A 72,089-nucleotide genomic window follows, 5' to 3' on the forward strand; every position below is an offset into this window, starting at 1 on the left:
CCTATTCACCCTCCTCCATATCTATCATATTCCTCTGTGTGATCCCACATTTCCTTCCTTTCCCAGTACCAGGGTCTCTGTTCCCCACTCCTCTTTACCACTGTCCTCTTTTTTGATGCCAGGACTCCCATGTAACCATTCCTTCATGTGCCCCATTTTCACTGATCTTCTTGCTGTGCAAAAGGTTTCCCCATGTTCCCCTCCCTGCATTAGGGACTTCCTGATCCCTCTTTCTTCCAACTCCTCTTAGGTTGCTCCCAGACACTGTGCATCTTCCATGGCAGGAAGAGGGGAAGGGTGAGGTTGGGAGAAACAAATTTCAGACAACATTAAGTTCTGTTCAGCTGAGGTGGTAATAGGTGAGAAGGTGGGAAATGAGGAATGATCATAATGTAGAAAGCCCTAGACTAGACTTCATGGTTGTCATTAATTAGCAGTTTGGTCTATGGCTCCTTGAATAAAACAAATAAAAAAAAAAAACCACGGCATCTAATTGTCTCCTCCACTTTCACTCCATCCTCCTTTTTATTCCCACTTTGCTCCCAAGTCAGTAGGGTTCTCTCTGTTATTGCCTAGAATCTGTCCTGAAATTTTTATTCATGAGACACAGTGGTCAAAAGTTCATGTTCCAGAGAAAAGGTCCAATGCACCATCAAGTAATGTGCAATCTTGGTTGTCAGTCAATAACTAAGCAAGTGCTGATTTCAGTGGCAGGTTCCAGACTAAAGACTAAACACATCTTTCTGAAGGCCTGCTGCAAAGAGAAAGGGAACAAGAGTATTAAAATAACCTATTCATTAACAGTAATTCTCTCAGTTTGAGAAAAAAGGGCCTAAGAAAACAAATGCCAAAAAGCTCAGCTTGAGGTGTTAGGGAGAAATATTGCCGACTGTGTGTGTGGCATATCTTCATTCAATTAGCTTTTTGTGTATCTTTATTGTATACAGATTTCACAATCTTAAGCCCCTGCAGGGCTGAGGACAGTGGAGTAGTAATACTCTTTCTGAAGTGTAGCTCAAAGGTGTATGTTAGAGTGAAGAAAAGTTAGAAAAGAATTAGCAGCAATACAGTAGCCAACCAGAACTGCAGACAAACATCAGGTAAAAACAACATAGTTATGCATGCAGAAATCTAAGCAGAATGCCTGCTTATTTTTAAAAAGAACAATAAACAGTTCAAGGACAATAAACAAGTTTATGCTTCATCTGTGACTTATCTGACACTTCTTCAAAGCAATACAGTATCTCCTAATGTACTGGGGCTCTGCCTCAGTAATAACTTTGTGGGAAATCTGACACCCAAATCATCAGCATCACTTAAGACTGGTATATCCTTTCCTTAGGGTATTTTTTAATTAGGCATTTTACAGGCAAGATCTGAAGATAAATCATGGAACATGGTGTCCTTCTCATCAGATCCTCAATAGAGATTATTCAGTAGATACAAAAATGCCATGCATTACTTAAAAGAACTGGCAGCAAATTCCTGCTCTTGGGATATGCTGATAGCTACTTAGGTGGTGTTTATCGTCATAAGACCAGTGACTTCACTAAAAGATAGTTTGGCCCATATCCCCTTACATCAGGGCTTTGGATTTTTTTTTAATAGTAAGCTTTCCTCTTAGAAATTAGCCTTTCACCACAGAAATGATAAGTGATGGTGGGCCAGGCTCTACCTTCATTAATATTGGTACAAATCTAGACTAAATTTGACTTAGTTTTTTAGATGTACAAATGTTTACAGATGAGATTGGTCCTTGGCTGTTTCATAGGGAAATAACCTAACAGATAGAAATTTTAGCTCTTATGACAATAGCAGAAAGGAAGAATGAATTTTTGGCATTTTCAGTTTTTCCTCTTTTCTTCCCAGTTCAATGCGTATCAGAGTCAACACCACAAAAATAGAAACAAAATACTTACACTAATCCTGAAGTCATGTGTGACCCTTACTAATGCTTCTTACTTCTGTCATACAGGATATATATTCCACTGGAGTTTGACAGAGGGGAGCATGTTCCAGGAATGAAATCTTAGAGACTGACCAGATTTTTAATTGGTATAAATCATCAAAGCTCCACTGGCTTCAGTACATCTGCAGTTGAATGAAGATGGTGTTTAGCTTCAGTGAAGACAATCTGTAGATGTTATTGATGAAATCCTTGTATAAAATCTTAACACTAAATCATGAAACAATGGCAAGATACTAACTACAAGGCAGCAAAATTAAGATGTGAAAGGTTGGCATGACAAAGGATAGTAAGACAAATGTGTACAACAGACAAATGTTTCAGAGCTAAAAAGCAAGTGCTACTCCCTTGATATTTCTTTTCTGTCAAAATATAATTAAAGAATAGCAAAAATGTGTTTCAGTAATGCATATAATTATATCTGCAGCTGTAGACATATTTGCTTGAAGTGATAAAAATAAAGGCATTCCCAGGTGCTAATGTTGACTAATCAATCTGCTATTAACAGGTAACACACCTCCAACTGAAAGAAGAGAGAAGGCCATTTTCCCAAATCAGTCAATGCATCAATCAAGAAGTCAGTCAAGAAAAATTAGGATCACAGAAGCATAATATGTGTACCACAGGCCCTGAATTAATGTGAATTACTAGAATCAAAAAAAGTCTTCTATCCAAAAAAGTCAATACACCTCCAGCTATAGAAATCAAGAAAGATAATACTGTTGACCACATTTCTTGAAAAGCCTGCATTATACCTTTTGCATATATTCTTCAATAAAGAGGGAAAAATTATGAGCTTCAACATGCAGAACTGTTTCCTGATTCTTCTTCTGAGAGAGCAACAAAATTTGCACCTGTTCCTTGCCTGCCTGCTCCTTTCCAAAACACGTCTTTTCAAAACATGCAAAAACTCCAAAAGATTCAGTGGAGGAAAGGTGCATTTTCACCTAAGCTGCCTGATCACACATTGTCACCCAAATTGATCCCCCCCTGTCAACCTTGACAGAAGAGTTTGTTTTACCATTGCTGTGCTTGCCCCTAACAATAAGTGGAATCCATCCAAGAAGGCAGAATGGGAAGAAGAATTTCTAATGCACAAATGAATACTTATTCATTGAATTTTTATGAAATAAAATTGAATATTTATGAAAATCATTGCAGATCCTGGCTCACCACTCAAAGTGTATGTTGCTTTGCCTTGTAAACACTGAGGATATGGAGAAGACTCCACTACAGTCCTTTAGGGCAATCCTCTGCCTTCCACTGTTCTCAAACCCAGAGCTGAAATCATAGCTAGGAGCCCCGGTAAGACAGTTCAAAAGTCTGTGCCAACTGGGAAGAGTCTGGGAAGTACAGTTCCTGCTCCCAAGATTACTTCTGGTTTACTGGTCTGTTTACTTTTGATCTGCTTGATTATTAATGTATTTTTTTTACACTATCCTGAGAATTTTCCTATCTCCTTCCCTAGACACAAAGACAAAGTACAACCATTACTGCTCCTCCCATAAGCCATGTTTTAAAAGGAAAACAGCTAGGACTGTATTTTGTTGCCTAAGGGTAAGGGAAACTAACCCCATCAATCTGTCTTGGGCATATTCTGAGTTCACATACAGCATTAGGCCATTCAGGAGTAGGATTTCTGCTTACTGTCTGGAAGCAAGTGAGATGCTGGTCAGACTCTCTGCCTTGCAGCTCACATAGATCCTGCTCTGGAAATACAGCAGCACAGCAGTGCAGGCATCAAAGGGACTTCCAGGTCAGAACAGAAGGTACCAAGCTAGTCAAAGTGCTATTGACATTAGGGTGAAAACAGTGATCACAATGTGACCTCCTAAACACCATCTAAGCTCTGCTTTAAATGTCAAAATCCTTCTCTAGATGTTTCTTTTCTCTCCTTATAGAAATCTTGCACTTGAGCAGTGTGCATGAAGATCTCCAAATTATCCTGGTGTTGTTTTTAACTCTTCTTCTCCTTTTAACATTTTGAACTGTCCCTCCAACTGCTCTACAGCTCTGGTTACCTCATTTATTATAAAACTGATGGGATGGTAGTATCAGAACATCAGCATGGCTTGCTGATCAGGCAAACAGTCATTATCTCCCAGGGGAAGAAATACTGCTAATGGAACAAAAAATTCAGAAAATCTGAATTATTTTTGTTATCTAAAAAGACAGGCAAATAAGCAGGGATTATAACTGATGTAAACATCACTGTTTTCTCTTTGGTTACTTGATTAGCTACATTTTTAATTCATATATAGATAAAGGGTCACCTTTCTAAAAAGCATTTTCTATTAGCTATGGAAATATTATGATTCAATGCTCTTTTCATAATAAACGCAATGCTCAGGGAGTCCTTTTCATGGATCGAGTTCAGCAAAGCCCTTAAACAAATGCTTGCAGTGTATTGATGCTGTGTCCAAAACAATGCCATTCATTTCCTGTTTTTTTCAAAATAGTCATTGGAATACCTACTTTAACAGAAACATTTCCAACAACTATACACCACAAACAAAACAAAGCCAAAAAAATCAATAAAGGATTTTTTTTCTTGCTAATGAATAATCATATTGGCAGACAGACTGGTCATAAACTCTGAGGGAAAAAGATCATCCTTCTGTCGTGCACTTCTGTCTGCCTGTAGAACACACCACATTTAAATCCTGCTTTATGACTGGGACTCCAAAATGCTATCGTACTTACAGTAATAATAATAGTACTAGCAACTACCTGATACTTTCTCTTAAAGACATCACCTTCCACACATAGTGATGGTTGTGGTACCCTAGGAATGACCTAGGGGAAGCTCTTATACCACTGTATGTTAAGAAAGCAAAGGAAATGCACCTTCTCAGCAAATACACCTGAGTACTGCTCCACCAATCCTAACACGAGGCCACACAAATGGAGAAAACTTTTTAATACTTCCCAACACACACACACACACACACACACACTCTGTGGAGATGTCGTGGCATGTGGACCATAAAGCAAACGATTCCACCCTGCATCCCACTGAACTACATTTTACTGATTTCAGCTGCAGCAAGCATGTTATGGGAAGTAAGGACTCGGACAGTAAAGTGGGCATTCAGATGTTTTTAGATTAATCCAAAGACATTTTGCTAAATGTCTAAAGACTGATTAACACCTTTGGGTTTCTTTGTTTTATTTTAGTAATTTTTCTGGCCAGATAACCAATGATGATAATCCTTCAACTGTATCAAACTGTCATTAGCAAGCAATGTTTCAATGCAAAAGAACAAACGATTAAGAAAAAAATGTTAATCTGTTTTTTTTTTTATGACAAATCTTTTTGCACTTTTGAAAATGGGGTAAAGAATTAGAAATCCAGGGTAGCTTGCTTTCCCATGAGTCAAAGGCATCAGCTCTTGTCTTTCCATGTCTTCTTGCTATCAATAAGCTGTTGCTAGGATGTGAATGTTTCCATAGCAATAAGTGAACTCTTCAGCTTCACTAACAGCACTGTTCTTCCCTCTCTCTCTCTCTCTCTCTCTTTCCTTTTCTGAGACTGTTTATTTTTTTCATACTCTCAGAACAAATATGGAAATGAAAATAGGACAAGATGGGCAAATTCTGCATCAGGTTAACACCTGTGAAGACCTGAGGACTTCAGTGTGACTTCAGGTAATGTTACTGAGAAGGGAATGTGGCCTTAGTCATAGTTTTAGGCTGCTTGCTTTTATTTCAGATTTCTAACACGGAACAGAGTATGCTCAGAAAATGGCCTGAAATCTTAAAGGGAACAGTTTGTTCAGAGGAAGAGAATTTGAAGTGCTGGCACTCTCTTTCTTCTCCCGGGTTGTGTTGGTTTGGGAGTATTTGAGAATGCAGAGCCGCTTCTCCAGGTGCTGGCGGAGGCGAGGAGGCTGTGCCGCGATTGCCACCTGTTGGGTCGGAACCTGCAACTGCAGGGCCGGCAGCTGGGGCGCCCCGGCTGCCCGGGCCGCGCTGGCTTGGGGCGAGCCGGGACCCCGCGCCCTCGCCAGCACATCTGCATTGCTGCGGCGCCGGGGTGCGCTCAGTCCCAAGCCGCCCCATAAGCAGCCCCGTCCTCCAGGACGACTGAAGCTCTGGTCAGTACAAGAACTCACATGAAAATCTGTGTACTCCTGTTTTACCAAGAACAGTAATAATAATAGCAACAACAACAACAATAATAATAATAATAGATAATTTCTCTGTCCTAACTCCCTACTGTTCTTTTTAGCTCAGGTCATGAGAAGGTGCAACCACAAGTCAGCCAGCACACTAGACTGACTGAATGAACGTACATATCAAAGACCTCCACACATCTTTCCTTGTTTTCTTTCTTTTCAAAAGTTTCAGAGTAATTGCTTGCCCCCCACAGTATTTACCTCTTTCTCAGCTGCCGAACACCACAGCAGCACACTCCACAACTGCCTTCCTCAGCCCAGGAGTCTTTGTGTTTCCTCTGTTCTGTGGGGAGAAATCCATAGAGGCTTTTCCTATTGTAGCATTCAGAGTAACTCGGGTTTCCACTTGGTTGTCAGGTACCTATTTTTGCTTGACAAACTATTCAAATAAACAAACATTAAATCAGTAGTGGGTGAAAAAAAGACAAGCAGTTCCCTTACTTTATCTCTCCTCCTCTCTTTTTTACTGAAGGAAAAATCTCAGATAGAAATTTGTGTGCTGAAGTCTCCCAAACAGCATACCAGACCCTCCTGATGCTAAGGAGACAATGGGCATAAGGCCAGAGCTCTCACTTCTATTTTGGATATTTATTAGCCAGAGGGCAAAGCCAGAAGGAAGAAGAGGGTATACAGTGAAGGAAAAATGATGCAAAAAAGGGTAGAAATTTTACAGAAAAAAAGAAATATAGAAATTTTGATGCAGCATATATGAAGTTCTAGATAAGGTAATGAAGGAAATCCTGATCTGAATTTGACTCTTTGCCTCCATTCATTAGATAATTTTCTAGAAAACAGTAAGTGACAGTAAATTCCAGCAAGTATTTGTTGTGGTGGTGTTCAGTGGCAATGCAATGATTAGCCCTCTCCATGGAATGACACCATGGAACTCATAAAATATTTACAGTGACAAGAATCTTGGGGTTAGAACTGATCTGGTTCATCAAACGTGAAAGGCACATTTATTCTGTTTTTCTTATTTACAGGAAAATACAATTACATATCCCAGTTTATGAGCTCTTTATATCCCATCCCTTCTGCCTTACAATATTTGGGTTGAACTGTGTGCTAGACTGTCAAATACACTCAGCACTTTTTTTTTGTTAAGAACAACGCATACATATTTTTGACATTAAGCACTTTGTGTGTTTGTTTGCCAAGTGACTTTGACAGATCTCCTTAATAATGAGACAACATTTTTCTTTAAATTACTCCATTTTCTAGACAAGCCACCGTAGGCACAGAGACTTTGCTACAACAAAAACATATTTATGAAGCTACATTTTTAAAATATTAATGATATGTTACTGCCTTTTATCCTTTGGCTGGTCCATTGTTTTCTGCAATCAGTTCTTACACTCAGCTGAGACACCCCCAGTGAGAGGATCATCAGAGTCACAAAGAGTCTGAGCTCTAGTCAGAAACTTCAGTACCAACGAATTTATAACCACTGCCTTCCCTCACTTTGACAAGTTTGCTTTTAGTACACTGAAGATATTTTCCAGTGCACATTGGAAGTTAAGGTGTTTTTCAGTGCTTCTTCCTGAGATGCCTATTAATCAAAAGCATACGAGCCTCTGATCCATGTGTCTATTTGACGTGTTTATAACCCTAAAAATTTTGTTGCCCAAACTGCAAAGTTAGCATAAGGCCTGTGACCTGTTACTAGCAATGGCAATACTGTTCTTCCTGGGCCACTCATCAACACCATTAATTGATTTCTCATAAATACTGTCTTGCCATAGTTGGCAATAAGGCTGTCCATTGCAACAAATGTCACCTGGGGATGCTGATTTATGCCAGCTGGGGGATGGATGTACTTTGTAGATCACAATGAACCCAATGCTGGTGGGGTAAGTTATAGGATGGCAAGATACACGTGTAGGGTCTAACCATGTTGCAGAAAAGTTGGAAAGGGAAACTGTTCCAGGCACAGGCAACTCATGAGGATGCAAGATAAAAGCAGAACACTCAGAGCTGCCTTTAGCTGTGCTACATAGATTCAGACTGTCATATGGATTCAGAGCCTTTAAATTACTTAGCAAAACTTTGCCATTTACTCACTTTCAGATAATTTGCTTTAAATAAAAAGTGGGTCAAAATGAAATATGGCATAACTTATGCTCAAAGCTAGCCTTTTGCAGTGTAAATGAAGATAAATTACATGCTATACTCTGGTCCAAAATCCACACAGGTCAATGGGAATCTTGTAACGGACCTCAGTGGGCATTGGAATTCCCTCTACAAGGGAATGAGAAATACAGAAGGTAGGAAGATGCATCTTTTAAAACACATCCTTTTGAAAGGAGTAAAGCAAAGGCTTACTTTAATTTGTTAAGCATCAGCTCCACATGAAACTCAAAAGCAAAAGCACTAGTGTGCCTCTCAGATCTCCTTTCTTTCTGTCAGTGTAGTGATCTTCAGGAGGTAACAGGTATCTCTCCACTGCAGCCCAGTGACGTGTGAGCCCCTCTGGGTCCTGAGCTAACTTCACGCTTGCATGCGTGAATGCTACTGGGAAGAGATTTGGGAGAACTGAAGGCTGTTCTCCTAGACCAGAGAGACCAAGTGAACAGCATAGCAGTTACCCTGCACTGTTGCCATGGCCTGCACTGCTCCAATACCCAAGCAGGCTAGTTTAAAGCAAACATGATTGGTCCTCTCGGCTGCCATGCCACCACAGGATATAAACACACGTTGGCTTTCCATTGGATCTTACGGTTCTCATTCTTCATGCCTTGAATGCAGCGCTAAAACATCTCTTTGCGAGATGAGAGAATATATCTACAAAACAGGCTGAAAGTACAAACACACTCTTTTCCCTCCAGCTCCCTCAGATCCCCGCTAAAAATTTCTGTCCTTAGTATTGTCTTGTAGCAATGTCACTAAGAAGAGAGTGGGGCAAAAATGTTTGTAATTTAAAAATTAGTATAGCGTAAATGAATTTGAATCAATAAACATTACAGTTCCCCAAGTGCAATCTTGTAGGCTTTGCACAGTGCCACTATGAGGAAAGTCAAGGTTTCTGCCAAAGGAGGTAATCTCAGCACTGAAGAATAAAAGGAGGCAATATCTGATCTATTTGAAATGTACTCAGTGAGCAGAATTACAGAGTTTCAACCAAGCGAGAGTTTGTAAAGATTCTGAAAGGGAACATTAAAGTTCCTAGCTTACTTAAATACATGTTCTTATACCTTATAGTGTTTGGATTCACCTACCTAATTATAAATTCCCTTAATTTGTTACTTTTGATTTGGTACTAGTTATTTACAACAGCCTTAAAATATCTTTAACATATATATCATCTTAAACCATCAAGATATGTTTTCAACCTGAACTCCATATAATTGAAGTTTTTGTCTGTGAATAAATGGAAAAAGCATGAACCTATTCACAGTACTCTTATTTGGTGGTGGAATAATGCCATTGAAATGAACTGAGCCGGGCTTGTGTAAAAAACTGAATAATACTACATAAATCTACACAAAATGTCTTTCTATCCTACATTATTTTCAACATTTATTTGCTTTTCTCCTGTATTTTACTTGCTTCAATCAAGCTGGTTTACTCAAGATGAAACTAATATTCTCTTATTACCAAGCAGCCTGATATGCATTTATTTGCTTTCTAGATGTTTATTACCAAGCTGCCTGATGTGCATTTATTTGCTTTATAGATGTTTACTGCTTATCTGTTTCAGTTTCTTGATCTAGGGCTGTCATTGCATAAATATCGTCCTTTTATCTACATTCAGGGAGTTTTATGCTTTGCATACACTCAAGACAGCTCACTTCTTATTTCTGTTACTGCTAACAGACCTTGCTTTCTTTGACAGTTTTCTTCTCAAAGCATCTTTATCTCCCCCCCCCCCCCCGAGAAATGTAAGGCAATATCTAATTTGGAAATGTGGCATATTAGAGCATCTGGATTGCAGTTTAAGTTGAACAAGAACCAGCATCTACCTTGATTAAACATCTGCTAAAAGAAACAGATCTCAGCCCTGTCACAGCCACTCAGCTCTTCCTCACATTTGAAAGCCATATTATAAGGGATGAAGCGAGGAGTGAATTTCTAGGGGATCCAGTACTACCTTCTTGTATTATTTTGGCAGCACTACAAGGGTGATCACACATCATCAGGACTTGGTATGACCCACAGAGCCAACAGAAAATGGAGAAGGAGGCTTGCTGGGAGCCCCCAGCTGTCATGACAAATTCCCTTCGAGCCAGCAAGGCTGGCCTGATGGCCCAATGCTGACAGCGCTCCCTGACAAGTAGGAGGGCTGGCTAGGTACAGGCAACATCAGGAGTTCTCCAAAGCAACAGGGCCATAGCCCAACAACGGCCATAGCTTGAATACCTACATTGCCCATGACAGAGCCCTGGAAAGCCAGGCTGGTTGCTGGTGAGGGAGAGGAACAGAGCTGAAGGGGAAGGAGGGAGTGGGCACCACAAGCGTCCTTCTGTTCTCCTCTCCTCCCTCAGCTGCCCAAGGCTTTGTCTTCCCTCCCCTCCCTTCCTCTCTTCTCTTCTGTGTTGCCATGCCCTTTTTTCCTCCCTACATCCCTGTCTTGGGACAGGAGCAGCTAAGCCTGAGCCTGGGTGTGCTCCCTATCCCATTGGGCTGCAGTATCTTGCCTACATGTTCTCTGCAAACAAACTTACACTAACCTAGAGTTTTGGTCCAAACTCTCCAGAATGGAATATTATTCCTGACAAAATACTGATGTTCTTGTAAGAACATAGAGCAGATACAGACTTTTCCCAGACATCAGTTCCAGTTCCCTGCTAGCACCAGCAGTTAATCACAGAATGCCTTTCACAACCTGGTGGACTGCCAATTGTAACACTGCTTAGAGTTTTGATCCCTTTACTGCTCTTGGAAAATGTTTCCAAAACTTTATAATTCTAAGAAGAAACCTTCTCCTAATATTGAGCCAATTAATGGTTAATTCATGCTCACTAGCTCTGCTAACCATCCTCTTTAACTTAGCTATTTTTCCTTCAGCAGTTTGCCCCATGCCATGCATTTTAAAGCTGCAACCATACCCTCTCATAGCTCTCATTTTGTCAGTCTAAATGAGCCAAGCTCTTCTAATGCCTTCTCATAAAGTAGCTTCTCTTACTATCCTCCTCACCACGGTAGCCCTTCTCAGCACTGGCCTGAGGTCTTCTTTTCTGAACATGGGGGAGCCAATCTGAACACAGAATTACCAAGGAATTCCACAGTGCTTTTTATGACTGAACATTTCCCATCTGTCCTGGTAACATTTAATCTGAGACCTCACAGAACAGCAAATGGGTTTTGTTAATGCAGCACATTTTCAATTCATATTCACCCTATGACCAAGTAGTACAGCTGGGTCTTTCTCTGGTTCTGTAATTTCCAAGTGATGAATTCCAAGCTTATCATAGAAGTCCTTTTGTTAGTCCCCAAATTCATGACACAGTATTTGGTATAATTAAATTGCATCTTATTTCTAGTACCAGAGTCTTTAGGGTCATTCAAATTTCTCTGTATGATATTCTGTTTCTTCTTTGTGCTGTGCCCCTCTCTGTATCTTCAGTAAATTTCAATCCTTTTCCACTTCTTATGCATCATTTGCCCTTTTTGGAAATGTTGTTCCATAAGATATATCAATGGAAATGATTCAGAGTTTGTCTTCTCTGAAACAAGTGAAGGTTGGAATTAATCTTATTCCATATCTTGTTCTCCTCTTCCCTCTGAATTATTTATATTAGCTAGTACAAAATGGTTGATTATGCAGAATTTCACTAGTTCTGCTATTCTGTAGAGCAATTTAAAATATAATACTCTTTATCTGGGGAAATAAGTGGATCTGTTCAATGACTGGAATACAGATATACCTAAGTCTACCTTCTGCTCTGTTGTTGACCTTCCATGTGACCTCAGGCAACAAGTCTAATCACTGGAGATTTAAGAAAAGCAGACACACATTGGTCAGGAGTGAATTTTGCATATTTAATTCTGCCTCAGGGCTAGGGATGAACCAAATATGTTCATGAGGTTCCTTCCAGCCTTATGATTCTGTAAAGTAAATCTACTTTGCTGCATATTCACTTTTCATTCCATCCAGGTCTTAATCAGTCTATCTACCTATAAATTTTAACGGGTCAGCAACTATTGCTTACCCTGTGTTGGTACAGTGTCTCCCATAGAGACTTAAATGAGGATCTTAGGCCCTACAGTTAAGAGAAAGTTTTTCACCAGCTCTAATAAAGTTAACATAGTTTCTACAGTTAACATACAGTTAATATAGTGTAAGGTCAGCAAACTTTTTTTTTCCATGGACTATGGTATAATACGGTATACCATACTGTAACATTTCAAAGAATCTGAAGTTTTGATTCACTTAATCAATCATAGGTATTGGCTTATCTACAGTTATTTGGGTAGTAATTATGTTTCTCTCATAGCAGTTCAATAAAAACAACTCTTTGTATGGTGCAAGTTCTCACTTTGAAAGAGATCTTATCTAGACAGTATTGGCAAGTCTGGGTCTTTTTTATTGTATGTTTTGTTATTATTGTGGAAGGCAGCTCTTGCCTTTTTATCTGATTTGTTATTGTTTGCAAATTGCTTAGTGAATGTAACCTCTGGGAAGAGAATATTAAAAATGAATTGGGAGCCAAGACAGAATATTGCAAAGATTGTGGCTTGGTAGATTAGCTTAGCAAGCTTTGAGCATTCATATTAAAGTACGGAGTCCTGGGTTCCCATCCCTGATTTACAGACCATTTATGCATTTTAATCAATGACTGCTTGATGTAAAATACCTAAGTGATTATTGAAACAGGAGCCCCAAGCTTTTTATCTCCCAGGTGAACATCCTAAACATGGGGCTAAAGAATCAGACCTTTTCTTTTACCTTCTCTCACAACTATCCTCGACTCTTTTGTGAACAATGTCATGACTGTAACAGCAGAGCCTGAGCATATTTTCATGAGACAAAAGCAGGATCCTTGGAGAAGGAAAATACAGATTCCCATTTTCATGGAGAAGTGGGAAGAGTTCCCAGGACTCTGCGTACGTGTTGTAACCAGAGAGTTATGGTTTAGCAAGGGGATGCCTGCTCAAAAAAAAAGTAATGGTCACTGCTATGTCGCCTGCCATCTGGGAAGCATGCTCCGAAATTGCCCATGAGACCAAACCCCTCAATCTGGATAAGGGGAGGAGCACTTCAATGATCTCTCATATGGGTTCCCTTTACTTTGCAGTAAAATGGAGATGTCACACTGTCGGTGACAGCATCTCAGCTGAGGGAAAAGCTGCTAACAGCTCAGAGATGGACACTGGATGCCAGTTACCAGCTATTTCACTTAATATTCTCAAGTAGCTCTCAGAGGAGGTAGCTGAAATGAACTTCTAGTCAGTGCTAAAGTCCAACGCAAGTCTTAATTCAGGTGCCTGTAATCTGTTCACAGATCTTGCCATAACCTAGCATTTCTATAATATATATACCACCATGGAATTTCATCTCTGAATCATGTGCAGCAGCTGACTACAGTGGCTTGCAAGCCTCCCTTTTCCCATTTTCAATATGTCGCAACCATTGCAGAAAATTGAACTTACAAATGTTTCACAAAAATTACAAATGGAATTATACTTCTTTAATTTCTTTCCTTCTTTAATTTCTTTTAGATTAAGCAAATTGTAAATGTTGAACATTGACTTTCCACTTGTCACAAACATCAGCTTTCGCTGCACTTGCCAAAAATTCAGCATCGGACTTACCTCAATCTACAATCCTTTTTTCCAAAAAAATTACAAACACATAAAGCCCATGGAAAGCTGATTACATTTCTAACTGACGGGCGAGTGAAGAGTTAACAGGACTGAAGTTTGTCAATTGATAATGCAGAAGAACTGATAGCACAAGAGCTAACGTGCACAAAGCTGTTGAACAGAGGACTTAACAGGACTAAAGTTGTCTACCAACCGATATGCGCATGGACTGATATGCGCAAGGCTGCGGAATGATTAACAAGACTGGAGAAGTGAAGTCTGCCACCTGGAATCCGCACGGACCCCCGGGGAGGGGAGAAGCGATACGGAGGTGTTGTGGTCTTGCCTCGCTAGCAGGGTCCTCCCGAGCAGACAAACAGACAGTCCTGTGATTGCGAAACTTGCTAAAAGTCAGCAAAAGCAGTGTTTGCCCAGAGCCCCAGCCGTATAAAAAGAGACTTGGGAGCTAGGAGAGTTTGAGCAGGGACGGGAACGTGACCTGACCATCCTCTCCGGCTGGACCGTGAGTATCCCCCCCCCCCCCTTTTCCTGGACGCTGGGTTAAGGTAACTCCTCGAGGTTGAGAGCCCTCTCACTAGGAGAGTGAACAAGAAAGCTTTCAAGCAGGGATAAGCAGTGCTTCCAATTAATAACACAGTAATCGACGGTTTCAGGTTATCCTTTCTAAATTAGTAACTGATGGTTTTGTGTTATCCTTCCTAAATTAGTAATCGCATTATTTTAATGGATGTTACTAATCCAAGAACTTGTGTGAGGAAATAAACATCTTTTTTTATTATTATTATATTACTGTCTCAGTCGTTGCTATCGAACCTTCATAGCATGACAGCGTGACACTAACTAGCCAGCAAAGAATGTATTAGTGGTCAATATTTACTTACAGTTCAATCAGTAAGCAGACAGAAGTTTGACCTCAAAAGGAATTACTTGCACAGAAGAAATGCAAAACTGGGTCTTCTTATTGATTCATTTCTACTGTTTGTTTAAACCCTGACAGCCAGACTTTCAGTAGGCCTCCCTAATTATTCCCACAATATTTGTGACACATCTGTTTTGCAAACATAAATCAAGAATTTACAGTCACAAATGTTCTTTTTTGCATTGATAGCTCTCCATTTCACCATGTAAACAGGCAGACATCATCAAAGCTGAACTTATGTCCCTTTTTAGGGAAGCTCTCAATTGTATCTTCTTTCTTATAATGCTGTCACTTAGCAAAGTCCATACCCTAAAGTACTCTTAACCATCTCCAGAGGTCCCTTCCAACCTCAGCGATTCTGTGATTCTGTGATCTCTTTCTCACACCTCAGTGTTTTCCAGTCATCTAATTTTCAACTAGCCTAACTAAAGCATCGCTGACATAAGCAGCTTGAAACAGTTATTCATACATGCTAGATTGCTATTCATAACTTATTCTTTCTCTAGTGACTGTCATGTATTATTTCCTATATTATCTGACAGTAAATACCACAGTTAGGCCTACTAAAAGAATTGGTTTAAAGTCTAATACAACCACCTAAAGAAACTGCCTATTTTATAGATTTTTAGAACCAGTCCTGAATTTTAACTGACCTAAAGCATGCAATTTAAACAGGAGGTGAATGCATGCTACTTCTCTGGCTGAATTGCAAATAAAGAATTTGTTTACTAAGGTCACCGCTTTCTTAGCATTCATTCAGCATGTCTACAGATCTGATTTGTTCATCCAAACATGGGTGCGATTCAGATAACACCAAAAATCAATCCATCACTGGGTTTTTGCTCATGTAGTAAACAGTGCTCTTCTGAGGAGAAACCCAATGAGGTAAAATGAGCAGTTCTAAGCAAGCATTTCTCAAGCTATGACATGGAGGCAAAGGGCGGGGGGAAGAAATCATTAATTTTGTCCCTAAAAAATAAAAGCTTGTTTTTCCCTTTTTTGCACATTATTTTCTCTGCCTAAAATATTTTTTTGTAATGTCAAGACCCCCCTCCTTCCCATGCCTTACTCCTCCCAGTTTTCTCAGTGGAATAGCAGATGGGGACATGCCTAGGAAATTCATCCAGTTTTGACAGAGCAAAGGACAATGTCACACAACTGAGCAAAGAGTAGGTGCAGCTTTAGCAAACAAACATAACTATTTGTCTGACTGCATAAATTATGAACAGGAAAAATGCATTTCCACTTCAGGAAGTAGTATGATAATAGTACGAGATGTATGCAGAAAGTATTCTGAGGCAAATTAGATGGCTGGGGTGTTTGTTTGCCTGCCAGCACTCAGGAAACTCCTCCATCCTGCAGCCCTCTCCCAGCGGTACTCAAGTCTGAGATGTGGGAATTAGTCTGAAAGGTCTGAGTATCCTCCCAGCCTCTACATTCTAGTCTGAGCACTTTTAAAGCCAAAACTGTGCAAGCGAATACACTTTATTTGCATCTGCAGTGCTGCCCACTTACACTCACAGGTCTGTAAATTCTTAACTGACACTGAAACACTGAATAGGGAATGATTCTTCACAGATTCATCCATTTCAAGAAGAACTCCCTATAGTGCTGTCCTGCAGCACTGGGAAAAGCTTTTCCCAACTGCTGTAGACCTGACCAAAGTTGATGCTAGTCTCATGCAAACCAGAGCCACAGCAGAAAAGCCAAGCGCTGGCATCATTCCAATACCAACTATTTAAGTTCAGATTTGACAGTGGCATTAAGTTTGACATCAGATTAATCAGAAAGCCAATTAGACATCAGCAAGTTACTATCAAGAATGTGTATGCATCATATGGCAAACAATGGCAAAAAGACAGAATATCATATAAGAAGAAAGACGAACTGCTGTAAAAAATGTCTGCATATTTTTGTGTTATATCTTTGAAAATCGTTGAATGCCATCTTTAATTATATTGCCTACTGGCAATCATGATGCATTGGTAGAGGAAGAAAGAATGACATTTGGGAATATTGAATTATATACAGACAGAGGTTAATGTATTTCAGAGAAGAGAGGGCTAAATACAAAATGCCTGTAATTCAATTCAGTCGTTATTTACAGGTGACAGTGGATTTCTGATGAATACTGAAGACTAAAGATAAGTGAAAGCTGTTTTCAGACAGTATAAAATAGCACTACTACATACCATACCAGTTCTCTATGAAAAAAAAAATGCAAGGCTATAAACAGGAGCCAGGGAAGACTCACCAACAGTTCCTCCTAGATTATTATAGCTCATTATTACCATATATACAATAATACTACTTCCACCTAGAAGAAAGGTGGTTGAGGAATAAGTAATCTAAATATTCATTACTGGCACTGAAACAGTGACTAGAAAATAATTCTTCACAATTTCTTTTAATACAAAAAGTAGAACTCAGTAGAAACTACCATTTATCAGGTTCAAAAAAAACAAATGGACATATTTCTCATACAATGGATTGTTAAATTGCTTACTATTGAATGCCATGAATGCTAAGAGGCTACATAGGTTCAAAGGGGATTGGATGAATTCCAAGAAGAAAATCAATATTAAATGCAAAGATAACCTCTTTCTCTGAGGGAGTCCCTGAAGAGAAGAACAGAGAAAGCCAGGAAAGATTCTGAGCCAGCACTGCTATCAATATCAGAGTCAGGGTTCAGGCTGAGTTTTTGATATTCTTATCCTATATGTAATTTGGTTAGCCATAAATGCTGTTCTGGCTTTCCCAATTAAGCACAGCCTTGATCCTTCAAAGGACTGAGTTCTGCAGAAACATATTAGCATGTGATTAAATTCAGCATCTGCTTAACATTGAATTCAGTGAAACTACTGATATGATTTACTTTAAATATATATTAAGGACAGCACTCTGATACTGAAAGGGCTCTAGAGTATCCTGCATGTGGCTGCAATGACACAAGTCTTCCTGAAGAGACAACAGGAGGCTAGGGGGACACTATATAAAGTATCTTAAATGGCAATAAACGCCAATGATTAGGCAACTGAATTTCACCCTCTCTAGACTGGTCATGGAGAAAGGCTAGAATATTTCAGGAGTGAGCCCTGTAACTCAAGTTCAGCAGCCCACACTTCACAAAACTTTTAAGCAGATAACTGTTTATAGCTAAATGTATGCTAAATTCTGCTGCCTTGGGACACAGAGAAGGTACCTTCTGTCCTAATGTGTTCCTAAAAGCCAGAGGAGAAGGGACCTTCTGGATCTGCTCTAGAGAAGGTCATAAACTTGGAGATTTTGTTCATTTGGTTAATTAATGTCGTTCCAGTCCTTTGAATGTAATAGGAAAAGCAACAGGGACTTAAACACCGAGAAATACAATTACGCAGAGTGAAAAGACCACTCCATGCACAGGAGCAACATGGTGAACATCACAGAGATGAAGGGAGAGAGTCAAAAGACCTTAATAACTAAACTGGCAGTTCTGAGAATACTAAAACTTCCCATGGTGTTCCATTACTTTGGGGCAAACTGGTTTCGACTTCCATTTTTCATTTTAAAATTACATGAGATAATTTACTAATAATAAAACACAGAACAAAAAAAAGGAACATCTTTTGAAAATAAAACCATTTGCTCTGTGTGAAATTACTTTTGTCCAGAAATTCTTTCTCAGCAAATTAAAAAATGTCAGATTTCATATATAATTGGAATGAAAGCAGATTTCAAAAACTGTAAAAGAAGGAATTTTTACTCTGCGCATCTCAGAAAGGAATTCTCTGTGGGCTTGGGAAATCCTCATGGGACTAGGTAACATTAGGAGACAGAACACGATGCAAGTGAAAGTAAATTAATGCAATTTGCACTATGAGGTGATTTAAAATTGAACTGCCTTTTAGCTGCTGGACATGTAAATTACATCCTAACCAGTCTTGCTTGGACATAAGTAGAAAAGGTAGTGTAAAAAAAGTAAACTTTTTGGCCAAAGCTAACCCAGAAGGCCAGACAGAAGAGGCAGCTTGTGCTCTCCACTTGTGGAGTTGTTCAGGACATACTTAGCTATATCAGAATAGGCCACTTGTTTTCTAGTCTCCCCAGATTTGGTTTGTAATATTGACACCTGACTTCCTTTACAGTGTCCTTCCAGACAGAGATTTCAATGGAAGGCCAAAGAGTTGATCTTTTTTTTTCCCTCTGGAAGACCATATAAGGAAAGTCACATATTGCATACGTGATATGTCTCTTCAAAGGTAGACCTTTCTCCTTTTCCTCCTTCCCCCTCTCTAGCACTACTCCTAGTGCTAGAAATAAACCTCACAAATTTGGTGGACTTCGTTGGAGTTGGAAGTTAAGGGGAAAAAAGAAATATGGGTCCATCTTTATATTAAAGAACATCTTAAAAAGTGAACGTTGATGATACCCATATCTATACATCTTTAAACAAAATTTTGGGACTATTTTAAAGAAAAACTCTGCTCTTTTTAAAAAATGGATGGCTTCCAACTGCAGGGCACAAATCTGTTTCCTAGGACAACTGGAATTACGCAAGTTTTTGGGAATGATGCCTCAATCCCTCTGCCACACAAATATCCACCATGTGGAATGAGCAGATCCTTTAAAAAGGAGGTACCAGGTTGTTTTAATAGCACCCTTCTGGCTTACAGAAGTTAAAGTCTCTAATGCTTCATAAAGCTACTCCAATATTGTCAATCCCCAAACAGAAGCTCAAATCAGTAAGAAAAAAAAAATTAAGATATTTATAATGAGAAGGTACTGAAAATTAAATCCACTAAATCTGATGGTGGCTAAGGTGTTTAATATATTTTGGTTTACTTTTTAGTGCCACTTGCAGAAAAAAGTTCTGAGGAAAATGTAGGGCAACATATACCAACCTAGGAATCAGCCCTGGCACATCCCAAGTGTACCTGTGAGAAGAGGTAGGTGATACAGTGGGCACCCCAGGCTCCAGTGAGGGTTAAGCTTGGTATCTGAGTGCATGTTGCTATACCCAGCAGCTCCTTACTAGATTGAGAGTGTAACCATCCCCAGGTCAGGGTCCAACACCTTTGTACATGTGCTGGTGTCTGGAAGCAGAAGCGAGGAGTAGCAAATAACTCCTTTTTTCAGCACAACTTAGCAAGGGACACCAAGTTAACTCCCTTGCTCCTTTCTCAGCCCCACACAAAGAGACTGAAACCACTTCCTCAGTTGTTTTAGCTTATCTGCATCCCTTTCCCTCTCCCTAAACCTCTGATAACAAGTACCAGAGTATCGCAAAGGAAGAAGTTTGTACCCTATTATACCACAAACTTACAGAAAAAACTAAGCCAAATATAAAATGAATTCTAGAGAATACTGTACCAGCTGTCTTGAAAAGGTACAAATCCATTTGTTTCTACCAATATATCTGTTTACACACAGTAGTGCAAAAAGATCTGGTCCTTACAATGCCACGTAAGGAAAGAGTCGGATAAACATAAGTCTAGATTTTGCCGTCTCAGCCCTGAAAACCTCATGTAAAAAGACAAGCAGCCTAGTACTAAGGGACATGATTAAGGTAATACAGAATGGCCAAAATGATTTCAGCTTCTCCCAGGGCAATATGGGACGTGGCATGGTCTCACGGGCAAGCTATCACATGGGGTTTAATGAAACTGAAGTGTGCATTCATTTTACTTATAGCTGGACACTTAACAGGGGCACATGTGTTAGGGACTTCAATGTCTAGCACAATCTACTGTGGACACAGTCAACAGAGAGACAGGCATTTCCTTAGGTGGGAGAAATTCCTCTCACACAAAATTAAATGTACTTCTAGCTTTACCACTAACTGATATTTCTCCTCACTGTAGCTCTGTTTTCTGTCCCTCTTGTACACTCTGCAAAACTGGGACACTTTCTTCAATGCCTGACAGAATGCAAATCTTATCACAGCTGGGCTGGAATACCAACAGGTGCAATAAGAAAAGTGATACTATAAGTTGCTGCATCCTTACGATATTCCAGTACAAAGTAAAACTCTCCTAGAAGGACCTGGAAGGGAAGAAATAACCTCAGTGGCCTACTGAGTCATTATTAGAGTCAGATCCTCAGCTGCTATTAACTCTTCTGTATTACAGTCCTTCTTATGCATTTGCTTAGATTTTATTTTGCACTTGTGCTGTAGTCCCGAATCGTATTTGACGGTACAATGTTCTCCTGGGTGCTTGCATTTCAAGAGCTCCATCAGAAAGGCCACCTGACCGATCAAGTGGACTATTGGAAAAAATGAATCACTGGGTGCTCTGAAACCAGCTTCACCATACTCGTATATAAAAAGCCTTTATTCATGCAAAGAGGGCAGCCTGACTTCAGCCTTTCTTCTGTGCAAATGATTCATTCCAGGACTAATGAAACTTCAGGGTTTTGGCAATCCATCCTCCTGCAATCCGCTGTACCGAAGGGCAAACAGAGTGATGATCTGAACTCTCAAATTCATTTTTTAATTACTGTGCTTACTCTACTTGACCTCAGAAGTGGTGCAAAGCCTGAAGAGATGGTCATGCCTGGCAGGCAAAATCTTCACACTGGCAGGATCATGGTTCCTGCCTTTTAGACTTCATTGCTTTTATGCTCGTTTTCACACTGACTTTGTAGGTTCTTGAAAGTTGCAGGACTGAGAATTCTTTAAGATCTTCATATGAATGAATTCTTCAACAATGATTTGTCACTCGACCTTCAACTGTGAGCAATTTCAATGAGTAAAAATTCTCACATCCGCTTATACTGTATTCGATTAGTACCACTGCACAAGTTCAAGTGGCCTTCTAACCAAAAAAAGGACACTTTTATCCAAGAGTAACTTGATGAAAGATATATAGGCATGAAAAAATATGTATGCAATAGTTAATAACCTATTTGTGTGTTTTTGTGTGTTTCCACAGTATATGTCATCTGAGGATTGCAGAACACTTCTCAAATGTTAATTGAACTTCATAATACCCTTCTGAGGCACATAAAAGATAGAATGGATGCTTTAGCTCCTCAGTAAAATATACTAGCTTCCAAAAGAGAGCTAAGATATTATCTGGCAGTATATAAACACTTCGACAGGAAGTGAAGAACAACAGCATGTTGCATTGAAATAAAATGATGGGAATTTAGTAACAGTTTATTCTAGAAGTCTAAGACTTTGTTTTGCATCTGGATTCACTGAATCATTAATGAGTCAGGAACTCATTTTCTTCTGTCCTATTAGGGCAGCTGCACCCTTAATAATGCAAGTGCCCCCAAGCTCCTTTGGAAGCACTGGTGCAGTGCCAATCCTGCCAAAAAACAGGCCATCCATTGCATCTATCGTCCATTTCCTGCAGCATTTGCTATCGCTGTGTGCCAGTACACAATCAAGCTTGGCTCCTACAACACCTCCCAAACCTGTGGGCCCTAATACAGCTACAGCACAAGGTGGTGTGGCCACAAGCATCACAGGGTAGGTAAAGGGCTTCCTGTTGCTATTTTCCCTTCTCACAGGCAGCCCCATTCAGTGGGACTATGGCTCTTTGCCCTGGCGCTCCACAGAGTTATAGCAAAATGAAGATCTTTATTCCTCAGAACTTGCAGTTTAAGTAAGTCAAAATACCAGACAGAATCTGTCCCCTCAGGTGAAGATAACTGACAAACCTTTCCTTAATTCCTTGTTGCGCAATGCAACTCCACTGTTTTCAGTGGAATTATACCTTACTTACTCCAGTTATATCAAAGCCAAATTGGTCTCATAGCTTTCTTTCTGATTAAATGATTTATAGTACATAAAGATAATGGCATCCATGAAAGGAAGAGTTCCGTTATCTAAATATGACACAAAAGATAGCATACCCAAAACAGGCAAAAATAAGGCTAATACAGATACTACTGTTCTATCATTTCAAGCCCCTGAAATCTTACAAAAAGACTGGAAAAAAAAAAAACACAAATAAGACACATGCAGGTATGACCCTATCCATCTTCTTAATCACCACTTTCCATTGCATTCCCCACGCTTGCTCCCATTTACCTCAGGCACAAATGCATGCGCTTCTTCACTCTCTTAAGCCTTCCAAGAAAAGGCAACATCAAACTCACAGTTCAGACACTATAAGATATCTCAACTTAACAGACTACAGATATTTCACAGAAGAAAGAAATCAAAGAAAGAAAGAGTTTTCTAAAACAGCTGAAATACTTTCTTATGAACCATCATTTCTACAGTCAACAGGGAAGAAAAAAAGACAAATTTTCTCTTCACTCTAAATGTCAATGTACCCCAACAGCACACCTTCCTATCACCAGTGGCTGCTAGTTTCCAGAATCTTAGTGACAAATTAAATGTCAGCTTCCTATATATTGTCTCTTACTTTGACTATCTCTTGCAATCATTAATTGATTAGAACTTACAAGTGTTTATAAAACAGTCAAGTCTTAAGGCTTCACTTGAAGTCATATTCTTCCCACTATTTGTGGGTTTTTTTTGTAAATGAAACGTTGGGGAATGTATTTGCTTAAATTTTCCCTTTTTCTCATATAAAAATAATTTTTTTTTGTATAAATCCATGGTGTTTGAGAGTCTTTGTCATCTTTTATGCTCTTTTTCAGTAACTGCAAGTTATTTATAAATGAACAGGAAATGGAAAAGAAGGAAGATAGAACAAAACCCAGAAAAATCAGAAGAAGATGTTTCTTTCAAGTTTTAGTTTTTATGTTGCTTAAAATATGTAAATAACAAATATAAGATATACTTACCACTTTTCATTCTGTTATAAACAATGCCATTATCCCTCCTATACAAATGTGAAAACTCTGAGTCAGAGAGGATGTGTAGTTAGCTGACTCTGTGATGCATTTGATAAAGAGGCTTAATAATTCACTGAACAGAATCTATGTAGGTTTGTAGTCATTCACAACACAAATATCTAATGGCACTCTGAATGCACACAATACACTTCACGGTCCAGTGAAATACTTTGTCATGTGTCACCAACAAAGATTACTACATGTTGTCCCTAGTACTGGCTTCAAAGAAATAAGCTGAACAGGTAGACAGCCCTTTCAGAAAAGCCAGGAAAAGTCTGTCCTCGTGCAAGGCATCCCTTTATCAAGCTCAAATCATTCAAAAATGGTTAGCACAGGAACAAGGCTGCACTAGTTCACCTCCTTTCTCAGCCCAAGAGCTGGCAAGCCATACAAAAAGGAAAGCTCATCCCAGCATCATTCTGCTTTCTAAAGCAACAAATACAAAAGAAAAGTGGAGAAGTCTAAGTGCCTTTCTTTGGTGCATTATATAGAGACACACTTTATATTTGTAAGAGATTACTCTTCAATCTTGAACATTTGACAAAGGAATAAAAGAATAAATGCAAGTAAACACAGCCAAAGAGAAGTGTTGTATTTTCTGTCATAAATCTAAAATGAAGCTCAGGAAACTACATCAGCATTCTGCTTAAGGTGCTCTATTTAGACAATGTTATTATCTGGTAACACTTATCTCTAGAGGATAGGGTGCTATAAATGCAAACCCAAGTGTTTTCTTATAACAAGCATGTGCAAATGTTAAAGCAAATTTGAGGATCTAATTCAGCAGTCCTGCTTAAGACTTGAGTTCCCTTACCCTACATTTCAAGGACATGCCTCCCTCAAGTTTTAAGTTGTAGCCATGACTTCTTCTTCCACTGTAGGGTGCCCATCTCCATGTCACATCATAAATCACAGCTGCTGTTTCTTCCCTCATACATCCTAACCAGCACCTCAGTGACAAGAGTGCTGGCCCAGGAAGAGGAAGGCCTGAACTGCGATCAAAAGTACTCAACCAAATTTTTGAGCAGAATGCCCAAACAGTAGATGATCACAAGATCCTGTATGCCATGAGATGGGGAGAGAAGACTGAGTGAAAGCTATTTCTTTTTTGGCAGTTGGTCCACCTTGCTTTGGACAATTAACCATTTACCTAGCCAAAGCAAGAGAACAATAATAATTCCTAATTCAGCAAATAAGAAACTTTCCTTGCTGGGGTGAACCTCAGTACCACTTCTTATTCCAGTGAACATTATAAGGATAAAATATTTAACATTTAGTGGTAAATGGCAGCTAAACAGAAGTGTGGGACCTTACATTTTAGACTGGGGTTTGTGATTTGGTGGTCAAGTTTCTAAATCCTTTCGTCAAACTGACCCTTTATTAGAACTCGTGGCTTGACCTTTATCTACTCACACTGAGCCGTGTTGAGTTTTAAGGCGATTGTTCCCAGGGCCCATCACCCACTGTCACAAAATGAGTTTCAGCAGCCTTCATTATTCACAGGGGTTTCTATGATCGCATCTGGTGCATATGAGAAGTCAGAGTTTGAAATTAGAATCTTTCTGAAATTCAAGTTTTTCCAGTCAATTTCTTTTTTATTTCTTTTTTTTTCTTTTCTTTTCTTTTTTTTTTCCTTAGTGTTTAGCCCCGCTTCCATCTTCTGGTCTACATCTGTAAAGTGCAAGCTTTAAAGTGCAGTGCTCTGGTACAGAAAGCAGGCAGTCTTCCAAACCCATTTTGAAAGAAGCAAGGCACACTGCCTGCAGTAAGAGCACACACAAACGCTTCAAGGAGTATTTTGAGTACTCATTGCCACAGCAGACAAATTGAGCAGGAAACAACAATTACTATCATCAGCTGGCAAATAGTGGACCTTCTTTTACACTAATTGACACTTAAGCGAAGATAAAGGAGGGATTAATTCACCTTAACAGTACTGGTTTCTACGGAAAGGTTTACAAACAAACTCATATGGAATGTCCACAGGTAATTACTCCCAGTTGGTTTTGTTACTGGTCCTTTTTGCAAGAATTGTGGTGAAGACAGACTTTCACAGTTTATATGAGCCTCTAAAATTGCTTTCCATAAATTAGTCTGGATACTGCGGGGAAGTGTGCTTCCTCTGCATGTGGAAGAATAGAGATAAAGAGGTGCACTGAATTTTTCTTTTGGTTCATTCCAATGTTCTCTCAGCTCCTTTTTATGGTTTCACGAGGGAGCAAGCAGGGTACTTGAAGGCTACATCAAAAATTTTCTGTCTTAATGCCCATTTCACATATTTTATTTAATGAGCCTGAAAAATAATTTAAAAACTGTCAAAAAATCCCTAAAATATAACATCTCCTCTTTGTGAAAAAGCATCACATTTTTATAAAATATCTCTTTCTAGGATTTAAGGTCCTTATGCTGAGGCAAGAATCTCTTCCCTTCTTGCTCTTCACTGAAACTTACCATCTACCTAATAATGTTTTTTTTTCCTATTAGTCCTTGAAGTCTTCTGACAATTTCATATAAATATAATTCATATTCATGAATAAATAGTTCCTCAGAGAAACACAGTGAAACATTATTATTCTTTTAGATTTTTTCTGAATGACAGAAGCTTCTTTTAGGAAATATATTTTCATGTTTTACATATAACAGCAAGCATAACTATTGATAGCAAAATAAAAAGGTAATGTGTGAACAATTATATAAAGATCATTCGTCATTATCACTGGCTTCTTACATTAGAAGCTATTTGAGTGCAAAGTATCATTGTAGATTTTAAAAAACAACAATTATCTGAAACACTTAAGTAATACCTCCCTACAGAACTCTGGAAAACATGCTCTTAACTCTTCCAGCAATGCCAAGAAAAAGAGATCATAGCTCTTTGATTAAGATTTAAGTTTAAACTACTGGTGTCTTTAAGAATTATTAAATTCACAAGGGCTTTTTTAGAAGTAAGATTTACGCATACAAAAAACTCTAAAACACAGATCTAACTCCCGTACTGATCACCGAGTTCTTAGTTGATCACCCAGTCCAACAGTAAAATCCAGAATACAGAATCTGGGGTTCTCAGTTTTCTGTACACCAAACAAGCAGATTTCGGCATTTCTGAATGAGATGCACTGAACTCTGGCTGTCTAGGATGTGCCCCCACAAATTAGCCAATATGAAAAGGTGAGGACAGAGGTGAGTCTGACATGCTGCCCTTCTTGATGACTCAGTGATAACAGAAACTATCACCCTCCACCTGATCCTTCTCCTGTCCCCTCTGATGAAAGCAGCTACTCAAATACTTTTAAAAGAGGTTAGTTTTGTCCTAGAAAATAAAGCAGGAAGAGAAAATGCTACCCCTCCCCTCTGATTTTAGGCTACAGCTAGTCATTCAGGATGATGACAGACACAAGTTCAAATACCTCCTTTACTCTGAGGGATTAATCCCCACATATCATCTAAGTATGTGAAAATCTCTGGAAAGGACAAGAAAGCAGTCTGCTATTCCCATTGAATTTGTCTGATTCATAGCAGAAAATTCAAAATTCAGTGGATGAAGAGACAGAAAGCAAGTACTTAAGTCTATAACCTAGTGATTAGATCATAGTGAAAGCCCTTCTCTTCTTCCTGAAAAAGGATATCTGTACTTTAAGTGATGAGGTGTGTCTAAGCATGAGCAAGGAGTTTCTGAGTAACTTTCAAGTTGAAAACCTAAGTGTCTGTGGAGCTAAGTTAAGCAGCAACTGACAGTTTCATAGTTTTGGACTTTAGAGTCTAAATTCTGCTAACATCCCACTAACCACAACCTTTTATGATTATTTCCCAAAATATTTTTGTATGTGACATGATGCTGTTTGAGTTCATTTAAAGCACAATTATAACTCCTAAGTAAACTATACTGAAACTAAAGGAGTATCTAACAGGACTGAATACAAGAAAGAGCAAACTCAGTAACCTAAACTAAACTCACTAAAAACATTCAGAGTTCCTTCCAGAAGAATATGGAGAATTAAACTCCCATTGGATAGTCATATAAATATACATATCCATTTATGGAAAATATTACCAGGATCATCCATCAGGATGCTGAACCAACTAAAAGGCAAGAATATCTGATGTTTAAATATACCCAGCCCTTAAAGTACACCTCAACTGAAAACAACTCCACCCCAAAAGAAGAGTGTCCATCTCTGTATCAGGCAAGAAGCTGACACTGCAGTCATGTCTCAGCTTCAACTGCACACTTGCCTCAGCACTTTCATCTTGTCTCACTGTATTCATCCCTTGTGAGCCAACAGCAGCAAAAGGTCAAACAACAAAGAAGGAACATGGTAACACAAAGAAGCAGCAATGTTTTTTAGTGCAGCATGACTTTTGCACCAAGATGTCTGTATCAAAAGGAGAAAGAAACTTTGCCAAAGCCTTGCCGAATCATTAGATTTTAAGCCTTCTTCCTGATATTTAACAAAATACTGCTCTTACAACTTCAGGGCACAACAGGTCCACCCATCAAAAACTAAAACTGCCTTTGATAACCAGAGGGAACTCACAGATTTAATTTTAAGATGATGTTTTCAGCTGGTGTGTTTAGGATGTTTTCACAAAGGAGCTTTTTTAAGTAACCCAGCATATCTATTATCTTGAGTTGCATAAACTCAGATTCGTGTAAACTCAAACAAGTGTGAGGCATTGAAAATTCTCTGTGAAAAGATGTATGAATAACCATAGATGAAGTCACTGTTGCTTACTCCTGGTGCTTTTTGGACTCTTCTCCTTTGAAAAAAATAACTTCACTGTGACATGTCAAAAGGCAAGGCTGGTAATCTGAATAAATCTGACTAAAAGAGGTGTCAGCAGAGATAAACATGCTTTGTGATACATGAGGGCTGTCCCGGGGCAAGTTAATCGGCTGTTTCAATCAAATCCTGTCTCCTCCTCTCTGTGCATATTTGCAGTAGCCAGGATCCAAACATTTTCAACTCTCCAACCTTAGAAGCCCAGTTACAGCAGAATCTCCCTAAGGGCTGACGGTCATGATTTTGCATTGAGAGCATGCTGCCATATGTGCTCTACCTGATCTTCAGAAAACTGAGACACATATCCCTGGATAAGCAAGAAAGATTATTCATTTGATTGAAAAATAATCCTATTTTTCTTCCTCTAAACTGTGAACTTTAAGAAAGGCGGGAGGTACAGTTCATCTGATATTTCGCTTAGCTCTCTACTGCTTTGTTCCCTGCACCACAACACTCAAACCACAAAGGAGCTCTGTAAGGGAAGGAAAATGAACATTGCTTTCTGCAGAAGAGGCAGGATCAGTGGTAATGTCTATGTACCACAGCTCCTCTGAGGATACACATTAAGACATCCACTGAAATTGGGATACGCTGAGCTTTAGAGATACAAAGCTGAGGTTCACAAAATAAGACAGCTTTGTTTAAGGCAAACAATAGCCATAGCACAACTCTTACAGAAGAGGAGAGAAAACAAGATCCTGTATGCCCTGAGACTTTACCAGATAACATAAAATATAAAGTAACAGAGAAAAGTTAACTCAAAATAGGAGTTAGTAGCTATCCCTCTCAATGCCGCATTAGAGTAAGATGGTCTGGATAGGAAGGGCAAAACCTTAGCAAAGACATGGATAGCAATCTACCACGACTACTCCGATGTGCATTTACCCCTCTCCTCTTTTTACAGATGCCCTGCAGGATTTAAGCAGTTCTGCAAGGTCTTAATAAGAGGGATTTAGCTCCAGATAAAGTGCCCTACATTTATGTGTCTAAGCTCCCATTACGGTCAAAGAAATCTAGTCAGTGGAGCCTAGAGAGCAATTCAGTTCACCCCACATACCTTCATTTGGTCAGCAGAATAACTTTTTATTGATTACATATCTTTTGATCATAATGGGTCTTAGAAACCTCACTTCCATGTAGATGTCTTAATTTTAGCATTTGAATACAGAGTTGAATCCCACCTGTTTGCTGAGACTATTGTTGGTAAAAACAGAGAACTTATTATACTGACCGCAATTTAAAAATCATACTTGGTGGATTCAAATCAAATTAAGATACTTTCCAAACTTTCCTCATTGTTCCTTGTAATAGCTCATTTTAAATCCTTCCATGGAGGCAAATTTTCCTAAACAATAAAATTTTAGTTAAAAAAATAATCAGGCCCAAAAATAATCTCTCCCACAGATTTTTCCAGAGACAATATAAGTCCTATTCTAAAGCTTCTTTTTTTTTTAAAAAATGTGATGCTAAATGTCTCTCTCTCATCAATAACGGATGCTGAAAATACTCTTTCTGGCCATGAAGTAATACACGTTATCTACAAAATGTGCCCATTAACAGCTTATTTGATCTTCCTCCTCTATTCCACTATATCTCTGATAACACCTGAAGGTACATAACTTTAAAAAAGGAATACGCATTACCCAGATCTATGGCCCTCTCCAATTCCAATTTCCCTTTTCCTCTCCTTCCTCCCCACTGAGAATGATCAGAGACACTTTGGAAAAGCGTGTGGTCTACCTCTACTACCATTACCTGTTCTAATCGACACTAGCTGCCATTGCTTGTGACACGGAACCACAGGAACTCCTCAAACTAAAATGCCTGCCTTTTTGCATCTCTCTGGCATGGTGCAACTCACTTCCTCTTCTCCATTTTTGCCATTACCCATCTTGAAGTAGCTGGAGGTGCTATGCACTGGGTGAGCAGATGCACTAAGCATAAGTCCACGATGCAGCAGGAAGAGCAATCACTGCCACTCTCTCTCCTCCTTCCCCAGTGGGAGGTATTTTTTTCTCCCTTACCTTACTTTTCTCCCTTTGATTTCATTGATGAGACAGTAGAAGAGCTTGGTTCTACTAATTAATGGTGAACCAGCAGGCAGCCTAGGAGATGGATCTCTGTGCTCATCTGCAACACACTGAGCACAGAAATGTGCTGATGCAAATACGTAGTGTGCAAGGCAAACATACTGCACAATACATGTCCCAAGCCTCCCAGTTCAGAGAATTTTTTTGGTGTCTTCCTTTTCCATGTTATTGTATCTGATAACAACCACACCAATGTCTAGGGGAGAGGATCCTGGGAGCAGTGGAGCAGAAGCTCCCCTGAAAATCCTGAGGATTGGTGAAATCTGAGTCATTGCTAAAGCACAGTTGTCTTCACAATCCCCTCCCAGCGTGGTGCTGTACCGTTCACCACATTTTATTACTAGGCTCAGCACTCTCTCCCCCAAGCTATATAACCAGGGAGGGCAACGTTTTGTCAAGGTCCCTGACTCATGATGCTAACAGTTGCACACCGATCGTCTCCCTTCCCCAGCGCGTTAAGTGCCGTCTCACTGGGGCCGGTCACCGGTGCTTTCGGGGCTCGGGAAGGGAACATTGTAAGTGCTGTACGGGGACATCCCCCAGAGCGCCCCCGCTCCTCCCGGCCCTCCAGCGGCGCCGGAGGAGCGGGCCGGGCCCCGCACCACCTGCCGGGGCGGCGGCACTCGCCGCGGGCAGAGCCGGCTCCGCTCCTCCGGCGCCCTCGGGGGGCCGAGCCAAGAGCAGCAACGCCGGGGCCGCCCGGGCCCCGCCGGGGAGGGCAGGGGCGGGGAGAGCCGAGCCGAGCCGAGCCGAGCCTCCCCGCGGCCGCGGGCTCCTCCTCCCGGGCCCGCCCGCCGCACACACGTGCCGGCGCCCAGCGGCGGGGCGCGCCGTCGGGGCGGGCGGGCGCCGCCGCCGCCTCCCCGGGGCCGCCCGCGCCGCCGCCACTCGGGCTCGCCGCGCCGGCCGCGAGGCTGCGGCCCCGCTGCGCCATGGCCGTCGCCTACCTGCTGGGCAACGGCTCCGCGCCGCTCCTCGCCGGCGCCCTGGAGGCGCCCTTCGCCGCCAACGCCTCCGCCGCCGCCTGCCGCCCCGCCGCGCCGCCCTGCGCGGCCGCGCCGCCGGGCGCCTGGGGCAACGGCTCGGCGGCGGCGGGCTGGGACCGCTCCGAGCCCTGCGGCGGCGGCGGCGGCAACGGCAGCGCGGGCGGCGGCGGGCCCTGCGCGCCCGCGGCGGGCGGCCCCTCCGTGGTCACGGCCATCGCCATCATGGCCCTCTACTCCGTCGTCTGCGTGGTGGGGCTCTTCGGCAACTTCTTGGTCATGTATGTCATCATCCGGTGAGTCGGCTGCGGCGCCCCGGGCCCGCTGCCGTCGGGCGGGGGGACGCGCGCAAGGGGCCGTGCTGGCGGGGCGGTGGGGCTGCCGCCCCGGCGCGGGGGAAGGAAGCTCTTGAGAAAGCTCCGGGGCGGGTGGGGGGAGAGCAGCTCTTCAGACGGGGCGGCGGCCGTGAGGACCGGCCGGGCTGGGCGGCCCCTCCGCGCCGCTCGGCAGCCGGGGAGGTGCTGCCCCGGCCCCCGGGGGGACGCGGCTGCGCCTGGGACCGCGGCGTGAATGTCACACCTGGCCGCCGGGGCGGGAGAACGGGGCCGGTGACTTTAACCGCTGCCTGTGAGCGTGTGTGTGTGTATAGACATGCACACAAGAGACTCGCACACATCCCCGCGTCTTTCCCTTCACCTCTCCGAAACGCTCAAGCAAAATGCAGATAGCATCACGGCTGAGTGCCTCTGTCTTCTGGATTTATAGATCCTCTGCCGAAGGTGTTGAGAGATATATGTGTGTGTGTGTGTGTGTGTGTGTGTATTTATATATACATATATTATATATATTCAAAGGATCGCGCCCACTGTAAGTAGATCAAGCATTCCAGCAGTGCTGCACCATTTCGCAGCCTTCCCGCGCCAGCCGCGGGCGGGAGGCGGCACCAGGTGTTGCACAGGTCCCTCACAGCTGTGTCCTTCACGCCCGAGAAATCCCACAGCGGTAAAGCGGCTGCCTCTCGTGGAAGGCGGGTGGCAGCGAGATTAAACGGGCTCCTTTACCCGCCCGGGATGGAGGCGGGCCGCTTCCGTGGGGAAACACCGCCACCTCCCGGGGGCTCGACACGGCATGGCACGGCATGGCGGCGCACGCAGCCCCTCTTTCCTTTGTGGCTCCTCGTGGTTTCAAAATCCGGAGGGACGCGGAGAAAAGCAGCCAGGGAGCCGTGCGGAGCCCAGCGGGGCCCTGCTGGAGGGGGTGCCCCGGGCTGCGCACCCCTCCCCGCCGGGGCAGCCCTAGGCCACCCAGTTTCCGCAAGTCTTCAAAGCATCCCTCACTTTTTCCTTTCAAAGTGTACGTTCCCCAGAGAGTCGAGGTAACAGGGAACTCCAAAAACACAGTGGGGCTAGGCTGACATTCACTGCAGTAGGGGCAGCGGCCACAGGGAGCTTGCGGGCGGGAGCTGAGGTTGGCGCTGGGCATCGCTCGCAGGCCAGCAGCACCGGGGAGGCTTTGTGGCGTGCTCAGCACTGGGAGCACTAGCTAGAGAAAAGGAGAACGCTCGAGGTAAGATGCTGCAGCACGGCAGAGGTCAGTTCCTTCAGCATGCAGCAGCATGTTGGGGAGGTCAAAGCCAGCATGGCTCGTAGACCTAATGGGAGCAGAGATTAAATTACATGCATTGGTTGTTCAGACCATAGTAATCCACAAACCTAGTGGTTAACTACACTTTAGAGACTATTTTAAATATATAGCACTGGGAAGGTCTGCACTTGCTGTGTGGTTTTGGTCAGCCTGAGACACAAGCTATTTCCGTATAAAGATACAGCTGTAGAAATGCTTCTGAACACGGGCATGATTACTATTGTCTGAGCAAGTGTTGAATGCATTTTTCTGGGAGAAAAAACAGATGCATATTATAACAGAGCCAGGATGGTTGTCAGCAGAGAAATATGCCACAGGTTGTCACTGAAATTATGTATTTATACTGGACATAACCTGTGCTACGTTCATATTTCTTACATTTATTAACTGAATTACACTTGCACCACAAAGTCAAATTGAATAAGGCACCTGGATTTAGATGCCTGTTCAAAGAGAGTGTCTTTCCCAGAGATTACAGCCTCAAAACAGAAGTCAGAAGCAATAGGAGAAAACAAAAATTATATTTTCATTTTACAGATGAAAACACAAGAACATTAAATGGCTTCTCAAACACCATCCGGGAATTCTATGGCAAAGACAGGGACTGAATGCAGGTCTTCCATGCTTTAACAGCAGGAACAGCTTTCCATATGACAGAGTTCCTTCCCAGTTAATATCATGGAGCTATTTACCAATTTGGAATGAAGAAAAACATGCATGTTACGATTGAATAGGATCTGTGGTTTAAGCAACACAAAAATGCATTTCCTTTCAGTGCTTCTCTATAGGTTTAGTATACCTGCACTGCAGTGGGGAACTTTTTGATTTATCTCCTGCTGCAAGCTATACTAACATGACAGTATTCCCGATCACATTATATGCATATATCAAATGATGAGCATATGTGCCCATATATCCCTGGATCCAGCTAAAGATAGGAGCAAACCTTTCACTGGACTGAATTTGACATCATATAAGGCTCCCTTTCTTTTTCTTTCTCACACCACACTTGCTCAGGAAGAGCTAAGTCTTGAAATTCATATTGAATTTGAGATGGATTGAGAGTACTAGAAATCAGATTTTAAAGGCAGTATTGGTACCTAATTTACCCTGAAGATGCTAGGAGCTGGGAAGCAGGTACTTAAATATTTGAAACACTGTCCCTACTCACCTCTGTGAATCTAGCCCCAGTGAAAGCAACAGTGACTTCTTACTCAGTGCTGCATGCTGCCATCTCACAATAATCTCAGCTTCGTTAGAAATATTTGGGGGGGAATAACTACTATATTATTCCTATAAACAAATGAACTTGATACTCCATCCAGTCACTTCAGCTTTTCCACATGAATCAGATGCATGGGTTTGGAGCCAGAACTATGCAAGTCCTTGCCCGACATGGAGCCCTAGTTACCAATCCACAGTGCCGCCGTTTTATCCTTGTTGTAGGAAACAGAAGTCAAAAAAGGAACATGTCCAAAAAGGAACATGTCCAAAAAGGAGATAGAAATTTAGTGTCATTATCTATATGAAAATCAGGCCTTTCATGCAAAACAGATCCTTTGCCACTTTTTCCCTTGGCCAGATTTCCAGTGTAAGGGGCAATGACTTTATATACGTATTATTACATAAGTAAAGCAGTCTCAACCACTCTTCTCTTTCTTTCCCAAATGGTGCCTTTCCTCCTTGAATGAATATTTACAACATGTTATATTGGCGATGTATGAGGTTGAACCCCATGTTACTAACACTGAGCTGTTGGCGAGAATAAAAATAGTCCTCTGAGTGACATCAGTAGCAGTCAGATTTTATTGCCATCCATGAATTTCCTGCCATCTGAATAATCTGTAGATAATTTTTATTATCTATTTTCCTCACATGTTTCATATAAGTGTTAATTACTAATACAAACATAGTGTTGTTATGCCTATGTCAACAGCAAATGTTACTTCTGGCTGCTGCAGAGTACAAGACAAGTACAATTAGTACCATGTCGTATGAATTTATTTACACAATAATCTATTGTTTTTTCCTGCTTTCTAGTCAAGTCAGTGGGATATTAGTCACAGATTAGAGTGGGAAGAAGAGTATGCCCTGTGATTAAGGCAGTTTGCACAATGCTAGAAAGCTATAATAGAATTGTAGCTGAACATCTTTAGCCTCACATGTCTGGAAGAGTGGAATAGCTCTCCAAGGTCTCCGTCCTCCACAATGCTAAGTGCCCTGAGATGACCTAAATTGTATCAATAGCCGTTGAAGTCACTCAAGTCAAGATTGATTCCTTAATTGCTTTGCTATTAATTTTGTCACATATGGTAAACAAAGGTGCTACTCTGTGATCCTTCACAATAGGGAAGGAAATGTCTTGTTTCATTATAGCCAATCATTACTCTTTTTTTTTAAAAAAAAGCCCCCCAAATTAAAAGAAGTCTTCTCTGAAACTAAAAGCTGTCTTTTTACATTTCTCAGAACAGCCTCAGAATAATGTTTTGAAGGGACAAAGAGCTCTGACGAAAATACACTCTCGTCTGGAAAGACTCTACAATACAACAAAGCTCTGGTTACTTCAGCCCTGTTCTCATGCACCTTAGGAAAATAGTGTTTTACTAAGGAGAAGGGAATTTGGGATGAAATTTCAGCTATAAAAAGAATTGATGTCTCCAGAGGAATAAATACTCTCACACATGTGCAAACAAAGGGAAAAGTGAGGGGTTTGGAAAGAGGGTATAACATAGAAAGTGGAGAGAGTCTGTTTAGGGAAATAAGCTGAAAATGATCCAAATAGTGAAATGGGCTTAAGTGAAGGAAGTTTTTTCAAGGGCTCTTCTTTACAGGGCAACATTGAGTTATGGATGCAATGTGAAAGAAGGGCCACAGCATGCTTTGTAACACCATGGATCAGGAAATCTGGAGACCAAGAAATGGATAAAATGTATTCCTTTCTTTCCAGTCCACAGCCACATGAACATCTTTGCCTTTGGATGGCATTTCTTGTGCTAATGGGTGGCCTGCCTATTCAGCAGGCTGCAAGGAAAAAGTTCCATATTCTTGATAAAAGAAATTAACTAAAGCCACGGTAATCTTAACCCATAATGCCAATTATTAATTTATACTGCTTACCAATACAAGGCAGAAGAGATCTGCGGACAGAACTGGGAGAAAATCTGAATGGGCAGGAACAGCAAAGAAGCTAAATTAAATGAACAACATAGGACATGACCCACACCATCCTGCATTACAGCAAGGCAGGTGTCTCTGTTTGCACACTCTTTGTGATAGAAATTTGTCCTGTAGTCTCTGCTAGTTGGAAAATGTTTGACTAGCAAGCTGCTCCCTTTGCTCCCCCAAGATCAAGGGAACCAGACAGACAGAAGAGCATGTACACCTTTGCATTCCCTTTCTATTTAAATTACACTGATAGGGTGACAGTCGAAATTCAGCCCAGAGTACGTTAGCCTGCAACATCAGGATAACCCCAGTTTTGCTGAGAGAGCAGAGCTGGTGCAGCCATGCATCCCTTTCCAGATCTTGTGCCGTGGAGCGGTGGCTGGCCCCATGGTCGCAGCAAGCCCTTGCCTGCAGGGCAATGTGCCCACCGCAGCAGGGCAGGTCCCCTGCTCTCTGCTGGCTCCTATCCCCAAGCTCTTTGGGGGAGGAGTGGCCAGAAAACATTCCCTTTCATGCAATTTCTATTGAAAAAGCTGTTCTGAGCCTGCCGTATCTTTCCTGGAATGTCATTTTGATAATGGTCTCCATGAAAAAAAACAGTTAAATACTGCCAGAATTTTTGAATTTATTCGTAAATGTTAGTCAAATTGTACCGACTTTTCATGACATCAGTAAACCTAGAAAATATTGTAAGCCCATGTTGTTTATATAATGTAATGACTAGCAAGCTAATGATTAATGAGCTAATATATGAGCCCGTGTGATCCTGAAATACTCTATTTTATTTCAGTTTAACTTGCAGTATTTTTTTCAAATAATTATGCATAGCTTTTACTGAACACTGTTGATAAGCTTTTATAATTCTTCTAGAGGAAAAGGTGACATATTTACAAAAATGTGAAACATAACACAATGTAAGCCAAAATGGCTCCAAATCACAGTTCATCTAGCTTATTAACCTGTTTTCTAACCATAGCCAATAGCTGGTGTTTAGTCAAGGAGTAGACAAAATAAGAGTATCATTGAGTGGGACTCCTTCTGAAAGTCTGTAGCAGAAGGACTTTCTGAACTGTAGTTTGCATCAGCAGTTTATTCAATAGCTTTTTATAGACATTTCTTCCATGCAGCAGTGCCAAAAAAAATCAGAATCAAAAAAAAGTTTGGAAATAAAGTGTGTCAAGTATTACTACTTCTAAACAAAGACATTTTGAAGTAAACATTTTCTAAAGTAAAATTTCAGAATTCTGAAGCATTTTTACAGATTCTGAATTAGTTATTTATAAATTTAAGTGTTCTGAGATGGAAGTTCTCAATGTCCTAATTAATGGACATTGTCAAAAAAAGATTTATTTTCATTAGGATTCTAAGTGAAATTAGTTTTCAATCCTTGATGTTTCGCTTTAAAATACAAATCCACTCATTGCAACTATATTTTAGAAAACGCTGAAAGCAACTATTTTGTGAATTCCTATAGTTATTCTGATCTCCAAAGAAGTTCTTTTTATAACCATCTGTGCCTTGTTTGGTTTACACCATGAAGTTTGGGTTTGTTGTCATATAAGTGGGGATGCTATCGTTATCTTTCAAAGACTCTGCTTTCTTTTGAAAGCTAGGTTGTAGTGATATTCAGTAGCAAGGATTTCCATAGCTTAGCCTAACAGTATGTTAAGAAGCGTCCTCATTCATCTGTTTAATGTTAAACACTTTTTTATTTTATTTAAGTTTCCCTTTGAATTTGCACGATGAAAAAAGGTAAAGATGACAGAGAATATAACTAGCCAAGTAACTGTGAAAGACATGAAATAGCACAGTTTTTCCACCTTCTCGTGAAATAGCTCAGTTTTTCCACCTTCTCACTGATACGTGTTCAATTATCAGCTATAAGATCTTGTATCTCAGGAATTAGAAAGGGAACAGATCTTCAGAACAAAAGCATGTGTCTACAGAGGAGTGTCTCCTCCTCATTGTGGTGTTTGGAGCAATCCCAGCATGAGAAAAGCCTCTTTCTTATGGGGAGTGGGGGAGGGGAGAGGGGGAAGGGATGGGCAAGGAACAGCAATTAGGTTATCTTTTCCTATTCTCTGCTCGCGCAGGGCTGACCACCGGTCCTGGGACATACTACTTCTGCAGAAATGCCAGCCAAGAAGCCAGTCTGCCAAATCCCCCTCATAAAACGATGGTCTCAAAGCTCCCTTTGCCCCATGCTTTTAGATGCAATCTCATCTCTGTTGTGTGGTGACTACATACATCCATGTTTCCTGGTGCTTTTCATCTAGTCTATTCAAGATGCAATCATGCTCCCTCTTTCTATCATCCCTTCCTCCAGCATCTGCTTTCTCCAATTCTCTCTCCAGTTCCCTCGTCTCACCTCCATCGTTCCTTCCCAGATCACATTTGCCAGCTTCACGAGAAGATCCTGATATATTGTATATAAGAGACGATCCCTGGTATATTTACCATTAATTTTACCCATATATTCTATGACGTTCCCATGAGCCTCATGCTGTTGCTCTGATAGCTTCCTAACGGGATGACTGCTGCCATTCCCCCTCACCCCTTTGAGGGTCTCACATCTCCTAGTGGTGACAACGTCTTCAGAAAGCTTCCTGCCAGGCTTCCCCACCAAGCTGCGGGTGCTTCATGTGCAGTCCTCGTCTGAGGTGATCGATCCACAAACCAGGAGGAGGCAACAACCTATAAGATCGTTTTTCTGTTATAAGAACAGAAAATAGCTGTTAACTTGACCCTCTTAGCAAAATGTCACATAGGTTATCATAGATGCAGTCAGTGATTCTTCACACAATCACACTTCCCTGAAGGCATATGGGAGAAAGTTAAGAAGTTAAAGATACTGGCAGTTTTCCTTTCCATGGCTTCCTAGCAAAGCAAACATCCCAGTCCAGCAGTTTTCCATCCTCCATTCAGCTCCACATTCAGCACATACATTCAGACTCCTTCAGAAAATGCACATTATCTAGCAGTGTGCAAGGAAGGAAGAGGAAGGCTGCTCCAGCATAATGTAGTTAGAGGTTTTGCTGCATTCTAAACCAAATATGCCTTGCAATTTTAAGTCTAGCCCATTTCCCTCTTGTGTGTTACACCTTGGCACCTGAAATGATGCATGATGCTTATATATTTTTCCATCCTTCTAGCTAAACCACCAACACAGTCTTCACACCCCCAGAGTTTTGTTAGTTTTCTCTCTCTTGCAAACACATGTAAGATCTGAGAGAAAAGACAAAGGAATTTTATCTTTAAGCACAAAAGTAAACTTTCCCTTGCTCCGTAGTGATGTTATTGGTGTTCACCAATTGAATCCAGCTTTTTTGCTCTATAGTACCGACCCTAAACTTGGGCACAATGTTAGGATCTCATTCACAGTGGTCACCTTCTAGCATGGTGATGGGAGTCAGGATGTGAGGCTTTAATAGGGGCAAAAAAGTCACTGTCATGCTCTTTCTTAAAGACAGTAAAACTTGTTCCTCTCCTCAGTTCCACTCTTACCCCCAAACTCAGGATCAGTGGAGGACATGAGTGTGCCTGCAAATAGCATAATTCCATTATAACTAAGTGTGAACATTTTCTGTTACAGTACTGTACCTGCTGGAATCTTTTTGTTTTCTATTTGTTGTTCGTTTCTTTTCCCTGAGGGCCTGTTATTCCAAATTACATCCTTGTATATATGATCTCTTCAGAAGAAGTACATAAAAGGATGAGTAGATTTTTAACCACTGTCTATCACATCCAAGCTGAGTGGTCTGATTGCATAATAATGCAAGGTTTGTACACAAATTTGTGGTGCTTGTTCCCACACCTTAAGTTTAATGGCTTAAGGCATAAACTTTCTGGAATATCCTTGAACAGAAAAATCAAAGACTAAATCTCCAAACAGGTGACGTCATATGCTTTCACTCCAGAGACTCACTATCATGCAAAGAATAAAAAAGGTCATGTGGACGGGATGACCATCACTGAAGTGTATCATTTGAGACCCTTCAGGTATTTTCCAGGATGTGGCCTGTCTGAGACATGCCAATGTCAGACATGCTAATTAGATGGGCAGCCAGAGGAAATTTTTAAGGGAATGTCCAGACTAGCCTGAATATGAAGTGACCTTTGCCCAAAGCTGTAAAGGCTCAATGAAAAATGAAAGTACCTGATATCTCAGGAAAGCACTAAGTGCCTGACCAAGTCATGGTCCAGTGATATCTTCAATATTAAGTGTGATATGACATATTTCAGGGACTTGCAATGCACGATTTCTCACGATCAGATAGAAAACTACATTTGTGGATGTATGGCATTTCCAGCCCAGTGGTTTGGAGATCTGACAGTTTCTTAATTCTGGTTTTAGGAATCCAATGGTATGGACTACTGCTCTGATTATATTAGAACATTTCTAAATTTCTCAGGAGACCATGTTTTGAGATAATTATAAAGAAAACATCTGCATTATAGTTCATCTCAGTTTCTAGAAATGAACTGCAGTAAGAAAAAGAGGGACCTGTGCTTAAATCCTTTTTTCTTACTGATATTTGGGTTGCATATACAAGATGTACCAGAACAGCCATGGAAATAAGTGCTGATTTAAATTTTTCAAGTAGGCATACTTCACATGTTCTAATCTTGCCACCCAAGGAGACCTCAACAAATTTAATGCATGCACATAATCAGTCTTCATTTGTTTAACAAGTCATTTATGCAAGAAGAATGTGAATTTGAAACACTAACCCAATCTCCTCCAGCATCAACTAGAGTTATGTAGGGTTGTCTGTATACAGGACTTCTGTCGTTTCCTAATTGCTGGCTGTTGTTTCTTTGAGCAGCTAAACCAGCTTCATGAATGGCTGCTTCCTGCAAAGAAAGTCCTGTAATTGAGCCATTTTTTAATGTATTTTGCATTGAACCTCAACACAGATTAGTTGAAGCAGTCTTTGTCTCCAAATTAGTATTCTATGGACAAAAGCTGGTGTGTGTGCTGCTGAAAGTAGTTATTACCAATCTGTCATAGACCAGCCCATTTCCTAAGTGCAAAAGACTCTTTCTGCTTATCTTCTCACTGTTGCCATTGAGATAGGAGTACTTTCCAGATTAATTTTTAATGGTTTGTGTCACTGTATTGGGCTAAACATTCCCCACCACCATGGCTTCTTTACACCTGGTACAAGAAGTGCTAAGGGCACTTCAGGTGGCAGTATCCAAACTGCATCAATCAGGCTTAGGAAGAGCATGGTATGAACTAAAAGTGCCATAATTTTTAAAGAAAACATATCTTGGTCATTCATGTTATTTTCCCTCTACCTTTGAGTCTTTGGGACTTGACAGAAAAGACTCTTCAGAAACATTGGAGGGAGGGGTGATCAGGTGGAGGCCAAGTTCTTAGTGAGGGCAGGCCAGAAGCAGAGCTGTACACTGTGGCCTGTGGAAAGAGCAAGCTGCGCAGGTGCGCTCACCTCACTTGATGCACGTGAGTGAGGGACGGTGCTTGTGGCTCCCACTCGAGACCCTGTTACACTCTGTGCAATGGAGCCAAGGGTCTCTCTAGGCTAGAGAGTGTGGTGAACCTTTCATTTGTTTTGCAGACTATGACTGGCCCATGGGCTGCCAGAGGAAGAGGTCATTTCAAGGCTTTCTATTTATCCCTGAGTACCCTTTCTATTTACCCTTGAATGCTAGGAGCTTAGTGAATATTTCAGTAGGATTCTCATGCTTTTCCTTACTGCTTTTTCTTACTCCAAGCAATTCCAGTTAGTGGACTTCTGCAACCCAAATATCCAAATTTCAAGCATATTTTTGGCAGATTGGCTTTGCTGGCTTGAAGATAAAGGCAGGGCTGAGTTTGCCTTACAGAACCTTAGACACATGTAAAGAGTTTTCTTACTGTTGTAAATCTGATCCATCATCTCCTACAAACCACAAAGGATGTTTCATAAAAATAGATGTTTTATGATACAAGCCTGCGCTGAGGAGATAGAAAGAGAGTACTAGTGGATGTCAGTATTATAATGAGCTTAATTAATTTGAATATGTATCAAGAGCAATGCCGAGCTAAATATTCACCAAAATTTGAATCACCATGTTGCTGTATTAGTCTTTCATTTTAGAACTGTGAAAATAGAAGTAATGTTACCCAAAGCCAATTTCTGTCCTCACCTGCAACCTTACTCATTGTCATGCAAAATTCAATATACTTGCCATTTCAGATGCTGAAATTCCAATGTAATCTACATACCAGCATTCAGATTTTTGGAGGTTTTCATTTAAGACATTTTCTTTATTTTTTTTTTTTCCAAATAGATTCTTCAGTGGCCTTGAATGAAAGTGTGAAAACAAGTATATTTTAAAAGACTTTATTTATCAGCATAATACTTTTGGTATTACAAGGCATACAGACTTTCCTTCTGTATAAAAACTAGTCCTTCTGAGGTATAGAAATCTAATCACATACACATCTATGTCTGGATGACAGAAATGTTTGTGCACCTATTCACATAGGCAACCTGATACCTTAACAGAAGATATAGTAACAGCTAAGATAAAGGCTTCAAAGAGGACTGTTATTTTTTTTGTGCCATTAAACTTATTTTAATCAATTGCTCAGCAATTTATTTGTTCATACAAAGAACTGATCCTGGAACACTGATAGTCTACTTATTTTGACAAATACTCATGTTTAACAAAATGTACCTTTTAGAAATAAGTCCTTTATAATTTTTTTAAGTATTCAGTACAGAGAAAAAAACAATCCCAAAGAAGTCACTGAAAGGAATATTGTGAATTTCAATAGGCTTTTGTTGATCAGACAATTATGGAGGTAAAATAATTTCTACCACCACAAAAACTCTGCTTCTCCTCTTTGTAAGAACAGGATGATTAGAAATATAAGGATTACAGAGTACACCAAGCAAAATCCTTTGTTAATAGTCTATAGAGCCCATTAAATGGAATAATTGAAAGCCCAAGAAGTTTTTAGCTTAAACTGGGAATGAAAGCAAGATAGCAAAACTGAAAAATACCTACCATGGAAGTGGGATGAGTACCATGGCAGTCCCAGTGAAGAAATTTTCTTCCATTTCCAGTTATTCAGAGATTTTCTCTCCCCTTTCTCTGACATGCTAAACTCAGAGCCACTTGGTATTGGTTGATATTTTATTTTTTGTTTTTGTTTTTGTTTTTTTCTGTATCAGGCATTCCCTTTAAAGCATCTGGATGGCTTTAATTACTGATAAAAAATCATTATCACCTAATGATGTGCTCTTAGGAGAGTACTGCGCTAGAATCAGGCAGGATGGCAGCAGCAGAGAGCAGCATACCTAAGCTCGTTGTCGAGTCCAGCCATAAGAACTCAATAATTGCTTCGGAGTGCAGTACGGATTAGCAGCCTGGGTGAGGACCCAGGATCTGCACCAGCTTTTCTCATCAGCACAGACTCCTGTGGCACAACCCCTGCTTCTGTTGCCACCTGAGCTGATTAAATCAGGCTTGGAGCAAGCTGGATATGTCTGCTCACAAGGCAGTCACGCCTCCAGTTTGCTTTCTTGACACAACTTTAGCTAATCCGGGATCTGTTGTCCTGTCTGTGGAGAAGCTATGCATTTTTGCTATACAACGATATAGCAGAGAGAAGACTTTTAGCTCAGCATTTTCATTCTGGATGATAATAAAGTCATTATTAAAATGTTGCTATTTTCATTCTCCTCTGAAAGATTCCCCAACAAATTGCCCAGAAAATATTTTCTCCCTCCTTCCAATCCAGTGCTTTTAGAGCTGCAACTTGTTGTGTCTCTCTCCCACATTGCAATTCTCTACATTTTTTTCTAAATAATTCCCAGTGGAGGGAGGCATGAATGCCTGCAGAATCTGCCTCTTCCTAAGTTAGCATTACAATCTGTTGGATAAATGGGGTGCTCCCCTAAGAAAAGTTTCTAAAATACTGTAATTTCAGATTGATTTAAAATTTCAAAATATCATACTTAGATCATACTTTCTCAAGACAGCAGTAAAGCAAGAGCTTGGATCTACTTGGAAATTGTTAGAAAAAAAAAAACCCTAAATTAAAATTAAGGTTACTCATGGCTCCTCATGCACAGTGCTATGAAATGAGAGAACAAAGACAGTATGTCCTCAAATATTCATCATAAAAGTTATCCAGGTGCATTCAGCAATAAGTCTGCATTTCTCCAGGCCCTACCTAAATGGTCCCAAGCAAGTGCCCTACATAGCCCTGTCATCAGTTCCTTGCAGCTGACTCATGTTCTGAAGAGATCAAGGTCAGAGTTATCAAACATTTAAAGACAGAAGACACACAAAATATTTTATTTTGCACTTTTTATATCTTGCCCTGCAGGTTACCTGGAAGACCTTCTTAAATGGATTGTTTCCCTTGCAAATCAGTCTATAAATTGGAAAACATTTGGTCAAACAATGTACTTGCTACTTTGAAGAAACACAAGGGGGTTTCATCAAAAGAGCAAGTCCTTTGACCCCCCTGAAAGCCAGACAGCCACAGTGCCTAGCAACCTAGGCAGCAATCAGGATGACAGAGCAGAATAGCCAGGACCACTACTTAAGAGTGAAACATTCATTGTACCACTGCAAAAATATAGCATCCTCATAAACGGTGGATCTCAAGTGCTATGCAGACGGCACAAGGACTTCAGTCTGTAAAGGGCTGTTCAAAAAAGTTAATGAACTAAGGAGAAATTGGGATTCTACCTTTAGCAATGCAAACACAAATTAAAACATAAAGCTCTCCCTGCTCAGCTGTGAATGAGATGTGACATAATTAAAATTCAGAAATTGTTTTTTGTGTAATTAGTGGCAAAGACTTAGCAAGGAGGAGGTACAAAGGAGTTTGAAGACCCTCCTGCCATAATAGGCAGTGTGGAGCATGCATTCATACCTCAAATAACGTGGCTGCAGCATCTACCCCAAGGTGGTGGTTCTATTGTTACATTCAGTGTGTATGTTTAATAGCAACTGTCTCCTTGTTGAATTGAAAGAATATCTGTCCAACTTGTATAAGACACAGATCAAGAAAGCACTGTAATAGCAGTCTTTACAAATCTTTTCAAAAAGATAATTTTGAACTTTTTATAATTATAACCAAATGAAAAAACTCTTAAAATAAAAGCTTGAATTTTTAGACATAGTGGATGTGATAATTACACTAATCTTTCAAGTACTTACTTTTCTAGGAACTACATCATTACTACTCCACAACCTGTTAATGCGTTCTCCATTTCCACAAACTACAGTTCTGATAATTGACATGACATCAGCAGATACAGAAAATCTATTCAGTTAATACAGTGTCAGACATTTACAAATACAAGTTGGTTGAGCTTATTTCTCAGTCCTTTAGCATCCATAATATTGCTTCTTCTACGTGTATCTTGTCTTTCAGCACAAGTTAAATGAATACTTTCTTTCCTCCTTTTAACCTTTTTTGTAAAGGTTGCAGATAAACCATATCAAGATCATTTGTTTGGTTAAAAGATAAATAACAAAAAAGATGATCTGTGATAGCATCTGGCACATTTTTCAGAGTGTTTTTTTTTTTAATAGATGTTGCATTGGTCTTGATTTTGTTTAATATTATTAGTTGTGGTCATTCACATGCTTTGCTGATTTTTCTAGGTACACGAAAATGAAGACTGCCACCAATATCTATATTTTCAATCTTGCATTGGCAGATGCTCTAGCAACAAGTACTCTGCCATTCCAGAGTGTAAATTACTTGATGGGAACATGGCCATTTGGTACAGTCCTTTGTAAGATCGTTATATCCATCGACTACTACAATATGTTCACCAGTATCTTTACACTCTGCACCATGAGCGTGGATCGCTACGTAGCTGTTTGCCACCCAGTCAAGGCCCTTGATTTCCGTACTCCCAGAAATGCCAAAATTGTCAATGTCTGCAATTGGATTCTTTCTTCTGCCATTGGTCTACCAGTTATGTTCATGGCAACTACTAAATACAGGCATGGTAAGTCTAGCTTTCATTTATGAATTGAATATTTCAATGTTTAAACTCCTTTCTGTATTGTTTGTCTTTATTGTAGAGGCTTTGAACTAACTTCTGACTTCCAACCTGGCAACGAAAACAGGCCTCTTTAACAATTTTACAGTAAGTCCTCACAAGCTCAGTAATGTTATAGGCATCTTTCTATACAAGGTGCCTTTGGTGTTCTAGACCAGTCAGCAAATTATTCTTTTTGTCTACGCACAGAAAAAAACCTGTATGATTTTTGCCTACTTTTTCATCTCTCTCTGGAAGCTTGGAGGCTTTGTTCTTTAAGGAGCAGCTCCTTACCTTCATCTCACCTTCATGGCTTATTCCTTGAATCAAAGTCATTTTCTCTTCACTTAGATCAGCTGGCTCTAGTTGACTAAACATGGCACTTGGACAAGATCTCTTTTATATGAGGGAGCTCCTTACTTTCTGCTGTAGGTGGGCGCGAGTCCCACTGCTCCCTACAGTCAGTGTAGTGTTTGGGAAGGCCAGTGTCAGTGCCTGCCCGCCCGCCGGCCTGCCTTTGACTACACAGGGTTATCCACTCCTCTCCTAAAGTACACAGAAGCCTGTGCTTTACCCGATATTTCCACTGAAGTTGGCAGTCATGGCTGTTTTGTACCTAGTCTGGCATGACATGAAACAGAAGTGATAGCACATTTGGATTGCTGGTGTTCAAAGACCTTCCGTGAAGTAACAGCATCAACTTAAGTGAAAATCCCTAAACTGCACAGATGCCAAAGTGTCATGTCATCCTCTTCTCCAATGCCCTGAAATGCCCAACTGACAGTAGACATGATGGTTAAACCATGTTTTTTTCATGAGGTTTTATATTGAAAGTGAAAGTGAATCAAAGTTTGAGCATTTATGACAATTCAGTTCATTTTTTGTCAAATACACACCAAATTCCAAGCAATAAAATGCAAAAGACAAGTTACTTTATTTTTTGTGTTCTAACTAAAGCATCACACATGTTTTGCAACACTATGTTCTATCAGTGTTTGTGCAAAAGACAGATCATCAATTGCTTCATTTTAGCTGTTTACGTAGTAAATTTGCATTCATTTGCCTATAACATTGATCAAAAAAGACTAAAGAAAAGCAAATGAAAAACTGACCTGCTCATCTTCTCTGTTGTTTTCTTTTTTCTCTAGGCTCTATTGACTGCACACTTACATTCTCCCACCCTGCTTGGTATTGGGAGAACCTCCTGAAAATCTGTGTGTTCATCTTTGCCTTCATCATGCCAGTTCTGATCATTACCGTGTGCTATGGGCTGATGATTTTACGCCTAAAGAGTGTTCGCATGTTATCTGGCTCCAAAGAGAAGGACAGGAACCTGCGGAGAATCACAAGAATGGTTCTGGTGGTGGTGGCAGTGTTTATCGTGTGCTGGACTCCCATCCACATTTATGTCATCATTAAAGCCCTGATCAACATTCCAGAAACTACTTTCCAAACTGTCTCCTGGCACTTCTGTATTGCTCTAGGGTATACAAATAGCTGCCTTAATCCAGTCCTGTATGCATTTCTAGATGAGAATTTCAAAAGATGTTTCAGAGAGTTCTGCATCCCCATTTCCTCCACCATTGAGCAACAAAATTCCACCCGAGTCCGACAAAACACTCGTGACCATGCTTCCACTGCCAACACTGTGGACAGGACTAACCATCAGGTATGACTAGCAGTGGAGATGTCATCTCTGGATCCAGGCCTCCCACTTGGAGATGACATGTATTCTGAAGTTACAGTTTATACTGATTTGTAGCTATTTGAAGGCATAAATGCCTTCAGGGTTATCTCTGTAGCTGGCATACACATACATAGAGACCCCAGTCCTGCATGGTGCTGGTTGATCTCAGCTCTAGTAGATGCCCAGAAACTGAGGGCTTTCAAAGGTACCTTGCATGGTCTGGTCCAGTGTGCTTGCGTACACAGTGCACAAACCAGAGGCACTGTTTCCTTACAGGATGTTTACAACAGGTGACTCTTTTAGAACCGCTTGGAGAAAAATCACAGCTTTCTCTATTCATACTCCTTGTCTGCTGAGGGAGACAGTGGTGGGACAAGATGTATATCTTTTTTCTTCTCCCATTTCAACAGTGAATTGAAAAGAGAAGAAACTGTGGTTGTACACTTTTTGATTCGTTATGATTTACAAAAAAGGAATGGAAGGCCCTGTTTTCCTGGAAGATATTCAAGAAGTAGACAAAGACTTGTCTACATGCAGTTCTTGTACCAGATACTTATCTGTGTTGGCTAGGGTTCTTTTTTTTTCATTTTTTAACATATGTAAAAAAATAACATTTGCATATGTAACTAAACCAGCACAACTACTGAAAGCGTTATAAATATGCTTTCACCTGACACCATTCATTTCACTTTCCAGATAGGAATACTTTCCCCTAGTCTGAACACCTTTCTACAGATATGTGTGTATATAAATACACACACAAACACACACCCACACACACACGTGTTAAGGAGTATTATGCCATTTAAGGTATACAGAGAATATTTCCCTGTAGAAAAAAGCCTTTGAGAAGTAGGAGTTTTGTGACACAGCAGATACCAAGGAAAATAATAGATTTTTTTATCCAGACTATTTTTTGCTTAGCTTTTGCGAAAGAAGCTCTTTTGTTATGTATTCAACATTCATGTTCCTGTGATTAGTCCTGAGAGTTTTCAACCCACATCCCTCAGCAAACATCAAGCAAAACATGAAGGTGACTCTTAACATTCCTGAAATTAATTCACTCATGCACAAAACAAGCACCAGAAAAAGCGTCTGAGTCTTCTCCACAGTTTATTAAAAAGAAAAACAAAAGGCACAAGCTTAGTTCATTCCTTGCCACATCACCTTTAAAAGGAGTTTCATTTGAGCATCAGCAATATGGTTAGGTTGCTCTTGTATGAGTTTCTCACTGCTGCCACTTCAGCCACAAGCTAGCTGCCTTCTCAAGGTGCAGAAGTGAATGGATGCTCCTGAAAAAAAACATACCTATCACTCATTGAGACCAAGAGCTCAATGAGTGGCTCAATCAAGGGCTCAATCAACCAGGAAGCCAAAATCAGAACGTTACCATAACCAAACAGACAAAATTGTGATTGCACCAGAAAAGAGGAAGGAGCAGTCTAAAAACAGAATGGGAAAGTTTATTAAATGTCTGCATTTGGTGTTGTCCTTCACCAGCATCTGATTTATACATGCCAAACTGGTCCGTGAAATGGTTTAGAACCTGCTCAGTCTTATACACACTTTGGGGGTGGAGCAGAACTGCCAATCTTGCCATAGGCACACACACACACACACACACACACACACACACACACACACACATAGTATTCACTATGTGTAGTAAATGTTTGGACGACAGATTCAGCTCTCTGGAATGTATTTGTAACCCTCAGTGTAGTCAATTTTGTGCATATGTCTTACAATAGGATTATATCTATAGCTGTATTTAGTGCAGTTCCAGGTTTTACAGTGTAGTGTGTATGCACATATTTTCTATGTTTAGTTATGCTTCTTTATACTCTTTCTAGTAAGCCATAGCCTTCCAAAATTCTGTCCTTAGAAAAGTTTAACGTGGTGCTGCACAGGGGCTGCCTGAGATAAGGTCCTATCTTCCTGCACACTGTACAAATGCAGACTAGACGATGATCCTGCCCACAGAGATATTTCAACTCATGCCGACAAGGGAGACAGCCAGCCAAGGCAGGGATAGACCAAACAAGTGAAGTGAGCTTTATGATGGCAACAGGGAGCAAGCTAGGCATACAGCTGTGTGGCAGGGAATGGTTGGGGGGGGGGGGGAGTGTTCTTCAGGGAACAGTTATGGAATTAGTTAAGAAGAGATAAAACACATGTGAAGAGAATTGAAGGTCAAGACACTGATGGGAAAGGGAGCATGCAAAAGAAGAAAGAAGAAAATTAGGAATGAGGTCAGAGTGAGGCAGTAAGGGAGAAAATTGAAGCAAAGAGCCAATCTGCATAGAACAAAAAAAGCATAATCAGAATTGTAAGAAATTTTTTTACTGCCCAATTTTGACTACTTTTGTAGCTGTTCCTAAAAACTAGTTAGTTGTTTTCTCCAAGGCCATGTAGAAGAAGACAGCACTTGGAAACTTATGTCCCCCTAGCTTGGTGGATGGGTCTTTTTGCGTGCTTTGGCGTTTGAGAGAATTTAAAGTGGCCATAAGCAAGACCAATTTCATTTCCATCACCACCATGGCAGCAGTCCTTGCTTTGGCTGCTGCTGCCACTGGTTTCTTTGTGCCAGCTCTGCTCTCTGGATGCTGACCTGCACATTTGCACTGCTGTGCTCCCTGGACTAGCACAGCAACTGGCGGAGGCAGGCTTTCTCACCTTCTGCAAAGTCTTTGGAATACATTCACATCAAAACATGTTCAAACCTGAATATTAAAAACTTCATTTAACTTTTTTCTTCAGCAAACTTTTCTGTAAGAGATAATATTTTTTCTTACCATCAGAGTGACCACAAAGGCTGTAGAACTAATCTACACTAAAAAGGGTTTGGGGGATAGTACGTACAAATATGACATCTAATTTTATGTTTTTAAACAGTGAAAGTCCTAGTGTAATTGCAGCTTTTGCCCCCCGGGGGGGGGGGGGAATACTTTTTCTGTTTGCTCAAACAACTACTGTAAATTCTATTGACAGAGCAGTCTTTTCGCAGGTAAGTGGTTTCTGTACAGGAAAGTCCAGCCAGTATTTCTGTATTGATCTAAGTATACTGGCAAGTGCTTTCTTGCATAGACGAGGCCTTGGAGACGATTTGGTAAGAATTCTAATTGCAAGGGTGTAGGGCTACTTAGCACAGATGAAGTTATTTTCAAAGAAACAGATGTTCAACAAGTTGCTTTTTTGCCAAGTGAGAATTCTTTACTCCTGCTGAAGTTAATGAGAACTGCAAGCACTCAGGAGCTCAGCAGTTTTAGGCCACACACTCTTGAAGCACTTCAAAAAAGCATTCAGTGGTGGAAGTGACAACTATGTTTTCTATCAGTGCAAAAGCAGTAAGAGGAAACGTCACAAGTCATTCATATTCTGCATTACGATATGACTTTTGGCCCTATTTTATGGCCTTGGGGCTTTACTGTAAAGATCTTCATGCAAAGGTTAAGATTCCTCTGGATTAAGAGCTTGATTATTGTTTTATCAGCATTTATGAAAACTGGAAGAGCAAAACAAGTTCTGACCTCCTCCAGACATGAAGCTCCCTTCAGACACACAAAGTAGCATCTGATCCATAACACTGATGGTGTGAGCATTTATAAAAATAGCACATGCCCCATGAAGCAAAATATTTCTAAGGGAACAAAGGCAGTGGCTAATCAGGCATGCAAAACCTGGAAGTGCTGTAAGACTGACATGTTTCACATCTGGGGGGAATATATCCTGTGTGACAATTAATTATTTCGCTGTGGCAAAATGCATGGATTAAATTTGTTCTACAGTCAGATTTATGTAAACTTACAAGCTTTTGAAGGCTTGGCTCACTTTAATTTTCAGGGAAGCATATGCAATCTTATAAGTGCATTTGCATGAAGAGGAAAAACAGAATGGGAATCACAGAATCTTGGAAAAATCTGCTTACAAAATACAACTGCTTACTGTGAACTTTTCTCTATGTGTCCCAATATTGATAGGGAATTCTAATGAAGTACCAGATAGCAGCATTTGCAAATGAGTAAATTGTTTTGATGTTATCGATACTAACCTGATTCATAGCAAAGACCTGTGACAAATATTTTGAAATAGCTGTTTACTTCAGGTGCACAGAAACTGTCTGCGTTAATTTATTTCCTAGATTAAAAAATGCTTAAACATTTTTTTGAATTTAAGATACATTGATAGTTCTTTTTTTCCTAAAAAGTATCTTTTCCAAATACCTTTTATTTTTGTTGCTGTTAATAACACAGAAAATCCCACTCAGAAAAAAAATGGGTTATTAATAATAATAGAAATCTGAGAAATTGAATTCATATAAATGAATTAGTTTCTTTGTGAGTGACTTAAGTTTTCACAAGAGCCTCACCTGAAAGTATCCAAGCAAATAAGCAAATTATGTACAGGCACATTTACAGGCATATTTAGACATTTTCTGTAGCCATTTTTTGTATTTTCAGCTTCTGATGCTTTCTGCTTAACCACTGAAGTTTCTAAATGCCTTAATGGAAGCTGCAAGTCCTCCTCACATTCTGAAAGTAAGGTCTACATTTTTATAAGTTATCTGCAGTAACCAGAAGTTCTGGTATTTGTGTTCAGTCCTGAAAGCTTTGCTCTCATTACTTGGCTTGGCGTCCAAGATGTAGAAATAGAAAGGACACAAGAGTAAACTATGCTATGAGGACTAAAACTAAGTAATCTTCCAAGGCTGCATGCATTTGTGGCATTCTCAAATTGTGAATAAATGGGGAACAGAACATCTCATTTTTTCCTTAATAGATTAGAAAGTTCAGTGGTTTAAAAACAAACAAAAAAAAATACAGAGCAAATACAAATGATTCCACTTTATTCAATTCATAAAAGTAAGTGAATATGAACTTTGAAATTCATTTCTGAATCTAGACTTCTCCAAAAGAAAGGGACATTCAGATTTAGAATCAGTTCAGTTTCTGGCCAAAAAGAGCTGAGGAGGAACATCCCCAACACAGAATAAAAAAAACTCCCTGAGAATAGCATCTTAAAATGAACACGCATGTGAGTTACGTTTTGGCCTTGGAGAAATCTTTAAATCCATCCTCACAGACTCCACTCTGCTGAAAGTGCTTGGAAAACAATGCAGTTAGAAAATGTGCCTTCCTTCCTCCTACCCTCACCCACATGCCATTACTGTTACGCTAACACATTCCCCTTGCTTGTGTCAGTGAAGGCTCATCTGTGACTTTGCTTCCTATGCTACAAACACTTTACCCGCAGAGTCTCCCACCCCATGTTCAACAGGTTCTAGCGTGCAGGGTGGCATTTGTTAGACGGCAAAAAGGTTGGAGACTTTCAGGATGTGGTGCCTACTATGCAGATGAAAATATTCGTAGTGCTATTGCACTCAGCATGGGTGCCAAGGGCACACAGGGCGGAGGATTTGTTGGGGTCTGATTTAATTCCATCTCAGAAATTAAACTAGATTTTAAATGCAAGTCCAAATTTGAAATAAAGCATTAGCCAATTTACTGATTTGAACACAGAAAAGCTATTAATGTATCATCTAAAATGCTAACTTTGCTGCAATTGCTACCAGAGAGCAAAATCATTCCATGTTAATGAAACTGATAGTGCATTCCCCTCTAGAAAGAAAAAAAACTGGCTTGGTCCGAATCCTTATTCAAATAAGGCAGCATTTCAGATACGCTAATGTGCCTTTGCCTTTAAAAATCAGTCATGAACTTTTTCCTGTAATCATTCCCTCTGCTGTTGCTGTTTTATAACAGAAGAATAGTCTTGCCCTGGCACTTGGGCTAGCTGTTCGGCTTCGTACAGCAGCACAGTAGCTGCAAATGAGAAGTAAATTCCTCTTAAACACTCACACAAATACACACACATACAGAGAACCTTGTGGGAGGGAAGAAATCAAGTAATTGTTCATTGTATTTGCAATTTCTTTCCTTTCAGTTGGAACTTCAAGAAGCTGAAACTACTCCACTGCCGTGACAGGGCTTCCTGCCGCATAGCTCAAAGCAGTTGCAAACCAGTGCCACAGCGTGTCTGTGCAGTATGCTGTGGGAATGTGTAGCATGCACTTTCCCTCAGAAAACACAGAGGAAAGTGCCTGCTTTTCCAGTCTGTCAAAAACTGCTTCTGCAGCACCTCTGCATTGCACATAACACAAGCGTGAAATTTAGTAGCAAGCAGAGCCAAGAGATTCAGGGGCTTTCTAAGCACCAGTGTTCAAAACATACATGTTTTCCAGGAATGCATTAGTCTTAACACAAAGCTGCTCTACTTGTAGCTATCTGACATGATCTGAGCAGTTAGAGTAGGTTAAACAGGTTAGAAACAAAAATTCAAAGGATAGACAATTACAGTTTGAAAAAGAAATGTGCGCTTTTAATGATGAAATTGTAATACTGTTGGGGACTAGATTTACACTTTAAAATTTCTTTGTAAAGGTGTTTTCTGTGCAGGTTACTTACATGGAAAACTCCAAGCTGCACACTACTCTTCTAGTTCTTGCATAGAAACAAGACTTTTACAGTCAGAACAGTGAGCTGCCACTTCTAAAGGAGATAAGAATAAATAAAAGATACAGAGGTTTGATCTAGGCCATGTTGCTATCAACTGGAGAATGAACTCCAAAACAAGATTGATTCTATTACTGTAAATTCCAGTGTGAATAGAAATATAGATATAAGCCTCTCAGAGCTAGCATAGGATGTTGATGAATTCTCTTTAACTTCGTTTCTCAAGTTCTAACTGTGCAATCAGCAACATTTCAGAGTTGTGCAACTTTTTTTTTTTTTTTTTTTGTAAAGCACTTTGGGATCCTTCCATCCTTCAAGATGAAAGGAACTATGTGAAATGTAAGGAACTGTATGAAATGTAAGTCATCAACAGTCCCTATGTGAAGTGCTTGGAGCAGATAACACATTAGACCTTTTAAAGAAAAGTTACATTTTGCTAGGAAATATTTTTCTTAACCAAGTCCATAATGTGTTTGCTTTTCTTACTAACATAATACAGTCTGCATCTCTATTTTGTATTAGCTACTAAAACACATAAAAATTTATTAAAGAAACATTGAACTCAAGTAAATTCCATCTTAGCTGTTTTCTAGTATGAAAAATAGAAATATCCATGTAGATAATTTGTGGTGCAATGCTATTTTCTAGCCATTGTTTGTTATTTGCTTTGTAAATAAAACATCGGTAGTTACCGAGGCAGGGAGTGCTTTGATGAATTTATGTGTATTCTAAAACACAACTGTATGGAACAGCTTTCTTTTTTTTGCAGCCACACTGTATTTCTTATTCTCATTGTTCAAACCTGTGTGACAAAATATGTTTTCCGTGTGAAATTGTTTGTTTCTGCCATGGTCTGCATAATAAAGATTGAAGGCCAAATCCTTGTGAGTTGTAAGTTGAAGTAGTGTTACTTGAGTTTCATCAGTGTGTTGCAGCCTAATATCCAGTCATTTTTATCTGCAGAATATGTAACTAGACATAGTATAAGTGCCTTATTTTTTTTTCCTTTTCTGTTGAAAACTGCACTATGCTGTCATAGAGATTTAATATTTAATTTTATATTAATTTAGCAGTAAAGTTTAAACCAGAGTCTTCAACATCCGAAGACAAAGGCTTTTCATATAAATTTTAAATAGCATGACATACAGACCAAACTCAGAACAGAATTGACGTACTGTTTTACACTACGTAGCAGTATTGTTTAGCTAACAAGAAAAAATGGCAGAATCTAACATAGAATACACACCAGAAAAGCAAATGGTTTATCATCATACAATTTCATTTCTGCCTGACAGGTCCTGAGTAGTCTGCAGTCTGCCCTGCTCACATACAACAGCCTCACAAACTTGAAATAATAATATTGAGTGACAACATTTGTAAAGTCCCAAATGGTCAATCAGAAAGAGAAATACATTCAATTAAACCTAAAGCCATAGTTTCATGACTTTAGTCATGAGTTCATTAACTTTCACAGAATTTACTTAATGAATTAAAACCATTATTTCTTCCGCACTTAGAACAGAATGAAGTTCACAAGTAGAATATTATAACTTGCCAACAATTAGCCTAATATTTTTAAAGGTATTTTAGGTTTTTACAGCCCAAGAATTAAATGAACAAACCCGACTGTAAATATTTTTAGCAGTAGTAATATTATTGTAGCCATGATGGTCTAAGGATATAAGGAAGCAAATCTTATTAGCAGAGCATTAGCAAAAATAAGCAAAATGTCTTGTTTTTTTTTCCAGAAGATGATATGAATGTTCATTGGGAGTGCTTTGCAGTAAGTAGCATTATTATTACATAACCTCTGTATATTTATTGTAATTATTTAATAAAAATAATTGTTTCTTGTCTATTTGCAACATTGTATTCCAATCATAGTGCATGTTCATTAACATGGTATGCCTTATATTTGCAGCTCAGCTTTAAAAAATGCTGTGCAATCAACAGATACCAAAAAATCACCTTGAAGGCTCTCAGATTAATTTTCTGACCTCTTTTAAAAACACATGCTGTTTTTAATTAAAAAAGGGAAATCCTGATAGTTCATTATTTTAAAAAATATACATATGGACAGAATTGTGTTTTGATAAAGCACATGCATCCCTTCTGTGCCAAGAACTAACTGTGCTGGTTCAGACCCAGAGCCGACCAGTGCAGGAGCCTGTCCAGCACGGGACACAAGCGAGCGACAGAGTAAGCTGAGGGAAGCTTTCCCTTTACCACTTCTGGCAGTATAAGACAAGGTGGCTTCCCAAGCTCTTTCATAGTAAGTTAAACAACAGCCCAGGAGCATTCCCAGGCCTTGGAAGGAGTTTGTCCATACTATTAAACTGTTCGGCAGTTTAGGGTCTGGCATTACTGACTGGCAGGCTGGCTTGTGCTAACCAGCCTGCTCCTAAGTGATCCCAGGCAGGGTCTGGGGGCTGAAACATTTCAGCCAGGGGTCATGCCCCATAGGCAGTTTGCAAAGACATCACCTTGTCTTGGAGGCTAAAAGAATTAACTAGATAAATGCAAGCTGTTCTGTGCCAGCAAAGCTCAGTGTCCCAAAAATGTTCCCAGGCACATCTGGTAGAAGATTTTATTTGGGCATAGCTATTTCTTATATCAAGAAAAAAAAAGAGTTAATAATGACTATTCAGTATGACATTTGAATAAGATGATATGAATATGACTACTCAATAAGGAATACTGACTATATTTTAGTTTCTTCTTCATGCTGGCCATGATTTTATAGATACTATTGTGTAACTTCTCAGTTGTCTCCTTCCTAGCGCTCTCGTTGCCATTTTGAACACTCATGAGCACTGCATGCAGGTTTTCAGAGAATTATCCACAATGACTCGTAAAATCTCTTTCCTGATCAGTAACAGCTAATTGGGAGTCCACTGTTATACATGTGACTTTGTATGTATTAACTTTGCAAGCCACCTATCATTTGATCACCCAGTCACCCAATACCACGAAATCTTCCTTGCATCTGGCCTGCCCTTGACTATTTTGAATAACTGAATATCTTTAGAAACACTGTTGCTTCACCGTATGCCCCTCTTAAATACAACATATGATGAAATGGAAGAAGCACCCTTCTAGGATGTCACTGGAAACCTCCCTTGCACTTATATCTATTCCTACTGCTTGTTTCCAATCTTTTATTCAGTTATTAATTCATGAATGATTTTTTCTCTTATTCCATGACACTTTGGTTTGTTTAAAAGTCTTTGGTGAGGAACAGTGTCCAACTGGTTTTTCAGAATTGAAGTACACTATATCACAGCTGGATCACTTTCCTCCACATCAGCTCCTCCAATGGCTTCTGAAATGCTGGGTCAGTTCATTCTTTCATATTCCACTACCTATCTACACATTCTGCTCTTTCACCTAATTGGCCTACTGCAAAAATCAGAATTAATGGTCTTTAGTTCCTTCTTTCCTCAAGCTCATAAAAAAAAAAAAGGGTCCCAGTTGCTGCTTATTATTTAAGTTCTAAAGTCAGTTTTAAAATGTGTAATACAGCGCAGCTAATAGTTCAACAATTTCATATCCGAGTTCTTGTAGAACTCTTGAGTAAATAACATCTAGTCCTTGCTGTGTGCTCCTATTGGAAAAAATGATTTATTCTAAACCTTTTTGGCTGACACTTCATTTTGAGACACTTCTTCAGGCTTCTCCACTGCACAGAATACAATGCAGAAACCTTCCTCAGTTCCTCTGTAAAGAACTCTTATGTGAAGAATTCATGCATCTTTTCTTTTTTTTGCCATGTCTTGCTTGTATGGTTATTTCCTAGTTATTTATTGTACCCTTGGCAGCCTTCCAGTTTGTCATGCTATATTTACTCTAGGCCTTAATATTTTTTTCAGATTACTAAGATATAACAGGAGTAGTCAAGGAAGATAAGGCTAGGTTAGGCTAGGAAGATAAGGAAGATAGCAAAAAAGGCTAACTGATCTGTGGTCACTATAAAAGTCAGACACTACTTCATTTAAAGAACATATTATATTCTCATTAGAGAATATAACAAATACCAGATAAGTGACTTCTTATATCCAGAGATATAACCACCATTTCCATTATTCTGTGATTGCATAGTGTGGCACACAGGGCCTCAGTGAAGTTTTGGATATAGAAGAAAGCATAATATATCTTCAATATAGAAGGCCTTGCTTTATATCTGTTCTGTACATATATTAGAAGTGAGCAGAAACAAGTTAGCAGCTGCTAAACACACTGCTCTCAGCAGCTCCCAGCCTGTGTAAGTCACAGGAAAAGGACTGCTGGCTTCAAGAAGCACAACAGCTGACACCAGTGGTCCCAAGAATGATCCAGCCTAATGACACAAGGCAGGAGAATGCCAGAGAGAGAAAAAAGATAATGCGAAACCACATCAATCCTCAAGTCCCATTTGCTTGATAGACCCCAACTGGCCAGAAACTAAATGAGCTTTTCAGACAGAGCAAAGTATGTGCTGGTTTCAAGAAAGGATTGGGAGGTAACAACAGAGAAACCGTAGCAGGTTTGGTTCTCAAAGACTGGTCAATATGTAGCAGACAGCCACAGGAACTCAGCTCACTGGGCCTGGGCTGTGGAGCAGAACAACACTTCTCTGTGGGCCTGAACCATGATGCCAGTTTGGGCAGCACTGACTAGTTTCTCTGGCTTTCAATCTTGCAAGGATTCAGTCATCTTTGAAGAGATGAAAATCCGTTGTATGAGCTTACAGTTACCCTGATACATTATCTACTGCCTGGATAGGCAGCAGTGATAAATGCTGCTTTTGATCCAACGCAAGTGGCATAGGCAATGCACCACAGTAAGCTCCCCAGTAAGACATAGCTGACCTCTGCAACCTAGAGCCATCTGCAGCCCCTAAAAGACCCGCACTGAAACAACTCATCAGATGAAGAGCTGGGTATGGTGTTTTTCTTTGGACAGAGATCTGTGCAGCCATTTCATATTCCTACTCTCGCTGTTAATGATAAAATCAGCACAATAATTGTTGTGTTCAGCCTTTAATGCAGCATCAGATTAATTCCACTGTACCAAATTCACCTTTGGCATTAGCACCCTAAAATACGATTTTAGGAATCAAAGGAATGGGGAATATTTTTTGTGGACAATTCAGTGGAAGTTTTGAAGAGTTGTGTAATGTCAGGCTACGTTCCTAAGCGCTACATTAGTAAGGAATATACAGGTTGTATGGTTAAGGATGAATGAAAGGCATTTATCGTGTATTGCTCCAACCACTTCTAATCCAGCTTCACCTTGTCTGGAGTATACATAAATTTGCACATACCCACAGATACACTCAGACACAACATAAGTGATGACACAATAGTGATACCTGATTTCAAAGCTGCTACTGCAGTGTGGAAACACTAGATCATGCAATCATAGGCTTTTATGATAGACTACATGCACAAACAGGCTATGTTAAAGTTAATATAGTTTAGGTTTCTGGCATTTCTATACTTTCACAAGCCTCTCATTAATTGAAAATAGTAAAGTTTTTGATATAAAATAATGCTTAGCTGTATTATGTTACACTTATATCACTCTTTGCACATTAATGTCTGCCTGTAGAGCACCTGTACTAAAGTATGAGTGGATTAAGGCATAAGGGTGGGGGAAGATCCTATTCTTTCACATCATGGAAGGCAGAGGCCAAAATTCACGCAAGACCAGGCTGGGGTCTGATCGTCTAAAATAAGGTAGAGGAAAGGATGATATGAAGTGCTGCCCCTGTTCCACCTGATACCCCAGTGCTTGGAGGGCATCCTCAGAGCACAGGGAACCAAGTTTTTCCTCTAACAGAAGCTTCCTTTTTTGGGAAAAGATTATTCCCTGGCAAACACAACCTCCATCTTTTCCTGCCAAAGATCACATAGTGCAATGAATTCAAGATTTACTAGGTCCAAGAAAGAGCACGACAGACTAAGCATGAGCCTCGACCATAGCAGCACAAACGCCCTCACAGAATCACAGAATCACAGAATCGCTGAGGTTGGAAGGGACCTCTGGAGATCATCTAGTCCAACCCCCCTGCTCAAGCAGGGTCACCTAGAGCACATTGCACAGGATTGCATCCAGGTGCGTTTTGAATATCTCCAGAGAAGGAGACTCCACAGCCTCTCTGGGCAACCTGTTCCAGTGCTCTGTCACCCTCACAGTGAAAAAGTTTTTCCTCATGTTCAGATGGAACTGTCTGTGTTTCAGTTTGTGCCCGTTGCCTCGCGTCCTGTTGCTGGGCACCACTGAAAAGAGTCTGGTCCCATCCATCCTCTCGACACCCTCCCTTCAGATACTTGTACACGTTGATAAGATCTCCTCTCAGCCTTCTCTTCTCCAGGCTAAACAGGCCCAGCTCTCTCAGTCTTTCCTCATAAGAGAGACGCTCCAGTCCCCTAATCATCTTTGTGGCCCTTCGCTGGACTTGCTCCAGTAGTGCCACATCCCTCTTGTACTGGGGAGCCCAGAACTGGACGCAGTACTCCAGATGGGGCCTCACCAGGGCTGAGTAGAGGGGGAGAATCACCTCCCTCGACCTGCTGGCAACACTCTTCCTGATGCACCCCAGCATACCATTAGCCTTCTTGGCCACAAGGGCACATCGCTGCCTCATGCTTAACTTGGTGTCCACCAGCACTCCCAGGTCCTTCTCCGCAGAGCTGCTTTCCAGCAGGTCAACCCCCAACCTGTACTGGTGCAGGGGGTTATTCCTCCCCAGGTGCAGGACCCTGCACTTGCCTTTGTTGAACTTCATGAGGTTCCTCTCCGCCCAGCTCTCCAGCCTGGCCAGGTCTCTCTGAATGGCAGCACAGCCCTCTGGTGTATCTTCCCAGTTTTGTATCATCAGCAAACTTGCTGAGGGTGCACTCTGTCCCTTCATCCAGGTCATTGATGAAGAAGTTGAACAAGACTGGACCCAGTACTGACCCCTGGGGGACACCGCTAGCTACAGGCCTCCAACTAGACTCTGTGCCGCTGATCACAACTCTCTGAGCTCTGCCATTCAGCCAGTTCTCAATCCACCTCACTGTCCACTCATCTAACCCACACTTCCTGAGCTTGCCTATGAGGATGCTATGGGAGACAGTGTCAAAAGCCTTGCTGAAGTCTAGGTAGACAACATCCACTGCTCTCCCCTCATCTTCCCAGCCAGTCATTCCATCACAGAAGGCTATCAGATTGGTTAGGCATGATTTCCCCTTGGTGAAGCCATGCTGACTACTCCCGATCACCTTCTTGTCCTCCACATGCTTGGAGATGGCCTCCAGGATGAGCTGCTCCATCACCTTTCCAGGGATGCAGGTGAGGCTGACTGGCCTGTAGTTCCCTGGGTCCTCCTTCTTGCCCTTTTTGAAGACTGGGGTGACATTGGCTTTCTTCCAGTCCTCGGGCACCTCTCCTGTTCTCCATGACCTTTCAAAGACGATGGAGAGTGGCTTAGCAATGACATCTGCCAGCTCCCTCAGCACTCGTGGGTGCATTCCATCAGGGCCCATGGATTTGTGGGTGTCAAGTTTGCTTAAATGATCTCTAACCCACTCCTCCTCCACCAAGGGAAAGTCTTCCTCTCTCCAGACTTTCTCTCTTGCCTCCAGGGTCTGGGGTTCCTGAGGGCTGGCCTGAGCAGTAAAGACTGAAGCAAAGAAGGCATTCAGTAACTCTGCCTTCTCTGCATCCTTCGTCACCAGGGCACCCACCCCATTCAGCAAAGGGCCCACATGAGGTTATGGAGTCAGGCCTCCTCCTAACCCCTCTGCATGGCTTCACAAATCTACTCTCATGCAAAGCTGAGGAACTGAGAATATCCCTCCAGTTAAAGACTACATTCTGCAAGAGGGAAAACAGGCAATTTTTCTTTCATGCTGAGGAGAGGACTTTCCCTGGAGTGCATTTTACCATGGTGGCCCCCCACTGAATTCTTATGCTCTGAAAACCTAAAAATACATAACTGATAAAGCCTTTGAATGAGAAAGGGAAATGTTTAATTTGATGGTGTAAAGATGGATCTAAACATGAACCAGAAGCCCAGATCCTCAGCCTGTCAGGAGCATTTCTCAGCAAGTGCAGAAATAAAATTTTGGAAATGGGGGAATTTTAATATCAACAACCATTAAAAGCGCTTAAGTACTTCTTCCTTCCCAGTTTCTCTTCAGTTTTACTGATTCTTCCTCACATTCAGACCTGCCAATCACCACCCCAGCCCTGGAGCTTACTGTGCTGGTCTCCATGGAAATCCCTGGGGAGCCAGAACCAGCCTTGTACTCGGGCCTGCCTGAAGGGCACAGGGCTCAATGTTCCCAGTCTGGTACAGAGCTATGGCATGACAAAAACAGCCTTTTAAATATATTTATTCTAGTCATAAGCCTGCAGTTATATCATTCAAATTTAGCAAGCTCTAACCCAGCTAACACTAATATGATTTTTTTGTGTTGTGGGTTTTTTTTTTTTTTTTTTTTTGGCCTTTCTGGAATGTTGATCAAGAAATACAAACAGGGAGAGTAAAGAGTTGAGTCTGGCTGTTGTGCACAGAGCACAGGCTAAATCCAGCTGTCTCCTCCTATCTGAGCTCTAGAGCTGGGCCGTGGTATAGGGATTTACAGTTGCCTGGCTGTTAGCCGTCATACTTACGCTACAGCACAGGACATCTGAACTCATGGGCTGTGTCTGCACTCATCAACTAAACAGTGCCAGGGAGCGTTTTTGGACACTGGACCTCAATTGCCCACAACGTTCAGTTCTTAACGTTATGTTAAATTCTTGCCAGCTGGCAACATCCTGAACAATTCCCAGGCATTTTTGAGGAGATAACATGGACACTTGCCTGAGTACTTCAGATACGGCCACCCAGTTTTGGACAGTGGGTCTATCTGTACTGGAGGTTTGCAACACACATTTCTAAATGTGGTGTTAGCACCTGTTGGGCTAGAAGTATTGGGATAGCCTGTTATATGGAGACAGAATATGTTGTACTGTTGGCTATATCCCTATGACCTTATTTTGCTGTGGTAGTGACAGAAAAAGCTTGAATATGGGGGGGGGGGGGTTGTTTTTTAATTGCACTCCACTTATCTCCGTTATTACCCATACTTTCCCTCCTAATTCTTCATTTCCTCTGAGGGACAGACACAACCTGTCTCCCATATATTATCTTTTATTTCCTTGTGGCTGGTCCTGATTTCCTGGCCAACCAGCAGCATTCCCACTTGCTTAACCTGTGATTATGCAAAGATCATGTCTTAGGGAAAGCACCTGAAATACTCAATTCCCGCTGGTCTGTATGTTGTGATCCACAGACAGCCTGATCTGCAGACAGAGGAAGACGGTAAAAAATGTTTGCCTGGTGAAACTGGGGGGAGAACAAGGTGGGCGGAGCCAGTACTCCTATGTCCACTCCTGTATCTAGGTGGGCTAGCACATATGCAAAGACCAGGCTGAAGAACATCCTATAGAGATAACAGCATAGAATTAGAAATTAGATACATAACATTTTTTAGATACATAACTACTTTATAGAAAGTGTTAAACTATTTTTAAACAGAATTCTCTAGAGTTTTGTATCATTTCTCAAGATGGTGATCAGTGCTGGGAATACATTTAGCTTTAGAGAAGCTAAATGTCTGGAAGCAGGAGGTCTTATATTTCCCACATATAGGTCAAGATTCTTAGCTCTAAACTATAGGAAACTTATTTCCTGTGTGAGTCAGGGGTAGGTGACATGCTTTGTGCAGTGTGTTAATATAAGAACTTTACAAGGTCTTAATAAGGCCTTAAACATTTCAAATTTAATTTTGTTAATTTGCCTTTTGTTCTATTTCTGAAGATAGCAACTGAGACACAGCAGCAAGACGGATAACCTAACTGTTGTGTTCTATATTTAAACAAAGGTCCTTCCTCACTAATAAAAAAAAAAAAACAGGCATGCGTTTTTCTTCTCTAGCTCCTATCTTCTGGTTTTAATTTATGATATGATCTTTTTCATCTGCCTAGCGCAAAATCCATGTTTTTTAAAGGAAAAATAAAATATTTGCATTTCATGTGAAATTGGTGCTATCCAATCTTTTAGAAAGCTTCAGCCTCATAGTTTTAGAATGAAAACTTTATGAAAATGAGATAGGATTTATAGTCTAGTGGCTGGAACTCTAGATCAATATCACACACTGTGATATTGGATTTTTCTGTATGTGCTGACATTGATTGCGATATAACAAAACACCTTGACCTTGAAGAAAGGTGTGTTGCAGCCTGTAAAATTATTGGATAATCACAGTATTTTCAACTTGATAACACTTCTAAAATAACATGTTTTCTTTTGCTATTCTTTTCGTCATAAACTTAGAGGAAAAAATGGTGCTTCTCTTTACACTCTCATTGACTTCTCTGCAAAAAGCCCAGTAACAGGCATTAAATATATGTTAACAGAAACTATGCATTTAAAATAAGCAATCATTTATAGAGAGAAATAGGAACAGAAAGAAGAACAATGAGTAGAAGATTGCTGCTATGTTGGGCCAGATGCAGCAGTAGGTTCACTGCGCTTACTCCAGACAAGAAATAATATAGCAACTACAAAACAAAGATAGTAATGCTAAAAGGAAAGAGAGATAAGAACAACCTTATAAAACAATAATAACAATAAAAATGACTTCATAAAAACAACCTATGGCAATAACCACCTACATAACATTTGAAACTTACCATGATGGCTTTTACTCCAGCTTAGGTAATCCCAATTTTACTAAATTCTCCTGCATAATAAATTCACTTTAACTATTTTTTTCTTTTCTTTTCTTCAGTCACTTCTAAATTAGATTTTGTTTTTGATGATGCATGTTTGTTGAGGGTCTGTCAGAGATTTGCTGAGGTTTTATAGTCGATACATAAACTCTACTGCCAGCAATGACCAGTTTTATTATCTTTAAAAAAAAAACAACCTGAGGGATTCTTCAGCTCAGTCCTTTCAGGTATATTCACACATCCACAGACTATAAGGCTAAAACCAAATCCTGTAATCTTCTCTTCTGACTTTCTGCATATGAGACTCCACAACCTCTCTGGGCAATCTGTGCCCATGTTCAATCACTCTCACAGTGAAGAAGTGTTTCCTCATATTAAATGGAATTACCTCTGCTTCAGTTTGTGCCCATTGCCTCTTGTCCACCTCCAAGTGTGCTGTATCACTTACTGCCAACCACCTAGCTTTTCAACATCTCATTGGTGTGTGAATGAGAACTGGGTCTGAAGTTTCAGACATGTGCATGTCATTTCACTAATGTTGCACTCATATATAACCACTCACAGTCCTTACTAGAAAATACATGTTTCTGTGGGGTCATGCTCATCCAAGGGTTGTATTCTCCAAGGGCTTTATTCATTTTATCAGCACCACAGCAGGAGCTCCTACCCATTTAATTTTTTGCCATTATCTATAAATGCTTTGCACTTGCTTTATTTCAACATCTTTTTGTTCTCAGATCCATGATTTTCTATCTGCATGTATTAAGAGATACAAAGTTCAAATGAGTCTACCTTACCAAGCAATTTCAAGCAATCCCAAGCAATTTGTAAGCTTGGCTATATGATAAGCAGGCAATATATATCTATTTTAAGCAAAGCTAAATACAATAAAATGATCAGGTCCTTTCTGCTAGTAAGAGGCACCAGCCAAATAATCTGACATGTGTTAAGGGGGGATGTAATTTACTCTAATAAGCTGAATCAGCAAAAGTCAAAATATTAATGAGCATCCAAACTTAATAAAGTTGAGGCAAATTCTTCAATCACTTAAAAACTGACTTGAGAAAATTACAGAGGGATAAAATATATTTTTTAAAAAAGTCTATGCAAAAAATCTTAGCTGTTCACTTTTAAATTTAAAACTTTTACTGTAGTGCATGCAATAGACTGAAATACAGATGGTTGACTGTGAATATATAAATCTGCTTCTACTCCTCCTAAAGATATTTGATATTTTTATGCAATTAATACAAAACTTTTATACCACCTAGAAGGCATAGTTTTCTTAGAAGAGAAGAAAATAACTTTTTTTTCCCCACAATTATCTCATATCTGAATTCCAAATGACAGAGATAATGATGGCAATTTAAAAAGGCAATGTAAATGCTCTATCAAATACTTTAAAAAATAAGTCAAGTGTTGCTCTGTAATGAACCCCATTAAGCCAGAGACCATCAGCACAGAGGGAGGCTACAGTTAATTAGCATCACCAGTAGGCAGCCTCCCATTCAGAGTTCTTCTGGTGCTAACACTCATTATCTTCTGCATCACCAAGAATTAATGTCAATGCATGATGTTCTGATCTATCATGAGTTGATGCTTATATTTGGTCTCATCCTCTCTTAGAAAAAAAATTCTCTTAGACACTGTGTAGACATCGTAGACATTTTGTGTTAATCAGAGTTATAATGCCACCTTTCTCTCCTTTTATTTCATCCTATTGTGGCTTACTGAAGCAAATCCTGTTCAGACTCTCTTGCTCAGAAAGATTAACAAATCCTCATAGCCATCAGCCACTTAACATATTCTGATGCACCAAGTCCTTTTTATCCCTCTGACTCAACATGCAGGAAAATGGGAAGAATGCTTTCTTCTGGTGCTTGCATACCAACAGCACCAGAAGAGAAAACTAAAATAGAGATTTATGGAGAGAGAGGTTGTGACAGTAAACAGAAGGGCAAAAACACCCGAGGGATACAACATTTATATATAAACAGTGCATGCCTTGAGCCTTACCATTCTATGTTCTTCTGTCTTCTAATTCTCTTGAATATCAGATACAGCTAAATATTCCAATTAAAGAATACAGAAAAGTAATTAAATTTGAACTTTTGTCATCTCTGCACTATTGACTAAACTAAGCAAATATTCAGTAAAAGAGGCTGAGAAATATGCACATTCATAGAACAATTGAACAATGAGAGGGTGTTTGGGTTATCCCAATTACTAAATCCACATTATTCTAGGCCTTACTTGCATGTTATCTGAGTATATCAAAGCAGTAGTTGGACCACTGCAGTTGGCACATTGTAGTAGGTTTCCAGTGAAATAATTCTTAATATCAAGATGAGCATGCATGCTACATACTACATACCATGCTAAAATGCAGATCTGTAATGCAACTACACCTCTACAGTTCATTATCTGAGTACCTGCAACAAAAAGAAAGTATATGCCTCCAAGGAATTGAGAGAAAAAGGAAAGAAAAGTGACTTTACTCAAATGTGAGGATCATAGTCATCAGTAGCTACCTAGCTGTAGAAAATAATAAATAAAAAGGCGAGACAATTATTTCCAGAACTTTAAAATCAACAAGCAAACATCATTTTAAACAAAGCAGGTTATTTCAGGAGAGATAATTACATTTATTGGATCTACCAGTATAGCTGGAAAAAATAGAAAGGTTTTTGAGACTTTCAGGTCTTTTTAGGTGACCTGAAGAAGAGCTTGTGTGCTCCAAGTTTTCTCCACCTCTTTCAACAGTTATTATAAAAAAAAAATTGTCTCTTCTCATTAATATGCCTTACATATATCCTTAGGCCAGCACACTTGTAATTTTCACACCAGTTTCACCATTTACTTTCCCATCTTATTTCTGTGCTCTTCTGAAATAAAAACGCTACAACACATAATGACAGATGAATGTTTAAAAATCATAATTTTCAGGAACTCATATTGAGAGATATCCTGACCTTCAGAAATGGCCAGAACAGCCGCAATGGAGAAAGGCCTATATGGTTTCAAGATTTCACTGGCTGTTGAAAAATAGTATTTACAAATGTATCATTTCCTCCAAGAATTCAAAAGAAAACAATAATTTTTAGAAATCTCAAGAAAAAGGGGAAAATTTGATCAACACCTGGTTAAAATTCAGCCAAAATATATGAAAGTACAAGTAGTTTCTCCTTCATTCTGTTTGCTAACATGTAAGAAACTGAGTGCAAATCCAGAGGAGAGAAATATAAAAAGTTGAAGAGAAACAGCAGAGGATCAAATTAGAAACTGGATACCAAAGGGAGGTAAAGCATTGATTTTCTTGTCCTGTTTAGAGATTTCACTAGTGACAACCCTTATATAATATGTTTTCCAACCAATTACCAGTTCTGTCACAGGATAATTAATTTGATTCTAGATGATGCAGGGAAAAATTTAGCACAAATCGAAGATTGAAAGGGAACTTTTCAGCTTGTCTGTATAAAAAGGCTGTCAAGAGAAAGCAGCAGAACATTAACTAACATAATTCTAGAAAATCAAATAACTTAGAAGTGAGTCACTGGGAAAATTATTAAATTTTCTTTTGAAAATTATAGCTAATCTTCTTCCACATTAATTCAACAAAAGACTGACTGGATATTAAAACCCTCTTTGTTGAAAAATAGTGAATAAGCAGCAGCAAGGACAGGGACACTCCCGAGGGACAGCAGCCCAAAGGCGAGCCACACTGGGGCACTAAGAAGCAAAGAGCAGCAGAGGAAAACCAGTAAGAAGCAAAGAGCAGCAAGAGGAAACCCATATGCACAGAGCGGCCATCAGAAATGGTTACACACAACGCAACTGCCTGCACTGCTCATCGCCTCTCTGGAGGAACTGGGAGGGACTGAGCATAACCGCAGTGAACGTAGGGGAAGGTGAGACAAGCAAGGGGACAAGAGGGGTTTGCCTGAAGCTGCACCGGGGGAAGGGGGAGGAAAGGTTTCTACTTAACTCTTTGTTTAATTATTTTCTCTTTTTTTCCTCAGTACCTGGTTAGATGGTGTGTCAATTGGCAATAAATTAAATTAAGTAAAAATTCCCCAAGTTGAGACTGTTTTGCCTGAGATACAATCTGCCATCAGCTCCCTGTTTTTCCTGTTAAGTTGGAGGGGAAGAAAGGCCTGGTTTGGATTTCTCATTAATATAAGCTCCCATTATTCTACATGACAGCCAAATGATTGTAGCACAGGCAAACCTCATGGTAACTTGGCTTTAATAAGAATAAAGTCAAAAAGACATGGACTTCAGCTACTGAGTCCCAGCTATGCAGGGTCCCAGCTGAGACCCCACTGCTTTTGTTGTCTGAGTGAAACAGCAAAAGCCAGCCTAAAGCCAGTTCAGCTGCTTTGAGCTCCCTTCTCTGCAAATGTATATCCAATTGCAACGTAGCCATATTCTGCTTTTAAGGGAGAGAAAGACACGCAAGCTCATAGGGTCTAACCCTGCAGCTGGAGAGTGGTTATTGTGTGATGGACAAAGTCAAGTCCTGAATGCAACACTTCTTGTCAGAGGGGATGGTCAAGCAGAAAATCTCTAACTTTTTCTCTGGAAGTATATTGCCATCATCGACTCGCATATTGTCAGCCGTCAAGATCTGACAGAGTCACCATGTTACTGTTGACTATTACAGCCTATACTGGCAGCTCTATGCCAGCTTCTGCTCGCTGCCTCTAGCTGTACCTCTGTTTAATTAGTGGAATGGTGCTGCTGGATTTGATACACATAACTGCCCTGTGCACTAGACGCTTCTCATCACCATGTTACAAATAGGGGACTGAGTCACTAGTTAAAAGAGATTTAATGAAAATCATTCGCATGTTGCAAATCACCTTTTATCTGTGACTAGAAATTGAATTTTGGTCCCTCAAATCTACATTCAACATCCTATACCTTACACTGTCTTTTCTTCCACGTATATTTCCTCTGCACAACAGTATTACGAGCAGGGAATTTACTATTCAGAGTATATCAGACTCCTTCTTCTGGGATGAAATCAACATATTATGTTACACTGCTACATTTAACTTTCCCAGCCACCCAGTGCCATGTCACACATTGCTTGTTTTCACGCAGTGTTACCTTTGCAGCCCAAGAAACACTCTGCATCATTTAGGAAGGCAGGCAGGAGGGTTGAACTCAGAGCGTGGAAAGGCGGTGGAGCACAAAGAGTTAGAAAGGCTGCACCATTGTCTCATTTTTGGTTTCAAAATATCCAGATATATCAATTTTTGCTATCTCCCACACCCAAAATAAACTACAGGAGAGTTTCTAGGTAGAAGGGGGGATTCGAAGGGGGCTGTAGCCCTTTCACTAAGACCCCCCCACCTGTGAACACCTCCTGGTGGCTCCACAAGCTCCAGATTGCTTGAGCATCTGCCAGGCCTCTCTACCCCTTTGCTAGCACTAGAGCCATACCCAGTCCCACCTTCTCTCTCAGAGCATTTAAGAAAATGAAGACCAGAAACACTAAGATTAATTCTGATGATGTGAATGTATCAAATACAGCGATATCCATATATCCATATTTGCAGATGAAGTCTGGTCTTCCACGTATCCTTATTCAGTTAAAGTCTCTTTATCTACCAGGAAGCAGCTGACATCAGCTGAAGACATATGTGATGCCACTAAAGCTATTTGGCAAGCCAGACATCATTCTTTAAGGCCTCACAAGTTTGGTTTTACACGAACCAGTGTCTAGGTTGGTTTTGTCACTCACCTATTACATTAAAAAGAACAATTATGCAATCTTTTCTTTCACAGTCAAACTCATTGATAGCAACAATAGGGGTTCAACTGCACAAGAGTTAAGCAGCTAAAGCTGATAGAGCTGTCATCCAACCCTTTCCCATGCAGATCTGTATGTCTCCTCTCCCTCTCTGTGCTAGCCCTGTGCTTCTCTTAGGGAGTCATTTCAAGAATTTTAACTGTCTGAAAATATTTCCTATTTGGTGCTATTCTTCTGCCAATTTAGCTCACTGCACCAACTCATAGAAAGATCAGATGAACATGAATGCCCATTCAGGACAAGAGGGTAAGACTGTGGGGGAATTAAGGAGAGACTGCAGCAGTGCTCAGGTTGGCTCCTTTCAGACAGTTGAAGAAGCACAGCCTGTGGTGTGCACAACACCTGATTAAACTCATCTCACATAGCAGGGCTGTCAAAGGGGAACTCCTGCCCACCACCTTCTCCCCTGCCTCCTCCCAGTTTCCAGGTCTCACTACCTCCCCCATGCCAACACTTTCCTCTGTGCAGCTGCACAACGAGTCTGAGTTTTTCTTTTTTGTAGCTTTTGGTCAAATCAGAAAGTTTAACTGACTCACGGTGCATCTGTGTGAGTGCACACATGGAAGAGGAGAAGAATGCACAGCCAGAATTGTCTTCTTTCAACATAAATTGTTCATGTAACCTCACTTTCCCAGTGTTTCTTCCCCTGTCTTTCTCTGTCAGTGTCCATCCAGGACTTTTGTTCTCTGCCTCTAGCTGTACCAATGCACAAAGCTGCCCTCTAGAATTGAGATCAAAGTTTAGGAGGACATTTATAGTCTTTGAAGCAGCATTCAGTCTGTCTAATGAGGGATAACACTTAAGTAATCAGGGACTGATGAGCCTGCAATAGTGCTGGGTCTAGAAAGAGACACCAAGTTACGTTTAAGGCACCAAGTAACAGACAAAAGTTATGATTAGGGCATAGGAAGAAGAGGTTTGGGACTAGGGCTGGCAGAGACAAATAAGCAAATGTCAGTGCAAGGCCTAACCATAGCCCAAACATGAGCTGCCATCCTAAAATGAGAATGTC

At 40.4% G+C, this 72,089-nt stretch overlaps 1 protein-coding gene across 2 annotated transcripts; it reads left to right on the forward strand.

The window, feature by feature from the left end:
• The first annotated feature begins 31,380 nt into the window (after positions 1-31,380).
• On the forward strand, positions 31,381-56,344 carry OPRM1 (opioid receptor mu 1). Of its 2 annotated transcripts, none has more exons than XM_067293584.1 (4): positions 31,381-31,773; positions 45,926-46,278; positions 47,460-47,980; positions 52,459-56,344. In XM_067293584.1, exons 1-4 carry the CDS (start codon positions 31,427-31,429, stop codon positions 52,477-52,479), a joined length of 1,242 nt encoding a protein of 413 aa, XP_067149685.1. In that variant the 5' UTR covers positions 31,381-31,426; the 3' UTR covers positions 52,480-56,344. The 2 variants fall into 2 exon arrangements, with proteins under 2 accessions (XP_067149685.1, XP_067149684.1); XM_067293583.1 differs by having other exon boundaries at positions 31,382-31,773; positions 53,942-56,343.
• The last annotated feature ends 15,745 nt before the right edge of the window (positions 56,345-72,089 follow it).

The sequence above is a fragment of the Apteryx mantelli genome, chromosome 3, assembly GCF_036417845.1.
Source record: "Apteryx mantelli isolate bAptMan1 chromosome 3, bAptMan1.hap1, whole genome shotgun sequence".
NCBI classification, from domain to species: Eukaryota; Metazoa; Chordata; class Aves; order Apterygiformes; family Apterygidae; genus Apteryx; species Apteryx mantelli.

What these genes read in the sequence shown, in the direction of transcription:
- OPRM1 (XM_067293583.1), top strand. Translation starts at nt 31,427, where the DNA reads ATGGCCGTCGCCTACCTGCTGGGCAACGGCTCCGCGCCGCTCCTCGCC. An exon ending in AACTACTAAATACAGGCATG is followed by an intron (nt 46,279 to 47,459) that starts GTAAGTCTAGCT and finishes TTTTTTCTCTAG; the next exon opens with GCTCTATTGACTGCACACTT. An exon ending in TGGACAGGACTAACCATCAG is followed by an intron (nt 47,981 to 53,941) that starts GTATGACTAGCA and finishes CTTTCCTTTCAG; the next exon opens with TTGGAACTTCAAGAAGCTGA.